Raw genomic sequence first — 69,070 nt, 5'->3', positions numbered from 1 at the left:
TCTCCCCTCCATTCCATATACCCCCACCCCCAGGACAAACAGCCCAGTGTACAACTTAGAAAAAAAATACTTCCTTAGCCTCCCAATTCCCTCCAACCACAGCCAGGACAATCGGTGATCCATCGAGGAAAAACAACTGCCGAATGCTATCAGTTATTAGCAATCAGCCATCAAGATAGCGATCACTCAGCAGTGCAAAGGTGAGTCTGAGCTAGTCACCTACCTGGCAGCCGGAAGCTCCGGATGGGACCAGGCCCAGCGGGCTGTCCATGGTGCCCAGAATCATGCTCCCTCAGACACACAGGAAGGCTGGGGGAGCCGACTAACAGTGTCTAACACTTCCTCTCATTCACACCCACAACCAGAGAGAGTACTATCCGAAAACCACGTTTCTGGGACAGCCCTGCTTGGGCAGAGGGGTGGAGTAAGGGGAAGAAAGAGGGAGAGCAAGAGAGAGAACAAGCAAAGGAGAAAGAGAGAGAGAGGCAGAGCAAAGGAGAAAGAGAGAGGGGGGGGGGAAAAGAGAGAGAGACCACCACAGGGACCCTCTAATCTGCTGTCTGTCTAGCTCCGGACAACATCACCCAGGTCCACCCGGAGGGGCTGAGATTACCCACAATCCAGTGAGGAGTTCCTCAAAGTCAGCAACACACACACTCCAAATAAACATTAATCACACACACTGAAGTAAACACTAATACACACACACAAAAATGCATTAAAATACACACAAATGACCACAAATACACAGCTCTCTCATGGCCATCCAATTCAGCAGTCTGACGTTCAACTTTCATGGTCAATGGACCGGATATGAGGGCTGGGTATGTGTGTTGGTCTATGTTATTAAATGTTGGTTTGTGCGTGTGCGTGTCTGTGTGTGTTTTAATATAAGTGTTTGTCCAAGTGTGTATTTGTAAGTTTCATTACAAGTGTGTGTGTGTGTGCCCTGGTGGAACAGCCTCGTTGTTTTCACAGTCAACAGCAAGGAAACAGTTCTCCTATTCATACACAGCCCCCCATCTTGCGAGGCACTAGGGGGGTCCGGGGGGGTTGTTCAGAGCTGGTCCAGGAGGGCCAGAGGACCAGGGCTTGGGGGGGACGGTGGAGGGATTGAACCTCTAAACCAATTTTAATGAAGCTGTACTGTGGTCTGAACTGCCAAACACACCATGGTGGTTTGTTTATGTCTGCACAAAGGTGTGTGTGTCGTTGTTTGTGTGTTTGTGTGTATGTGACGCATGCATGTGTGTTTGTACACAGTGTTTGTCTGACTGCGTCTCCACTTTATCCTGCCCTCACCAGCAGGCTAACATAAAAACATGAAATGTTCTCACCAACAGCCAGAACATAATCTTCAACGCTCTGGAAGAACACTTATTTACAGGCTGTGTGCTTGGCCATGGAAACACACATTAATCAGAGCACAGACCACCAGAGGGTGCTGTTGCTAACGTGTGTCCATCTCCGTCGGTCAGCGCGCAGGGGGAGTTAAACATACAAGGGAGGCAGACGGCTGGAATTCCAGATATGTTGACCGCAGCTGTAGAAAAATATAATTTCTCACGCATACAGAAGCCTGACCCGTCCATCCAGCCTCGGGAGAAGAGGAGCCATCCAGATGTGTGCAGCTGCCAAGGGGCAAGGCCCCTGTGATGCTAGTTTGGTGGCTGCCATGCTAGCATAGCAACAGTGATGCTAGCTTTGTGGCTGTGATGTTAGCTTAACGGTGGGATGCTAGCTTAGCACGTATGGTTCTATCACCTAGTGGCTGTGATGCTAGCATAGTCCAATGTACTTCAGACCACATCCAGGATGTTCATTCTTGCTAACAAGCTCATCTCTGTCAGAGGATGTTTTTGAATAAAGGCATTTTGTTTCCCCCACCTCATCATACTCCTCCTGACAACCGACCGCTCCATCACCTGGGCTGTAGTGTGCGTCATACAGATGGGGCTCAGGACCTAGGGACACACACACACACACACACACACAGTCAGCAAAACCAACACAAGATGCTAAACTAGCAAAGCTGTTCTGGTGTCATAAAGTAAAACTTTGGTCGAATTCCTCCAGCTATAAAAGTGTATTGAGCAGAACAATATGACGGCGGCCATCTCTTTAATCAACCTCAGGGTCTCGTTAAAGTTAAACAGCAGGTGGCCATGTGAACACCAAGTGTGCGGTCACCATGTGACCAAAAAAAAGGTTTACAAATGGTAACAAAGAGAAGGAGAGAAACATGAGTCTCCCACTGGGCATAGACCTCCCTTCAACAACAAACACAATTCTGGAGAGAGTGAAGCACTGTGTGTGTGTGTGTGTGCGTGCGTGCGTGCGTGCGTGCGTGCGTGCGTGCGTGCGTGCGTGCGTGTGTGTGTGTGTGAAACTTGAAGGCAGGTCTGAGAATGGAAGGGCAGGTTTTAGTATCACAGACTTGGAGGAGGGGGTGGGGTGGGTGTTTCTGTGTGTGTGTGTGGGGGGGGGGCAGCCAAATAGGTTTCTGCAATCCCCCCCCACACACACACTCAATCCCACATGTCCACAAACACAAAACACACCTAAACACAAATTCTCTCTTACACACACAAAGACACACACACACAAGCAAAGACACACACCCAATGACACACACACACATCCGACTGGGATTCAATGGAGACAAGGGTGGAGACATTCCAGTAGAAACATCTGGTGTTGAAATTGCACTCAGACTGGAGAGGGGCATAGCACTGTTCAATTATCATTTATAGAGTAGATCGTCATAATGCGTTTTATCAATAAAATGTATACGGTGAATGAAACAAATAAAGTAAGTGGAGCCACTCCCACACAGGGGCGGAGCCACAAACCAAATACAGTGAGCCGGGCCAGAGCCAGAGCCAGTTGTGGTTGGCTGCAGCGCGGGTCAACACAGGAAGCTGGCGTCATTACTGATGGTAATCCCCGGGCGTCTTGATGACCTCATTGTATCCCTGAGCGACCAGTGTCATGATGATGTCACGGTGGCCAGGCTGGAACAGTGTGGTTTATTGGGGATCTACTCGATCATTCACATCGGTCTGACCAATTGCATCGAGATTCATTTTGGTCTAGCCACGTTGATAACACCCCTTGGATATTGAATATGAACTGAGAGGTTCTAGGCTAACACGCGTTCGCAAATTGGTCTGGAAATATCAGGTTAACATTCACCCCCAGAGGCAAATAAACAGCAGCCTGGCTCGGAGAGGTGCATCCTGGGAAATGAGAAGGCAGCGGTGGAAAGGAACACAAAGGATCATCAAATATGGATGTCAGCACCTTGGCTGAGGGGAAGATTTAGAATCTGGCTTCTAGAAATACGCTTCTAGAATCTCTTTATGTACTACTTTATATTTATTGTCTCATAACTTATAGAAAATCAATGATTTATCTGTGTAAATATATTTAATATCACTTAATATTCTGTAGTATATATAGTAGTACCACGGGGGGGGCAGTAGTACTACAGGAGATATAGTAGTACTACGGGGGGGCAGTAGTACTACAGGAGATACAGTAGTACTGGGGGGGGGGAGTAGTAATACAGTGGGAGCACTACAGAGGATACAGTAGTACTGGGGGGGTAGTAATACAGTAGGAGCACTACAGAGGATACAGTAGTACTGGGGGGGGTAGTAATACAGTGGGAGCACTACAGAGGATACAGTAGTACTGGGGGGGGTAGTAATACAGTGGGAGCACTACAGAGGATACAGTAGTACTGGGGGGGGTAGTAATACAGTGGGAGCACTACAGAGGATACAGTAGTACTGGGGGGGTAGTAATACAGTGGGAGTACTACAGAGGATACAGTAGTACTGGGGGGGGTAGTAATACAGTGGGAGCACATTAGTAGTAATACAGTAGTATTCAGAGTGTGGTGAAGTGCACTGACCCCCGCTGCCGATGGTGCTGATCCCACGGTGGAAGTCCTCAAAGCTGATCACCCCGAGACCGGACGGGTCCAGGAACCGGGTCAGGTCCTTCACCTGCACACACCCCGACAGACCACCTTAGTAACCCAATACTTAGAGGGTCGTTCGGTTTAGATTTGAGATTTAGGAACAGAGTTGAATTACTAAAGCTCACTCGATAGTTAGAATAGAGAATACATTGACGTACTTGGGTTACTTAAGAACATTTTTACAGCGTGAAATGACATCTTTTATTACATTGTTACCGTGTTACTTGTTATTGTTACAGCAGAAAAGAGCTTTGACCTCCATTTAAAAAAAAAAGCCCCATCGTAAACTGAGCAGGACAGTAGGGAGAATAAGTTATTTGTGGATATATTCTGCTACTGTAGCAGATAGGAGATGACTGCTGGACACAGCGCCCATTCTATTCATACTGCACATTAATATTGATTTGTATCTCTCCTCGCTTCATGGTTGTGGATCATATTTGTAGGTTGCTGAACATATTTGTTATTCATGAGTTGTATTCACTTGCACAACCAGCCGCAAGCAAGCAGTGCAAGCTGCCTTGCTCAAAGACTCAAGCACACTATTTACAGAAGGAGACTGAAATCAAACCACCTTCTGAGTTACTTTGACATACAACACAAAACACATACACAGCCCTGTGTGTATTTAGTGTATCTTTAGCCGTTCGACAATGACCTCCGTGTCCCTATAACTCCTGATGGAGTGTCGGTAACCTAGCAACTGGAGGTGCTGACCAACCAGATAACAGACACGTTACGTCACTACATCACTAGTTGGCAGGGCACCCAGAACCCAACATACATGACACATTTAAAATGAGTTATTCAGACAAGAATCAAATGCATTAAGTGAGAATATATATTTAGACGGTTAAATCTATAAACTTTGTTAAGAGAGATAGTTAAACCATGTATCAGACCTGGGGTGGAAGCTGCAATGTGTGAAAATGAAGTTGTATCTAGAAGATAACTGGGTTTTCTGGAAACATACTACCCAAGCACTCTGGTTTCTTTACATAACATTGTAAAAATCGACAGCAGTCTGCTGTATAACAAGCTTGTGTAACTAGGATTAACCATTAACTACTAAGTGTTACATTAAAACTGCAGAATAGGAGCAAGCGATCCAGAACCATCTTGGACAACATCAGGAAATATACAATTATTCTATATAATAATATAATAATATAATATATTTCCAGATATAGAATCACTGTACGTTTACCTCCAGATATAGAATAATCATGTAGCCTATATTTTGCAGATATCTTCTATAACTGGAGAATCTCTGGTGGCGCCAAGCAATCACAACAGGCCCGCTGAAATAACAGAGCGAGCCAAATGTGGTGTGTTGAAGTATTTCACTAACTCATCGTTAGGCTGTCATGTCCCCCACGAGTCTGTGGCACAGCGCTGGGAGAAGCCAGGCCGCAAGAGGGCCGAGGTTTCAGTGGTCGGGCTCCTTCGGTCCCAGAGACACTGAGAACATAATAGTCTGCTGGGGTAAAAACACACTACTTCCATTGGTTTTAATGAGCAGAATTGTGCGATGTAGGTGTCTGATAAGTTATGATTACCTGGTTGGACTATAAGATAGGGTGGGATAGGTTACGATTGGGTGGGCTGGGTTAAGATATGGTGGGCTGGGTTAAGATTGGGTGATTGGGTGAGTCAGAAATGGTGAAGGCCGGAGTTAGGCCGGTTTGCTGTTCTGGGACAGAGCCATTAAACCGAAGTTAACTCATCCGCACGACTGGATGAAGCTTTGAGCAGGGGATTATAATAAGTGTATTCCTACAGTGTCAAATCTGCACAGCATGGTTTTAACCTTTTTTTTTTACAGTTTACTAATGCTGGCTGAAGTTGTGTTTGCATTGTATTGTGTTATATTGTTTTGTAGTGCTTCCTGAAGAACTGTATTAATAATATTAGGCCACCAACTTGAAATAACCTGACATGGGCCTACAGATGTAAATAAGCACATAAAATATCTCTTTAGCTTATTTACATATGTAGTCCCTAGTAGTTTATATCTGTTCTTAAATCTTTTTAAATCTGTAGTAATCTGTAGCCAATTACAATGACGTGGAAACTGAAATGTTAATCAATGTACAGCAGTAAAAAATAAAAATTGAGGTAGGGTGATAGATACGGTGAGCCAGGTTAAGGCAGGTTTGGCAAGGTCAAGTGAAGATAAGATATGGGATGGCTAGGCTACGCTATATTGGATGTCATGTTAATATAGGGGTCTATGTGAAACTACGGTGAGCCAAGTGCAGTTAGGTTTGGCTATGTTAGGTTAAGTTGAGATATGTTTAGCTAACTTGGGCTGTGCTTAGCAAGGTTAGGCTAGGTTCAATTATTTTGAGGTAGGATGGTCTATGTTGACCTAGATTGGTCGAGGTTGTATTTTGTAAACTAGGTTGGATTATGTGTAGCTAGGGTGAGCTAAATTAAGACATTGAGCCATGTTTAGAAAGATAGAGCTATATCATGTAGCAGTAAACTACGCTGATTTTGTGATAAGCTATTAAGCTACATTGTTGGGTGTTTGGCCACGTTGGGTCTGATTAACAGCTTTCGGGCTGAGTCTCCCGAAGATGATTCACCTACTTGTGAAATTCTCTAAACCTCCAGTGACTGGTGGTGTTTGTTGACTGAAATCTAACCAGATGCAGTCAGAGATAGATAGGCGGAGAGAGAGAGAGAGAAAGATAAAAATAGAAAGACAGGGACAGCAACAGAGACGGAGAGAATAAAGGGAGTGGGCCTGTCAAGAGGTGTTGACACTGACGTTTTTGGAGTTCAAAAATTGTAGTCGTTAATTTCAGATTCCTCAAGACCCTCTACTAAGTTTATCCAATTGAGCTCCAGAGCAGCCAAGACCAGCATCTCAACCTTGTATCCAGGGCCAGTAAGCCTGGCCATTAGCAAAACCGTGACCTTGATTAGCTTGTGACATTACCTTTTCTAGCATGTGAACACTTTTTGAACTCAACCAGCTTTTGCCTACCTGTGTACTACAAGACCACCTCAAATCGTACTTCTTTCTTCTGACAGGGGGAAATAGACTTGTGACGCTAGGGAGACATGTGGTTGGGGGTGTGAGCATGTTTCCAGGGCCTGGTTGGTATTTGACATGCTGACACTGACTCATGTAGGCAGAGGGTTTCCACACCTCAAAGCAGAGGAACATCTCACACAGGAAATAGGGCCTGCTCGCTGTGCCATGCATGTTCGTCAGACACAGGAAGGGCTATATTGCCGTAAAGAGGATTCCTTCAGTTAAGCTGTCTTTGCATTTTTACACAGAACCTAACAAAGCTGGCGTTATGCCTTTGTGTGCTTTTTATAACATATGTGTTGGCCAGCGACATTGCTTTCTAAACAGTTATGGCGGGCAAGCTGAGTATTAAGGTGCTTTAGCTAGCCTTGAACATTTAGATGAATCTGCAAATGCAAGCAAAGTTGCTGAACATTGTATCCAACATGTTGATTTGTAAAGGTACAATGGCGGAATCGAGGAAACCAAGTGTTTGATCAGAAACATGTTGGAGGAGAAATTGAACAGATAAAAGGTGTGCAGACCGTTGTCCGCGCTGTTGGTTAGCTACTAAGTAGTGTATTTCTTATTCAGAGAAGTTGAATTCCCCGATGGTGGATAGCAAATATAAACATAATCAAGACGACACAGCCCTCTCCCAGCATGCTGGTTCACCCCTGTTACACAGACGTCAATACAGGTGTGTTGCTATGTCCACTGCTGGCTTAAAGGTGAAACAACAATGGCCCATCATCCTGTGTTTGTATGTTTTTTACAGAAGGCGAGGCAGAATAAAGCCACAACATTCCCGCCTTGAACAAGCTGGGTAAAAGGGGCTTTAGTGAGAGCTAGAGAGATGAAGACATTCAGGTCTTTATCTCTCTAGGGTAGGGGTTGGTGGTTAAAATAATGGAGGTGTGTGTGTGTGTGTGTGTGTGTGTGTTGCAGTGGAGGTATTTGCAGAGATGTAAAGTAATCTAAGGCTAGCCATAAATAATTTAAAGCTTTGAATATTAGTTAGGTTTCCACACGTATCTGATTATTGGGTGGAGAACATAAAGTAAAGTTAATCATAGCGCTTATCCTTCACTGCCTGTAACGTAGCAGAGGGGGATACCACTCCTTCAGAATCTCGTTTTTATCAACTGATGTTTTTTTTTCCTTTTCATTCCTTAAGTGGTTCAATTGGTAAAACAAAGTGGCTCGTCAATGGCTTTCGGATCCACTCATCAGTCGGAGGCCGACTTGGTTTCGGCAGAGCTTCAGTGCAGTTTCTTTCGACACACGGTTTACAAAGTAGGAGATTAGGCCTAGCTCCAGTTATCACAAGGCAAATAGGTGGTTTGAACTTTGTGCAACTTTTTGAATAATTTTCACAGCAGGAATAGTCTTATTTACCCACTGTTAAATTTCAGTCACTATTTTGGAGGGCGGACACCCAGCACAGTGTTATCGGTAGGCAAAGCTTTTTGGTGTCATTTTGACTCGTTTGAAATAGCTGCAAAAATGTTTATTATTACCCTTCTTAAACCATTAACGCCCTGATGGCTAAGGGGGGGGTTAATAGCTTGCGAATCGTCACACTTGAGAGCAGCTGTCAAGAGTGCCACCTGAATATTCCAATAATGTTTGAATATATATAACTACAAAACAAAAAGTGTTTGACCATTTTTATGATGGCTACATTTACCTCAACTGAAGCAATGACATGAAAGGTTCTCGGACTTCTAGGGCCATTACCTGTAAGGGATAATGCCTGACGAGGTGTCCATTATCAGGAATTAATGGACGACGCCTTAGAACTGTCCGACGCGCAGCGGAGGACGGTTGCCTCCGCCAAGTCCATTAATTCCTGATAATGGACACCTCGAAGGGCATTATCCCGCTTATACCATGGTCACCTGCCAAAGAAAAGAAATTAAGACTATTCATTTATATTTTCATGCGTTTTACAATCCAAATATAAAGTTTTTCACAAGCCATAACTTTGTTTCCCTGGTAACGCCTGAGGGTTTGACTAATACCTGGAACAATCATTACCCTCCCGTAAGGTACTTATGCAACGGAAGCGTTGTTCACCCCTCCAGGAAATAAGACGGACCTTAGCTACGACTTGGCAACGGGAGGTATTCTAGTCCACTCAGCTATGAGCCAGAGAGCTAACGTTATGCATTATACATATTTATAATTCGAAATTCGTCCCAGCCTTTATACCACAGATACTCTAGGGTTCTATAGCAAATAACCGCGTTGTCTGTTTACAGTTTAATTCATTTTTCACAATTTACTAGCTCTCATTTTGAAGACAGAATCCCTGTGTCATTCATTTCATTGGGAATTGCGACAGTTTATACTTTCAACATAAAGTGTACATATATGATTTGAAATTCGTCCCAACCCTTTATACCAGAGATACTAGAGGGTCTATAGTATATAAACGCGTTTTCTGATTAGTTTAATGCATTTTTCACAATTTACCAGCTCTCGTTTTGAAGGCTGAACAGACAATTGGACTGGAACTACATAGCAGGTGTCCGTATATCAGGGGTTAATGCACACTCTGCACCCAATCAGAATCAAGTATTCCCCCAGACCATGGTATAAATATATTTTATCACTGGGATATTCAGACGAGATGTAACCTAGCCTTCTACCTTCAGTTCCTAAATGTTTTATTTATTTTGCAAAAAAATAAAGTGTTTGAATACTGAATTGAGATTCAAATACTTACCCAACGAACGGATAACTGAACATTCGAATATTCGAGCTCCGCCCTAAAAGGAAACCAGCAGTGTGTGCAGGACATGCATGCAAATGCATGCAAAGTTCAACATCTTAACAACACTCATTAGCAGTGGCTTACCGCTGCAAGGCATTCTAGATGGAAAACACGCTAACCTTAGCTCTGCCATTACAATTGTGAGGAAGCAGAAACTATTATTCTATTATATATTATATATATATTTGTGCCAAGGCACTTCTTGGGCCAGAATAGAGAGGTCTGGGTTATCTACAAGTCACCACCAGAAGATAATGAAAGTAGCAACCCTGTCCTCTTGACAGAATACAGTAGACAATAATTCTAAATTGGTTCACATGCAGCAGTTCTAAGAATTGCTTTTGGCTTCCTCTAAAATGTGATTATTTCATCTAGCCTTGGTTGGCACATGGCTCTTGTTTAGTTTACCGGGTCTAAAAGTAAACTGCGAGGCCTCCATGGCGCGCCCATGGAGCCTTTGGCGAGGCCCAGGGACGGAGTAAGATGTCAGGACATGGTGGTTAACGAGGCAGAGACCACAAGCACCCACATCCTTCACAACATTCATCAGTGAGAAATCCTTCATAGAATAACATCCCCTACTCCCAACCCCCTCTGGGTCAAGTCTAGGCTGGCCATCAGTTGGCGCTTGTTTTAACTCAATGGTCTCTCTCTTTAAGCAGATATGCTCTGAAAATAAGTCATGGCCACTCAGATTTCACTACAGTAGCCTGCTTGTCAATGTGGTTTGTTTTGGTTTTAACCATGTAATTTAGGGTAGTTTATAAAAGTCATAAGAATTCATGTTATTCTAAATACAAAATATTGTCACTTATTTTTTGTGTGCTCTCTGATACCTGTATTTTGGCTGGATTATAAAAGAGATTTTCCATTGTCAGAAAACTCTGGAAGCAATTGGTAAAACGATGTGTGGGAGTTCCTTGATGAATGAACCAACGAACCAACGATGAACGAATGAACCAACCAATCAAAAGCAACAAAAAAAAATTGCCTCTTGGTATAGATTCCTATATATTCCTACCACTCCATCTATAGATGCAGCAGGTTTGACAAATAGTGTCTAAGAAACCAGATCACAGATTCATGAAGACTACAACTATAACAGTCTAGCATTTATACTGTGAAGAAAAGGATTACAAGGTCTGCACAAGCTTTAGAAGGCAGTACGGATAATAAGCCACCAGTACCTGCTGGCTTATTATACATCATGCTGTGGAAGGGTATACAAAAAAAACACATTTACTGTAATGAAAACGACCAGACACAATCTTCAGTCTCAACTTTTACTAACCATGAATGTATTACAACAACGACAGTGTTACCAGCTGTGACTGCTCGTCACAGTGTCGTAAATGTTTTAGGATTGACCGACTGCTAGGTTGAACTTGAACTTGTATTATTATTATTATTATTAACGGGTGAAATTGAACTTGTATTATTGGTTGGAATGCATAATGAATTTGGAACAAATGCTTGGTCTGTTTTAGAGGACGTTTGGGGGATTCAATTTCAATATAAAAAAACGAAGTTGTTAGAGTGAGGACTGCTCAACATAAAGAAAGCTGTTCATGTTCTGCTGAAACCTATCATGAAAACCTGTATGGAAGTAAATCTAAAAAGCAACACTCAAAACAGAACCATTAAGGTGTCAACCTTAATGTGGCAGGAAATCATTTGCATAGTCAAAAATCTACATTCAAATATTCTAGGAGGAAGGCCACAGGGTTGGCCTGTTATCACGTGTCTTTACATTATGGGTTGTTTGTGTGAACTGGGCCAGGAAGTTGCTGGGACATGTTGTGTGCTAGGGCATAGTCTGGCTGCCGTGTTGATGGAACAGGATTCTACTTGTTTGTTTGTTCAACTGAGTTTACTACTTTTGACCTTTTCTCTTATTTATTACACGGCTGTTCTTAATGCTGTAGAATGCTCCATGCACTCGAATAGGCCTTCCCGAAACCGACGGTCAATTATTTTCTGAGAATTGACCGTTGCTAAGCATATAATGACCGCTGTCAATTCACACCTTTCATACCACTCCGCAAGTAGTCTGGTAACATCAACCCGAGCGTATTCGGTTGGTAGGCAACGTCAACGTCTTTGGCGAACTATTTCTCTGCTGATCAACACTTTTTACAATTTATTTAACAAATAAATTGTAAAAAGTAGCCGTGTAGCCGTGTAATAAGCGGGATAATGCATAGAACGCCGGTCATTATCGAAAATAAGCCTTATTTTCCCGATAATGACCAACATACATTATACCTTACATAATCTATGGGCTTGAGTGAAACCGTCTTGCCTAAAACAACAGCAATTACAAAGTGTCAACCTCAGTTTTTTATTCTGTGCATTACAGAAATATTTCCCGCATATAAATATAGATATAAGTCCCAAAATATTAAATGTTTTGAATTTGAAAAGATTGTGATATAGATAGAGCAGTCATCTACATATCGTCAATATGAATGTGACGTGTTGTTCCCATTGATCCCAGTGTTGGTGCCCACCTTACCACAGAGCCACTTGGAGCACGTCAACAGAGGACATTCCTCAAATACAGACGATACAACTCCCGCAGGCTTTTGTTTTCTGGTAAACGAAGAACCCAGACCCCATCCTCCCCCCTCCCCTCCACTACGAGTCACGAGAGAGGAGGAATCCGAGAGGCACCTGAGGAGCTCACCTTGCTGTAAGGAGTGACGAACCTGCCCGTCTCCCGGGGCAACTGAACATCCAATACCGGTGCTTGGATAGACACGCAGCAATCAATCTGCACAATCCTGGTCACCGAGCCTCAACAAATCTTTCCAAGTCTTAGGTTACAACAAACAAAGCAGCACAGGAAATTAAACTCATCCCCGGTATCTCAGACCAGATATATCTGGAGCGCTACGAGGCAACCCAAACAAAACTCAAAACCTATTCTCTTTCTGGCATGAAGCACAGGGTCACAGGCAGGTGACCGACAGTACCTGACCCGAACAAGCGCTCTGACGCGGGACAAAAAGCCTTTCTGCTCTTGATCCAGCCCAAAGCCCAGCCTGGCTGGCCGGAAGTGGGGGGGGGGGGGTCCACCAACACACAACACAGGCTTTGACGCGGGAGAGGCTGGATTAAAAAGCATGATTAGTCAGCCAAAGACACTGTCTGCTAATCTGGGAGCTTTTAAAAAAAGACCCTACTCTTTCAAAACGCATGCTCCCATTCAGCAGGATTGTATAAAAAACTGTTGCCGAAAAGGGTACCCACAAGAACAAAAAAATGCACATTGAGGGTTAGCAGGACAGCATTACAAAAAATATATTTTCCTATCAAACTAGCACCAAAAGCCATCATTAGGTCCATTCCAAGCAAATTCACAGGGTAACTAAATGAGGAGTGTGCGTTTAACAACAATACAAATAATAATAGTTGGGGAAATAGCCAACATGTTATCACAGCCAGCGCAGGTGAACATTATTTCCATTGAGAGGTTATTTGCACAGGTAGGGCACACATGCTGGAAGCATTACCCCTTTTAGTCTTTTAAAGAGGCCTGCCTCACTTCGTGTGCAGTGATGTTGTCGGCCGTCTGGCCACCAATGACCCAAATGGAGACAATACAAGGTGGGGCAGAGAGAATCTTATCTCTCTGAAGAGCACCTCAGGAACACAAAAGGCCTGTAAGACTATTCATGGTTTCACACAAAAGGAACTAAAGAGGCTGTGATGCTGCTGATGCAAGTGCTTCAAAGGCTGCGAGGGACCAGAATAAAGTCCTCACGTCATCTCTCTCAGGTGATGCAGAAAACATGCTGTTTAACCTGGGAACGATTTTGCTTCAAACCATCCTTGGTGGCTCCGAGGAAGAGCTTGGAATAGGAATGAGTGTCTATGTAAGTAGTGGGGTCCTGCTGAGGCCTGAAGCAGCTACAGCATGCGAAGAACCCATAAGAGATTAAACGCCAACCAGGACTTATGGAAACTGAGACACTGACATGTGGGGGGGTTGTACAGCGCTGACAGTCTTAGTTAGCAGCAATATGCCTTTGAGGCCACCTAAACCCTAACTCCTGAAAACTCACCCAATATAGATTAGGAGCTTATCCCAGCGCGGTTGTAGTAATAATACGTGCCAGTATTAGCCGAATGCAGTCCGAACTAACAGAGCCCTCTGCTTTGTGGGCTGCACATAAAAGGAACGAGGAAGCATTTCAACAGCGCTTTTCTGAATACTACAGACCCTCAAAATGCTTACACACACACACACACACACACACACACACACACACACACACACACACACACACACACACACACACACACACACACACACACACACACACACACACACACACACACACACACACACACACCTCAAAGGGAGCATTTATTGGTGAGCTGTGTTGCTCTATGACACTTCAACAGGCCCCTTGAAACCCTTCAGTTACCGGACAACCTGCTCCCCTGCCTGGATAACAGGCAGGAGTCCCAAAGCAATAATTCACCCATTTCCAGCACCCATGTGGCTTTAAATCCTCTTCCCCACCATCCAACACATGCAAAGCGATAACTCCAAAATGGCAGCTCCTTGGCACAACATTGCACACAGAAAAAACATTGAACCTGTGTCAGAACCATACACTGAATTGGAAAGGATTTTGAATTTGAAGAGGAAAGTGCCATTTGCCAAAAACATATTTACTTGAAGCGTACAGAACAAGAGCTGTGCGAACACAAAGTCCTTTGACAAGTCAACTGAGAGCTGCCATCCTTGTATTAAATGTGCTAAATCAATAGGTTTATTACGATTAAAGTGTGTTTAATCCCAGTAACACAACATTAAAAGATTATCCATGAAGATAAAACAGGCCCACACTGCACTAGGGTGATTATGTGCTCACCTTAGTAATCTGATTTGATTGATTTGCTCTGCTGGGGTTCCTATAAAGCACAGTGTGACCAGGCAGGTAGCATTGGGCCACTGGTCTATGGCTACAGAGCTGTGTGGCTAAATAACATGTACCACCAGTTCACAGCGTAGCAATAGCTCAGGTTAGGTTTCCTCAGGTAAATCAACCCCCTTGTATTCTCCCATCGCTGGATGTGACCCAGCATTCAAGGCTAGACGCACCCCATGGTTCCTAAATAAATTATCCGTTCTTTTTTGCTACTTGTCTCTTGTTGGAGTTAAATATGTTTAGGTCATGTTTATTGCAGGGTATTTTCCTACTGCCTTCAATGCCTGACCTTGAGCTCGATCAAGGATAATGAACTTTTCAAACAAAACTATACTTTAGTATAATGTGATCAGACTTGATAACACATGTGGTGATAATGAAGAACACACCCCTATAGGAACAGCCTATTTAAGAAGTGTGGGTGTTAATTTCCCCCACCCCTAGCTCACACTTAGTCACAACTCTCAAATTCAGTCTGGCTGTAATCTGCTTTGTTTATTGGTTTTCAACCCAGTGAAATATCATCGTCCACTTCGTAACCTGAAACGCTGCACTCCGTTACATCACTGGGATGGACTCATTCTGCTTGGCTCGGACCCTGGGATAAACAGGAAGTACTGTAATGTATGGAACGCCATAATCAATTCTGAAATCCTTCAGGATAAGACAAACAATACCTTCATCTGTTTAAAACGTCATCTCAGGCAAACAAGAGGCCACACACACACACACACACACACACACACACACACACACACACACCTCACCTGATCAGCGCCATAGGCAGCAGCAAACTCCATAAACTCCTCGATCCGAACGAACCCGTCCCCATCTTGGTCCAGTGCATCAAACACCGCCTTCAGTGGAGACACACTCTCCTCTTTTTGGGTAACCGTGGATACCATGGGCAAGGAGTCAGGCGCCACGATCTTGGCGAGAGACCTCCTGTCCTCTTGGGATTTACCGCTAGTCCACTCTGGAGGTTCTGGAGAGGACGATCCTGCGGAATCAGATTCTGGGCCTGCCTGGTTCGGGGTGGTTGGTCTAGTGACGCCGTCAGCGCCAGCCGTTAAATTCAGAGGGGAGGCGGGACCGATGGCCTGGCCTGGCGGCTCCTCGGTTTTCGAGCAAAGGTCCACCACGATGGCCGCCACATCTTCCTGTCCAGTGGAAACCTGCTGGTCCATCACACCCAGCCCGCAGGCCTTCTCCGGGGAGCCTGGGTCGCCAGGTAGCTCTTCCACCAGCGGAACGCCTTCATGGGAGGGCCGCGTCTCCGAGGGCTGCAGGGTGGAGGCGGTGGTGGTGCCAGGGGCCTGGGAGCAGGGAGCAGGTGACTCACACCCACCTGCGCCGTGGGATGGGTGTGCGTTGGCGAGAGCAGGCGCCGGCAGCCCGCCCTCAGACTTCTCTTCTGGGGAATCCAGCAGCTCACCTGGGCAGGTAAGTGGGGACGGACCAATGGGGGTAAGGCTGCCGCTTCCTGGACAGCCGGGAAACTCAGAGTCCAATAAAGGCAGGGATCCGTCTGCAATGTCTTGCGGTGTGCTCGCGCAGTCGGTGTGCAGGTGGTGGATATCAGGTGAACTCTGAGGGGTCTTGTTACCAGATGCGGGCGGGGCTCCGTTCTCAGGTGACTGAGAGGCCCCACCCTCCTCCTCCCCGGGTGACTCCTGGGTGACACCCTGTGGGTTTTCCTCTCCCAAACAACGAGGGCGGAGGAGCGCGGCAGAGGAGAACGGCAGGTCCCCGGAGAGGAGATCCTCCAACAGAGTAGTAGTGTATAACCTGTGCTCAGAAGTCCTGAGCACTTCCTTCCCTGGAGAGGAAGGCACGCTGAGGGAGATTAAATTAATCTCGTCCCCCTGGCTGGTCTGGTCCTGGACAGACCCTTCCTGTGGGAGACCTTCCAGTGAGCTCCCCCACAGGAGGTCAGGGGAGCCAGGCCCAAAGAGCCATGACAGGCTGCGGTCACTGTTATCTTCTGCTTCCTCTGGTTTTTCTGTGATGGGGAGGTGCGGTGGGGAGGAGTGTGTGACTCCTTGTAGCTGGATAACATCCTCTGCACAGAAATACCCAGCACTCCTCAACAGGTTATCGAGGTTAGCCTCACCTTCCTGGCGAAACTCTTTCCTGCTCCCTAAATCATTGTCCTGGTCTCTGTTTACCGAATCCAAACCAGTCTGGTCACTGTTGTTTGGAGGAAACATTGTGCCTTTGTCCGAATCTAAAGTGAGAAAGTCTAGAGATGGGCGTTTGGATCGCCACTCGCTGAGCCCTCGGGGGGCTGAGAGCACATCCTCCATACAGGTGGACTCTCGTCTGGTTCAACTTGACCCGTCACGTCTTACCTCAAAGATAGGATCTTTAATTTGAAAGGCAACATTGCTCTTTCGGTTAACAAAGCATATCGCAAATGTAATTTTTGAATTCTGTGTACTAAACCCACACTTATTGCGTAGCTCCGATAAAGATCGGTGGTGACCTTCCAGATCGATCGACTTAAGTGGCGTTCGTTAACAACGGGAAGCGAAAAGTGATCGACTAACCGACTAGTATAACAATTAAACAGGTAGAGGGTTCGGTTGACCTAAATAACAACGCGATGCTCTTTCCACTTTATTCACCGATTATTCCAATCAAAATATTACATGTATTAATACACTGCCAGCACAAACAGGGAGATTTAAACGTCATCTAAACAGTAGACAGGCTCGTCGTTCGACGTTACCAAACGCTTCGGGCTGATGTCAACACGACGGGCTGATGAATGAGGCTGGCGCTTCAGCTGAATAACGTCTCACCCCTCGATCAACCTAAGGAGATTCGTACAGAGTCAGCGACGTAAAAAAAAAACACCACTTAATCAAAAAAGAATCGATATGTAACGTTACGAACTGTTATCATAATTTTAAATCCAAAGGCGATGCTGACGGGAAGTGTCCTTACGGCTAGTGTCAAGATTCGAGACCTAGCATCACCGCGAATCTGTTCGCATTTAACAGGCCTTATATTTCCGTTTTAACGTAGTGACTTTGGCAGCGACGCACTTTTCCAGCATCCCGTATTTTCGGTGTCAGTGACGCTAGCTAGCTAGCCAAATTAGCCTGTTAGCGGATTAGCACGGCAGACAGTCGCCCCCACCTCCCCTATCTGCCTCATCATTGCTTTATCGAAAAACAACCTCGTATTCCCACACGCAACGACGATGTTCACTGGCTCTCTGAATCGGAACCGACGGGGTTTTTCTCCGTGTTGTTGTGCGGCGGCGCCAGCGGATCAAACCTCCCAGGATTCATCCACCTGTATGTGGACACACAGCAGGCCAGGGGGGAAACGAGGTCTTTATCCGGCATCTGTCCCCCCGGAAAAAAAAAACGTCGATGCAGATGCGGTCGCAAGACACGCCGAAACCCTCGGAGAAAACGACAATAGCGTGTCAAATATCGTCTGTGGATGATCCACTGATGGCCGATCACAACAGCAGGCAGATCGCTCTCGCATCAGCATCAGCAGCGGCGGCGTTCACATCCCCTCCCCTTCTCCAGCCGACCGCACTCACAGGAACACACAACTGACGTCCCACGCAAGCGTACAACACACACCGCAGTGTGTTTAGGATTCAGAATCCATAACCCCGTTTATTTGAACGAAGGGACATCAAAATAAATGTTATTTCATGGATGGATACTGCACTGTGTAAGTATTCTAGTTTTCAAAGAAAAGCATTTTTTGTTCACCTTTATTTTATGTTGTATCTGAGCTGCACTGTGCAAATCAGAGTCAAATCCATATTTGACCCTGTTGCACTTGTTGCCGGGTTGAGGATAGCTGGAATTAAACCATTTAATGGCAATATAATGACATTGACTCTTGGTTCCCAGCGCGTATTGCAAATAAACCTAAAAATTCAGATCTCAACCACAAGAGCACACACAGACACAGATCATGTAACCATCTCAAAAACAAGAGTAGTTGTTTACAGTAAGCCTAATGTCGGACCAAGCTGTTTGAATACAAAACTATGATAAATCTATAACGGATAATGTTACACATAACTGAAAACAATATGGTAACGTGTCAATCCCAATGAAGGTTGTGCTCTAGCGCCCTCGTCTGTCATACCAGAGAGTTGCGGAAACATTTATGCATCGCACTCTGATTTAAAAGTTAACTACATATTTCCTTAAAAATAATAATCGATCATTTATATTTATAGAGAGCCAGGTACATTGAAGGATTCACGGAGTGGATTTAATGTATGTTTTCAAATAAGAGTAACAAAGCTGTTTTCATTTTTGGAGATTTTTATATTGACCTGTTAATCCAAGTTAAATTAAAGCTATAGATGATTTCATTGACACAATGTATGAGCCTATTTCCAAAAATCACCAGACCCATCTTAATTACATCCCACTCGGCTATACTAATTGACAATATTGAGGATAGAACCGTGAGTGGGGCTATTGAACAAAGATATTACTTATCACCTGCCTGTCTTTCTAGTATTTAATTGAAATGACAGGACACAAATATTAGAAAGGCCCAAGCAAACTTAATACAGAAGAACAAGGTCTGAGGAATTCATCAATTCATTTAAACACGATTTGTTGAAGCAAAGTTGGGATTACATTTATGAAAATGGTGACGTTAATAGTGCTTACAAGACCTTTCTAAGAATGTTCAGTACACTATATGATATGAATTGTCCATTAAGAGAGTGGAACAGTAAAATAAAACATACCAGTTTTCCATGGATCACGAAGGGTTTACTAAATGCTTGCAAAAAGAAAAACACTCTACAGAGAATTTGGAAGAGTGTAAACTAAAGAAGCAGAAAATAGATATAAAAAATATAAGAATAAATTAACACATTCTATGAGGACAAATAAGAAGGATTATTATAAGAAATTACTAAATGATAATAAAAATAACATCAAAGGAATATGGAATTCTTTCAACAGTATTATAAGAAATGGTACAAAATCGAACAACTATCCCAAGTACTTCTTTAATGAGGGTAAAGAAAACCATAATACTGAAGATCTTACCTACAGCTTTAATAAATTCTTTGTCAGTGTGGGCACTGTGGGGCCCGATCTTGCAGAGAAAATCCCTAACTGGTAAGGAAATGGAGGGATTGTTGTTGAGAAATCCTAATTCAATGTTTTTGTGTAATGTGGAGGAAAATTAAATCTTGGATATTGTAAATAACTGTATAAGAGCAAATTGTCCACTGATTTCAATGACATTGACCTGGCACTGGTGAAAAAGGTTGTTACGGGAATTTCAAAACCACTAACCTATATTTGGCATTTATCATTTCAAGCCGGCTCTTTTCCAGATGAAATTGTGATAGCTAAAGTAATACCTCTGTTTAAAACTGGGAGCAAACACCACTTAACAAACTATAGGCCCGTCTCTTTACTACCACAATTTAAAAAAATATTCGAAAAAGTTTTCGATAATAGGTTAGATATATTTTTAGAAAAGCACCAACTACTCGCTGAAAGTCAAAAGTTTTCGTTCAAACAGATCAACAACACTGGAATTAAAATAATCAATAGAGGAAATCACAAATGCCATAGATACTATCAATCATGATATATTAATTCATAAACTGGAAAGGTATGGCATCAGGAGAGTGCTTCTGGACTGGGTCAAAAGTTGCCTAAATAGAAGGAGTCGGTTTGTGAAGTTCGGAGATTGCGCTCCTTTATGTTTGGACATTGCCTTTGGTGTCCCCCAGGGGTCAGTGTTTGGGCATAAACTGTTTATTCTATATATAAATGATACATGTGAAGGGTCGAAGATACTGAAATAAGTCCTTTTTGCTGATGATACATTATTTAAAGCAATTAGAGGATGACATTATGAAGGAAAATGGTTAAATTAAAAATATGGTTTGATTATAATAAATTATTCTTAATTTTGACAAAATCATTCACAAGGTTGGATATCTGGACCAAACTCATTCACTATTTCTACGGTCAAAAATATTGAAATTCAATAATATTATACTAAACCAAACTGTACAAATATTGCATAAGGCCAAAATTAACAAGCTCCCAGGGAATATTCAAAAACTGTTCAACCTCGAAGAGCGGCATTATGATTTAAGGGGAACATTTAATTGCAAAAGGCTCAGTAACAACTAGGAGAGGTTTCAATATATCAATTTGTGGGGTGAGGCTATGGAATGGTTTGAATGTGGAGTTAAAGCAAGGTCCAAACATTGACCAGTTCAAAAAAGGTTTAAACAGATGGTGTTCCAGCACTACAAGAATGAAGATGTGTTTTTTTGCTTCCAAGTGGGAAACTTTATTAAGATAATTATTTTTCAGGTATTAATTGCAAGTTTAATTTAAGTAAAGGAAACAGGTAGTAGTTTATAATTGTTGTATGATTTAATGAAAGGTGGTGGGATTAAACAAGTGTATACTTCTTCCCACTCCTTTCCAAATGTGCATATTTAAAAATGACAAAAATCACTGTTGAGAAAGTCTGGATAGCAAGCAGTTCGTTGCCATGAGCTAATTGTTCTATTAATGAGCATGTTAACAACTTGAAACAGCCGATAGACAGTAATTGGGTTCATACATCATTTATGCTACTGTAACAAAACTGTAGCCACAGGTAAAGGTAATAACATATTATTTATGTTTGCAGTACATTAACTTTATTGGTCCATTTGTGAGATATTATTCACAACACTCCAGCCCTTTACCCCAAAACAGATTAGCAACAACCGAAGCAACCAACAAAGAAGGTTCAGGTAGTCTCTGGTTTCATCACTTGTCCCTCCTAGCTTCAATCGACCAATGGCCTGAAAATGAAAGACAGATCTTAATGTCATTTTAATGGCTTGAATGGAGGAGAAACGTTTCATAGCTGGTAAATATATCCAGGTACGGACCGGATCTGTGAGTTGGGGAGAATTACAGAACAGCCATCAACCTGGCCTTACAGGTAGCATTTTGAATCAAATTGATAAATTATTGAAAATAATTTGACATCTAGGGCCGGCCTGTCTCCCCACAGTAACAGAACTCACACACTTCAACACTTTTTAAAAAAGTAATAAAAATCTGTAGGCACCGCCTCCTCCTACACACCTGGGCCAGGAGGAGGCGGGGCTGGTTCAGAGTTTAGCAGAGTTAGAGGCTATACCCAGCATCGCAGCCACGTCATTGGCTGAGGTGAGCCACGCCCCTCCATCCATCACAAGTGCGGCACCCGTCATGTAGGATGACACCCGGCTGGCTAGGAACAGGACGCCGTGCGCCATCTCCGTCTTGTTTCCTGCCCGCTGGAGAGGTATAGAGCTGAAGGCTCCCCTGGCCTCACCCTGGGGCCCTCCTGCAAGGACCAGGAGAAAATTCTAATAAACCACATTGTCAAATCTTCACAGCAGCTCATAGCTGTCCCAGGGGAAGGTATATCTTTGCAAGCAAGTCATTTCGAAAATAAACATGGACCTTAAATATAACCTTGTCTTGCCCCATAAGCAATGCCAGCTTTAGACAAAGATTCATTACCTATGGTGACCAGAAAGGTTCTGTTTTAAAAAGGTAGGAATACAACCAAATAAGGGGACTGAGAACACAGACATTCATTTAAAGGCATGCAAATGGGTCACATTTCAGCAAAAGCTTTTTTATAAATTTTATTTTATTTGGGGGGGGGGGTCTATTTCTCAAAGTTGTCTGCAGGTAAAGTAAAATGTGGGTAGACGTGGGGTTTGAGTGGTAAGGCAGATATTACTGATAAATATCTCATCCTTATTATATTTTGTAAACCAGTGAAATGTCCTCAAATTATTTTAAGTTTCCTGGTGTGAAATGAGATTTTTTTAATTAGATTCGATTTTTTTTTTTAAAGTAAACTTGTACCTCCAACCCAGCAAGAACAATGAGCCTGCAAATAACAGGGTTGTTCAACATCTACAGGCAAATAAGCGTCATATAGCGTTAGATTGGATGCCATAATAAGGAATGTGAAGTTGACCTCGCACAGCGTTGATTGCTATGGCGAACGCACCATGTTTAAAGGTCGCTTGATTGCCGTCTCACAAAATGGCGCCCTACGTGATGTTACTTCACATTCCCTTTACATAAATCCCTCCAAAGATGATTAGAGGTCATATTTCTTCGAATACCTAAATGTGTCTTTAATGAGACACATATTGTGGAACAGTGGTGAGAAATAAATATTTGGCCAACATACAAATAAATAATGCTTACCAAGCCTGCGGTAGCCCTCGGTGCCTGAGATGGGCCCCGGGGCCAGGGTATTGACCCTCACTCCGCTGGGGCCCCACTCCACTGCCAGGTGTTTGGTCATGGCATCTGTGGATCACAACGGTGAGTACAGGTGTAAGGGAGTAGGTTTGTGTATATATACATGATATATCTGAAATCCAATATATATTGGCCTAATATTTGCATTTTATTAAAGATTGGATATGGGGTTCAGGTGTAGGCGAGTTACCGTTGGCTGCCTTGGCAGAGCCTGCGTGCACCTGTAGGCCCTGGCCCCGGTAGCCCAGAGTTGCGGAGATATTCACGATGTTCCCGCCATGATCCTGCTCAGAGAAACCACATTAAGCCCAAAGCACACAGAGTAAGAATTTAGTTTTATTCTTATATTGTTTTAACAGAGCAACGGAAACGGATAGTGAATGTAAAGTGGATGTTTTTAAATCGCTGGCATTTTGCTAGAACTTTTACAGATTTAATCATCCTTATGAATGGCACCATTTGCTACACGTAATTTATGTTTTTCTTGGCAGATGAACTATATTAAATAGTTGAAAATGTTGCTGACTGAGACAGGAAGCATGTCTTTTTACCGGACCTTGAACCACTTCTCGTAGATCACTTTGCTGGCATTGAAGGTGCCCATGGTGTCAATCTCCATCACAGTCTTGAAAGCGTTGAAGGAGAGGGCCGATGCTGGGCACAGGAAGTTGCCAGCTGCATCTTTTTTGAAGTAATTCAAACACATATTTAAGGTGTAGGCAGTGCCATTATGAAGACTGAAAGTAACATGTTTGCGGGAAGTACATGCAAGTTAATACATCGGACATGACTCTGGTGACTTCATGGAAGGCTCCAGCCCGGTGAACTCAATCAGACCCCCTAGTGGGGGTGTAGAGAATGGTCGAGGATGCAAGAGGGAGAGACTATAGGAGTCAATTATTCACAGCACAACTGATATAGCTGCTCTTTCACCCATCAACACTACACATGTTATATACGCAGACCATGATATCAATGTTGATGAGAGCACCCAATAAATTAATGAATCAACAACAAATAAAGAAAGTTTTGGCTATTATTAAAATTACAACAATCAGCAGTTATTCAAACAAAATACCATTATATATGTATATATACATGCTTGGGTGCGGCTGTGAGATAGTCAAACACATGCACAGATAAGAAGACCTACTGTTGATCAGGATGTTGATTTGGCCCAGTTCTTTCAGAGTCTCCTCCACGGCTGCAGTGATGGTTTCAGGGTTTCTGACATCAATATGCAGAGGCAGGCAGCGGCGTCCGGTCGCAGTCGACAGCTTGTTAGCTGCCTGGACAGAAGTGTAGCAAACACGTACACACACACAAACACACACACCTGAAAGTTATGGAATAACTTTGCAGTGTTGTCTAACATACTTTCCTGTAATAGTTCTGTAATATCGTGTCATGTCACTGTATGTCACCTCTTTTAGTTTATCCAGGTTCCTGCTGGCAATCACTGTGTCACAGCCATGCCTGACGGGAGAAAACATGAAGCAGGTTGAACTTCAACTAGTAGTTACAGTCACCTAGTATGACTCAAGTCACCCTGTGCGACTACTGCAGAATATTTCTAAAAGACCCAGAACATTCACACAAGTAAATGTTTGGTTTCATTGGACGCTGACATAAGGTTACACGTTTATCATAGTTTAGCATTCGACTTACCTCATGAACACCTCTGCTATACGAAACCCGATGCCAGAGCCCCCACCAGTTATGAACGCTACTTGATCCCTAGATATAAGACAAACTGGCTATTATAATGGAATTACAGAGGTTATATCAAAATACTTACATTTAATGTGATCTGAGAAAAGAAAAAGCATAATAATTGAGAGGATATAACTTGGACATACGTACTTCAGTAAATCGGGACTGTAAGTATACGTGTATGAAGCCATGCAATCATCAGTGCCAACATCCTCAGGCAGCTGTTCTCCCACTCTCTGAGTCTTTGACATTTTTTTAAGTCTTCTGAAAAAAGAGAGCAATTACATTTTCAAAGTAGTTTAGAGTTTAGACCGCACTAAATGACGTTCAGAGACCCATCTTTTGCTCATTTTTATGTTAAACACAACAACCACGTCGTTCGACATATAACCAAGCCAGTAAGTGTAAAGGCTTTCGGGAATAACCTCCCGAAACTACAGCGCAGCAGTTTACTTGAAGCCCAATTGTTTACCTCTTGTTCAGAAAGTGCTCATTCCAGTGTGGCAATGCAAGTCCGAAACGATTTTTCTTTATTATGCAATAAGGGAGGTGAACCGTTAACACTGATGTAACACAAGTATTGTTTTAACATAGGTCCACAGAAGATCCTTTTATCTGCACCTTGGACGTCGGACCGCCTGCTTGGATTTTTTTCTTCCGTGACACATCATAGTGCATTATGGGAAATGTAGTTTGTAAGTGAATTGATCCAAACTGATCCAAACAAAACAGTTTTCAACCGAAAAAACGTGATTGCAAACAAAATCCCATTATGTTACTTTTGTTGATTTGTAATTTTAGCTTTAGGGTTAATTTCCTTTTGGAGATGCACTTTCTCTGGTGAATTTATTAGGCCCTATTGTTGAAATGTTCTAGTCTCTAATGTAGAATTTAGTAGAACTTGGCTGAGATTTATATAGGTCTAATTTTCGTTAAAGGAAAACTGAAAGGCGAATTTGCGAGATGACGGTCTTCGTAGATTAAGCGTGCAAAACAAAAGGTTCATTTAACTTTAAAAAATAGAATGTTAAAATAGAAAAAGAGAAAGTCTTCGTTAAATGTTTGTGTCTGTTGTCGTCATGCCCGCCTCACATCTTGTCCACCATCCGGCTGAACAACTGGAGGAGCTCCCTCCGATCCTCCCTCAGCGCCTTCATCTCGCTCAGGCACTCTTCGTGCCGCTTCTGTGAAGCAGCCATGGCAGCGCCGTCAGAGCTCTCAAGGTAGGCCAACAGGTCATCCTCCCTTGTGTCCTCCAGGTCAACCTTCCTCTTCCGCTTCCGCAACCTCGAGGTATCAAAGGGTCTGGTGGGGGCTGGGACTGGAGGTGGACTGGCTGCTGAAGAGGCAGGAGACGGGGGGAAGGTGCTGGTGGGCTGCGCTGGGGAGGGAGCTCTGCTGAGCGGGGCCCACAGCCCTGTGCTGGTGCAGGGCGCAGGGGAGGGAGCCCCGTCCACCGGCGCTGGGGACGGAGGACTGTCGCACCACACCACCAGCTCGTCCATCTCCTTGTAGAATTGGAAGCGGACAGGCCCCCTTCCTGTTAACGCAGTGTATTCCTTGACTTTCTTATATCCCTCCGTAAGCGTCAGCCACTTGCGACACACCTTTTCGTGCTGGAAGTGCTCCCCGAACTGACTCGCAAGCTTCGCAGCCATCTCCTCCCACAACACCTTCTTTGACTTCTTCCTAGACCTTAGCCGCCGGTTGAGGTCATCGAAGGACGTTGCAGGTCCCTCGCCCCCTATCTCAAGCTGGATCTGTTGGATGAGGAAGAGGGTCTGCTCTTTGGTGAAACCCTCATTCACCGGCAGCGGTGCAGTTGGCTCGACTTCGCCGGGATCTGAATCATAAAAAAGAAACACGTCAGCACAGTACTTGCAGCCCCCAGGGATAAATGGAGTATGCTAATTTCTACAGTTTAATGCTTCTTAGTAACTCAGCCTTACAAATGCAATTTGCAGGGTGTCGGTTGGTGACAGCAGCAATGTAATCAATAATTTATTATTTTTTGAATTTGTACATATTATACAAAAGTATAAAATAATATAAACTTCATTCACTCTCTGTGTATAGATCAGGCTGCAGGTAATGAAAAATGCATGAAAATAAGCATAAATGGTATAAGAGTGAGACACTTTTCCAACATGTTCCAAACTAAATAATAGTTTAATGATCTTCTTGAATTTAACCTGTCATTGGTAGTCTCATTTTTTATATTAGAATATTTTGTATTTGAATGATTTTTAATATGGTGAACCTGTAGTGCTGAATATTAGTGAGACCAAAAAAGGGTTCAGCCGTAGACAGTGACACATTTGCATAATCTGCTGAATCCAAGGTTCCTTATGTGCGTCAAAACATGTCACCTTTCATATTAACAAAAGATCAAACAGTTTCAGGGCCGGATTCCACGATATATGTATAAATACGCACACGCACCCTAGATCTGCGGACAATTGACCTGTCGCTCAGCTCTGCCCTTAGAACGCAGCTGAGCCAATGACATTCCAGCCTCAACTATACTCGGTCGACTCCATTGAAAACAGGGAGGAGGCATAATATAACAATTTAATGGTCAATCGATGTGCTTGGGGTAAATGTAACACGGCCAGTCGGTATCCCAAGAAGCTGCAGAATGGGGTATATTTCATCCCTTTACCCAAGCCACAACGGGACAAGAAGAAGTGTGTAATGTGGATCAGACTGTGTGGCAGGCCAGAATACCAACTGAATTTAAGCTTGTCACCTTCAGTATGCATTATAAAGTTTTGAATATACCCCTCTGAAGCGTAATGTAGTCCCTTTCGATGGCTTCTGGAAGAAATGTAATCATTTTTCGCCCAAAACTTCTCCAAAACCTGCTTTGATATACTGTCAGCTGACATTTTCCCATATGTTTTTGTTATCTAGTCTGGTTTGTTTGTCCGAGTTCGCCATGGTAACGACGGGGGGCGTGACTTAGCGACAGGTCAATTGGAGCGGCTCATTAGACGACTGGCTCGAATCTCCCTGTGCACAGTTATGCGGCATTCCAGATGAATGGTACACCATCCCTAAGTGTGAAATCTCCCAGCTGTCTCGCGAAATTACACCGAGGCACGCCCCCTTTTGGTTGAGTTCAACGAGGTACTCGACAAACAAAGATGGCTGCGCCCGTAATGAGATGTAAACGGGTCACCAACGTGTTTATATGTACTACGTTGTCGTTTTAATGTCGCTTTTACACACTTGATTACATTGCTGCTTTAATCCGGTCAGCAATTGATGGATTGCACGGTCTTGCAGTGCGTGCAATACAATGTAAAGTTGTGTTTTTGAGCTGGTTTGCTAAAGAGGCCAATGTAGCTAACAATAACAATGACTACCCAATGACTTTTCTTCCCTTCCTCGTCGTGTAGCGATGCCAACAAAGACAAACGGGAATGTTGAAAGTGCTACAAGCCAGCAATTACGTCACGTTCGCGCGTATGGGCAACTCGGCCGTGTGGTATACGATGCATCTGGAATACCGCATAATACCTAGTGTAGCCGCTTGCAGACGGTGCTTTCTATCTTATTTGAATAAACGGTTAACTCAGCTGAAGCATCATCCTTGAAAAGAGCACGGCACATATACAAAGACAATACATCTAAACTTACCATCTAATACATGTTCAGCCATCTTCCTTTGTCGAGTCGTACACCACCCGCCCGAGTTTAAAGTGTGAAATCTCCCAACTATCTCGCGAGATTTAACCGAGGCACGCCCTCTTTTGGTCGTAATACCCCCTGTACCACTCGGGACTCCTGAGAGTACACCGAGGAGAGCGAGGATATGGTTGCTGATCTCTAGAGACCATCCAGATATTCAAGGCCACAAAATGTTCACCTCGAGCAGTGTTGGGGTCGTTACTCAAAAAACGTAATTAGTTACTTATTACTAGTTACTTCTGTAAATTGCAATGAGATTACTTTACTAGTTACTGCATTTGAAAAGTAACTTTACTACTTATTACTTTACTTTCCCGTTTCTTAATTTACTGTAGATACATAGACAAACATCATAGCCTTAGTGTTTATTGTATAAATCTTTTTTTAGCTTCGACTCCATGTCGGTATAACACTTGTTCAGGTAGGCTAATGGGAAAATGTTTTGCTGTCGGATATTGGCTTGCGAGCCCGGGTATTTTATCTAGTATTTTTCTAAATCTCGGCGATTCAATAGTCGACAGGGGAAGCATGTCTTCTACAATGAACCCTGCAACCAGCCTGTCTTTCCGTGTCACCTGCTTCTGCGCTCCAACACTCCTTCGCACAAGCAGCTACGTCACTGAAATCGTGCCGAGGCATGCAGGCGCTGCAGACGCATGCATGCAAGACAATAGAACAGAACTTTACACGCAGGCAAACACGGCTTGGGTAACGCAGGAAAGCGCGTTACTATAGTCTAGTAAAGTAGTGTAGTAACCGATATTTTAAATGTAATGCGTTACTTTACTTCGTTACCCAAGAAAGTATTATCGTTACTGTAACGCGTTATTTTGTAACACGTTACCCCCAACACTGACCTCGAGGCCAGACATGCAGAGAGAAACAGAACGTGGAAATCAGAATAGTTTCAGGAGGCTATGTATGCGTTTTATTGAGTTGATTATTCACATCTTGCACAAAAACTGCAGTCAGGTTATAGTTATAACATTATGTGAGATTGTCATTCTTGTCCACAGACACTCCAGCCTCTCTTCACTAATGTCAAAGATTAGGATTTTGTGTTTTCATTTTGGGGCACCGTTCAGTAGTGTTTGGTTAGTAATTTTAGTTAATTAAGTAGGTAAGTAAATAGTTGTGTTCATTGAGTTATTGTTGTGTGTGTGTATTTAGGTATTCAGTTTTGCTTTGTTTGCCACTGAGTCTGCACCATTTATACCAAATTGGTTTGCATTGCATAGCATCTTGTTGACAAGAAAGTAAAGTTTATTATTATTTATGAGTTATTCCCAGCCTTGAATTTGAGTGTCTTTGCGCCTGACCATAAATAGAACCCTGCAATACTTTATAGGCAATGCCAGCAGCAGAGGAATACGAGTGGCCTACTGTTACTGCAAAGGTTCTGTCTAACAGTTAATGCACTGAGAACACAGACATGATGCCTGACATCCCCTTTTCGGCACTTTCAAATGGATGCACAGATCCCTGGAGGTTTCATAGTCCCAAGTCAAGAGAATATTCTTCCCACCCACATGTATACTTGTGTACATTCATTTTCACAGATGAATTATTTCTTTAGTGACCATAAGTTGATCTAAAAGTGACCTGAATATTTGGCTCTTGTCAGTTCTGACCACGGCCCTTTGACCCTTGACCCAGCCCCTTCAGTTGGCCTACCAACTCATGCTCCCTGTTGGCGGAGGTACTAACAGGCTTCATAAAGTAGAGATTCTATTTTTTTCTATGTTTGAATAAAGCTTGATGTAATGTATACTTAAAACAATTCTCACATTAAAGCCACACCTTTTTCTGAAAGATGTGCCTTCAGTAGAACAGACGAAGAGATAGAAGTCTCCCCGACTGGAAACTTGATCAAGTTTTAATTGATTGATGGATTTTCCGTTCCAGATCGTCATGCTTAATTGGGCTTTTAACTGCAACATGCTATGTTCTTTGCTTAGGAGAGATGATGGGGATGGAAATTTCCATCCCTGTTCCAACTAGGGATGACAGAATACCGACCAGAAGGAAATGGAAAACACAATTATTAACTTATATGTTGGAGAACTTATGGATAGACTGTGGAAAATCGACATGTTGTATGTTTTTCATTACTTTTATGTTTACTTTCTTATGTTGTATTATCGGCCCACTGTTTGTTTTCCCATATGGCCTGTAGTAAACTAAACAGAAATGGGGCAGGCTCAGTAACTGCCTTGAGCAAGCTTCTGAACCTCTGCTCCTTGACCTGTCTTTGAATCCACTCTCTAACCTCTACCTGCTCCTTTCTGTATTCACAATCTACTGGGGGTTAGGGGTCCTTCAACACATATAGAAACATAGAAACTCAAACTACCAACTACAGGGATGATAGAACACCGACCAGAAGGAAATGGAAAACAACACAATTATTAGCTTATATGTTGGAGAACATATGGATAAACAGTTGACCCACAAGGGGTAAATAGGGTTAAAATAAACAATAAATAAAATCTTCATATTGTTTGTTTTTCACTACTTTAATATTTGCTTTCTTATGTTGTTTTATCGGCCCTTTGTTTGTTTTCCCATATGGCCTGTAGTAAACTAAACACAAATGGGGCAGGGTCAGTAACTGCTGGACAATAATTTGACTCTGTTCCAATCCAAATAATAGTTTAGTGCTCTTCTTGAATTTCACCTTAGTCATTGTTAGTGTTTATATTGTTAAAGTTTAAGTGCACCCACTCCACCCGAGGTAGACAGATTTATAACTATAGGTTTAACCTCACCAACTGCAATATACAGTGCAACAGTAAGAATATAGGGATTATCGATAGGAGTATAATTTATGCTTGTCAGATCATAAAATGGATCATGATCTGCCATTTATCCAGCTAACCGCTTTGCCAACAGGGCAAGAGAAGGGAGAAGTTGGATGAGACCACCCCACAGACCATTCGCTAACGGGCCTGGAAGGGTAGCTTTAGCTCTCCCTAGTGGTGGTAACCAGTGTTCCACGTGAACGCCCAGTGAATTGGCTACAACCCCTGCTCCAAGAAGCTTAATGCGCTCTCGGATGCGGACATCCAAATCAACTGCTTGACTGACGGGGCTCAGCCCATGTACACCCTGCCATAACATAATATGTATGTCCAAAAACTTGTCTCTGTCTCGGAAGCAGACATCAGTGTAGAACGTATGGCTGGACTAGTTTAGGAACTTGCCATTCTTCTTTTGCTTCCATTCATTAATATGCTAAACCACCAAAAGGGGCAAGGTGAACCCATTTTGTATTATTTATAGTGCAACACTAAAACAGGAGTTGTGTGTTGCTCATGGTTTTAATGTCATTAAATAAAACACCACATGAGAATCAAACCAAAAAGATACATTTCAACAACATTTAAGAAGCCATAATGTTCATGAGGACGTGCACACCAATGTCTTCAGTGGGGTTGAAGGCCATAAAGCCACTCCAGACATTTTTAAAGAGTGGTAGTAGAAGCGTATTCTTCTCAACAAATCCCTCCGCCAGTCTATAAAACCCCAAAAGAACTGTGGTGTGCGGAAGACGCACTAGACAAGTCCTGTCACAGTGAGCCTTCCATCTTGGACCAGATCATCTCCACAACGTGGTGGAAGCCCACGGTGTTCCCAACAAGCCTCTAGGACTACACCGCCACTCCCTCTGACTCCTGAGGCCGTGGCTCCGCGGCCGGTGCCCCCTGCTGGCTGACGTACTGCTGTAGCAGCGCTGACAGGCGGGCCGGGTGGTGCTGGAGCAGGGAGGCCGTGCGGGAGGACAGCAGGGTCAAGCCGCTGACCAGCTCCCCCTGCACCACGCTGACCGAGGGCAGCTTGGAGTACTGCTGCACGCCCTGCGCGCTCAGCAGGGTGCCATCGATGCAGCCGCCTGGGGGTCGGGAGGAGGAGTAGGGAGGGGTTAGTGGTGGAGGCCAAATTACCTCATGGATATCAGACTAACACAGCATCACTTTTGGGTCTACAGTATATTCAAATAGAATGATGTTTAGTGCCAAGTACAGCGAGCCACATCCATTATTGTTTACGTTTCTTACCCAAAACATGAAATTCTGACGTGATGTTGTGTACTGTACCACCCATGGTCACTAAAAGTTTGCATATTTCCAGGGGAACATTTTGATTGAATTCATCTTCAAATTTGAATAAATCTTGCACGGAAGCCGTTAGCTTTACAGAAATACCCAATGTTTTTTTGGGATATTTTGCGCCCTGGAACTAAAGTCTGGCTGATGATATGGGTCTTCATCCAAAATGTGCCAAACTCCCACCTCTGTCTCTTATGACATCTGCCCATCCAGCCAGCCTGAGGTACCTACCCAGCAGCACCATCTGTGGGCTGCCCCTCAAAGTGGAAAGCATCTCCTTCACCTTGCCCTGTGTACTGACAATCAGCACCGTTGACCCAATGAACAGAGGAGCCATGTTGCAGAACTCGCTGTCCTTCAGGAAGGACCTCATAACCTGCAACATTGAGAATACCACAGATCAATATATGCACCACCAGCTCTGGAACTCTCCACGTGTGTCTTTGAACAGAGGTTTTAATACTATATAAACTGTTTGAAGATCAGCTAATAAATACTGTTGAGATTTCAGCCGTGTCACTTTGACACAAAGCCAAACAATCTGATCCTTCTATCTGGTATTTGTGCTTATAGAATAAAATTATTTATTTCTGTCAGTATTTTAAAGGAGACATTTTATACCACCAGGTGTGAGTGTGATAAGCAGTTAAATGCAGTTTTAAAAATCTGCGTCTTTTGACATCACTATTGGGCGTGTCCACCTAGAAGTGTGCTGGATACATGAGCAACGTTTGCTTCAGTCCACTGGGTAGGCTGGTAGACTGATCTTTCAAGCACACATCTAGGTGGACACGCCCACTAGTGATGTTAGAAGACACAGATTTTCAGAACGGCTTGTAAGGGCTAATCACACTCACACCTGGTGATATAATATGTCACCTTTAAGAAAAAGGAACATGCATGAATCACCCTAACCCAAAATCAGGGGGTACAAAATGACACGTCAACAAGTGAATAGGCAGATCCCACTGTCAACGCAGACACCAACACGCTTGACATGGCTTTGGATTATCAGCAATATTCTTTAAAATAATGCCTTGTTATATGCAGCTGGTGGTATCGGTTGGCCAGCTTGCCCTCTTCCATATCGGTGCTTCTCTCCAAGTAACCATATGCAGTAGTGAACCTTGAGGCGGGGGAAGGTCTCTACCTGGTTTGGGAAGAACTTGACGGTGAGGCTGTGCTTGTGAAGCCGGTGTCTCAGGGTCAACATGTCCTCAGAGTTGCTGGCGTTGTTCTGGACCACCGCAATCATCTTGCAGTCCTGGAATACCTTCTTCACTTCCTTCTTCAAGAGCAACACCAGACCGCTTTCCTGATGGTAAGAGTGATTAGGAATTCAAATCTCAAATCATGTCAAACCTTAAAAGTTTCAATCAAAGCCTATCAGGAAATTAGTAAGTAAGTCAGTAAAGTAAGTAAATCGTTTACAGAAGTCCTCTAGGTACAATGTGAGAAAGGTTGAACCCCAAGTTTTTTGTAAGTATTGGCATATTCAGCACAGAGCTACTAGTTCCACAGACTCAGATGTAACTATTTTGAAAAGTATAACCATTGCTTGGTAATGACAGACCTAAATAAAGATAAATAGTACAAAGCTCTGAAGTAAAAAAAAAGTTATGAGTTTGAGGCTGACAACTAATGTTGACACAGGGGATGTTTTGATTCTCAGCCATGGCAGAGACATTATAGACGGTAGATAGTCAAAAGGCATGATATGATTAACCTCAGTCCAACTGGCTTGGTTACTCACCACTTCCACCTTTTTGTTTTGGGATGGATACGCGCCTGCTGCTAGCCGTTTAGGAGGAATGTATTCTGTAACAGCCATTAGCTTCTGTTTTATAATGTGCATGGGCCTCTTGTGGCGGGTCACTGATTTGGACATGTGTCGAACACGGACACACTGCGTCAGTGGCAGCCATCCTAGAGTTAAGAAACACAGGGTATAGGAACAACAGGTTTACATTGGGATGAAAGCTGGTTTGTGGTGCTGGATGGGTGTTTGCATGAGATTAAACTAAAGCTCTTTACTTAATATAGTTGGTAGTCAGCACTTGAATTATACTAAATTACGCTTTGAATAAATAGCAACCAAAAATTACCAAGAAACCAGGAAAGTCTGAAACAACTAGGGATAGAACACCATGATATTGCCAGTGGTTTGGCCTGAATTTTTCACAGCTTCCCAAAATATGAATAATTAGCTTTCAGGTCAACTGATGCATTTTGAGTGGCAATGAAACTTTGAATATAATTTGGCCTATATTGGAGGGATACGTTAACATGGGTTTATTATGATTAAATTATGACCAAGCCAGAATGCAATGCTGAAGCTGAAAGTACTAGGACGTTGAAGCAACGGAAAGGGTTTAAATCGTCTGACCAACATCATACAGCATATCAACACAAGGGCGTTTAACAGGAATACACTGAAGACAATTAATGACAGCCATTCAATGTTTTAATCTAACTGATTTACCTGATTTCGCTAGTAACGTTCCACACAAGGTCGCCGCCATCTTTTACGTACAGCGTCATTCAAGACCGCGCAGCCGTCATCGATGAGTTGTTCATCGGTGTCACATCGTATTAAACGTTTCACAATGTTTACTTTAAACTAAATTTCTTTCTTTGATTTTAGGCCTACTCTAGACATGTACATTTATATATATATAATAATAATAATAGTAATAATAATAATAATAATAATAATAATAATAATAATATAAATTATAAATAAATAATTTATGATATATGATATCATATATATATATATATATATAATATATGTAATATATCTATAGATATCTATATCTTTATCTATATCTATATAGCTCTAAAGGCATACATAATTGCAATTCCTTACAAACCTCTTCACATGGTCGGGAGTCACGTGACCGTTACGTGAACATCCGTTTAGGTTTCAAGCGTAGACTGTGAATGACTGGAGAATGACGCGCATACTCAGTAGATCAGCATTGGGCAGAATTTGCTTGTTTGGTAAGCATTTACAGCCAACGAAAGTGTTTGGTCAAAAGACATCTTGTCAGACTTTGTGTACAAATTCAACCATGGATCTCAGTAACATGAGGAAAAAATACAATGGAGACGAAGAAGTAAGTAGATGGCTGTACACACCTGCACTCGTATGAGCTATTTTATTAAATTTGCACCAATGTCACCTCGAAGAACAAATTGAGTCGGTGCAGAGTCTTGAACTCTACGTCCGGGCTAAAATCTAACTTTCAGGATAGAACAAGGACAGATTTAACCTTCAAAGCTGAACGCTTAACATGGCCATATTTACTTCCACGACCTATGTTGAATAACCATGTGTGTTCCCGTGTGTGTGTGTGTGTGTGTGTGTGTGTGTGTGTGTGTGTGTGTGTGTGTGTGTGCGTGTGTGTGTGTGTACGTGCTTGCTTGTGTGTTTACGTGCTTGTGTGTGTGTGTGTGTGTGTGTGTGTTTACGTGCTTGCATGTGTGTGTAAATGAGCATCCCTATGGATTTCAGTAATTTATTTTTTCTTTTTTTTTTTATTCAGTGCTTTGAGGAAAGTCAACTTGCCTACTTGGACCCCATTAAACAGTTTGGGGACTGGTTCGACAATGCCACAAAGTGCCCAGAGATTGGAGAGGCAAATGCGATGTGCATCGCTACTGCAACAAAGTGAGCCCAAGAGCACCTTTCATAACGTTTTGCACCTTTCATAACGACCTTTGTGTGTCTTCAGGAGTCTGACCTGAAGCTCTGTTTGTCTCTGCAGAGATGGACTGCCATCGGCCCGCATGGTGCTGCTGAAAGGTTACAGCGACGAGGGCTTCCGCTTCTTCTCCAACTATGAGAGTCGGAAGGGCGGAGAATTGGTAAGCACATTTTTTATTATATAATTTGGGAAGATAATTCCCTCCTCAAATGTAATTAAATCTGTTCTATTGTCTGCAGGAAAGCAACCCGCATGCCTGCCTGGTCTTCTACTGGGCGCCACTCAACAGACAGGTATCTTAACTTTAAACATCAATCGACTCTGTGACCAGTCCCAACAATGTAATGTATCAAGGACATAGTAGATATGCTCTCCATACGATCTGTCTGTTGAGGGCAGTGAACCCACATTGATGTGTCCCTATTACCATAAAACCCTTGGCTGATTTTTTTTTCTCGCTCCTGGCCAGATTCGTATCGAGGGCACCGTGGAGCGCATCCCGTTCGAGAGCTCTTGTGACTACTTCCACTCCCGACCCAAGAGCAGCCAGATCGGAGCGGTCGTTAGCAGGCAGAGCACCCCAGTCCCCAACAGAGACGTACGTGCCCTGAGTCTGCATTCAATCACCTGGTGTCTAAATCCCTGGAATGACGGAATAGGATAGCCCAGAATGGGGTTGTGTGTTGTTCGGTTTAAAGGAAAATCTGTATTAATTTTGTCTTGCAGTTCCTCAGACAGAAAAATGCTGAACTAGAAGAAAGGTTTAAAGACACAGAGGTGCCAATGCCAGATTATTGGTAAGTTTCCCTCCCTAATTAATATAAATGTACAAAGAGTAAATTTGTCATTATATTGGCAGTTATTAAAAAATCTTTTGAGGTTTGAGGTTCAGAGATCTCTTATCTATTTGTATTTACTGTCAATATTTCTATCTATGTATTTCTTATAATTGTATCTCCATTGATATTCAACTACAGTGTTGCTGTTGCCGTCTTTCCCTAACAGGGGCGGCTACATGGTGAAGCCCAGCATGATTGAGTTCTGGCAGGGTCAGACCAACAGGCTCCACGACCGCATCGTCTTCACAAAGCCCCAGAACGGAGAGGCCTCCGCGGAGGGCTTTCAGCACCAGGCCGAGGGAGGCTGGGTGTACCAGCGGCTGTCCCCCTGAGGGGAGACTCTCTGCATGGGGAGGCGACCAGGGAGAGAGCCCCTGGGACCTCTGAGTAGAACCGTACTGTTGGTTTAAACAGATCCTCAGTTGACTTGAGTCAAAACACAGATTAATTTTGGGTAGCCTGTTGGCATCATCGAGTGTTATCGGTAACTTGAGGTAATCTGTAAGAAGATAGGTATTTGTTTTAAACTGTGATACAAAGGTCCCACTAATTGTAAAATCGACTTATTAACTTAACTTATTTGAAGGAATGTCTTGATATGATTGTGCCCCTTTGAACGACTCAGCAGAGCAAAGTCTGATAATAAGTCACATAGTAACTGTAAGTAATGCCAATATCTCTGTGAAGGATTTCCTCCTTTGGTATCAAAAGTAGCTGTTCCTAACTGTACAAAATGTCTTAAATGTTGCTGTATGAGGAGCTCTCGTTCCTGATTCAAATTCGTCATGGCTTGGATGTCTTAATGTTTAAATCTGCTGGGATTCAACTGCCTTCTAACAGATGGTTTGAAAGCGCTGTTATTGTCAATTTTGCCAACTTTGTTTTTATGTATTCTACGAATGTAGTGTTTTTTGAGAATAAGATGAGATTGATATGACTAAAATGTTTACTTTTTGAATAAAAAAGGATTTACCAGAACAATTCTGTTCTTGGCCAGCAGATGTCAGCAGTGTGATAATTCATGTAAAACCATTTCCATGCGGAGGTACAAAAGTCTTTGGGAATAGTTTTTATGAATATATGCATTAGAACTGTTACCATAATAATAATGGTATACTTATCTGTAACGATGTTGATGCTATTTACTAATTTTCATCAGCTGTAATATGCAAAACCTAGAGCAGGAATCTTTCAAATATTAATCTCTGGTTACCATCGCCATGGCAACACACCCTGCCGCACAAAAAACATCTCAGATACAGTAATAAGCCATGATACTGGAATCACTCTCACGCTGGGGACCTTTAGACCATGCGACAGCAGGTTGCCATTTTACATCACTCAAAACCTTGAGCGATGTTACTTTGATCTAAAAGGCAAATCCATACCACATCTTAATCAAACATTTTCAGAATATAGACATTTTATTAAATCTGATACCAGTAGAATATGTACATGATATTTATTTTTGCAAAAAGCTTGTTACAGATTTGGTTTGGTTTTCGCCAATGTCCACCTTCGATGGTCTTTCATTAAATAACAATTGATATATATATATATCATAAATTAACAAAGTACGTCTTATCTTTAATCAATATATTATTAAATCATATTCTTTTAAATCATACAAAGATACAAAGATCATTTGATTACAGAAAAAAAAAATGCTGCCGCCTAAATGTCTTCAGAGGCGTTCATTTCAACGTATCACGTTCAGTACACCTCAATAAACCTTTGAATATGAAAACCATCTGTTTTACAGCACACCACTTTCATTCTCTCTGCTGTCTTTATGCTTGTGAGTGCTGGTCACTTGTTTGCAAAGGTGTGGGTGGGACTCCACCAGCTACTCTCCCTGAAGGGTGTGGTGCAGAAACAAAGTGTTCTGGGTATTCATGGCCCCCAGGTTCCGCTGGCTTTGTGCTTCTCTACTAGTCAGCCATCTCTCTCTGTGATCTTTCATTTCTTTTATGACCAGGGACATTGTAGAAATGTCACGTGTGCAACACGCCCACACTTTGCACATACGCATGCCTCATGCATGTCTGCATATGGGTGTGTGTCTGCCCGTGTGTGTTTGTGTGTGTCTGCCTCTGTGTGTGCATGTTTGTGTCTCTGCCTCTGTGTTTGTGTCTCTACCTGTGTGTGTGTGTGTGTGTGTGTGTGTGTGTGTGTGTGTGTGTGTGTGTGTGTGTGTGTGTGAGAGTGTGGGTAGGATCACTACTTCTCAGTGTGTTTGATGTTCTTCTGGTTCTCGCTGCCCAGGCTGTGCTCGGGGAAGAGGTTTGGGTTCTCTGCCAGCGTGCAGCGAACCTTCTTCTTCTCCTTGAAGCGGCCCGAGTGGGACACCTTGACGTGGCGCCCCTTGGTGGCCGACTTGTCCACGATCTTCTCCAGCCGGGCGCTGAGCTGGCTGTCCATGGGCTCCGTGGAGCCGGGGGGCGGTCCGCTCCCGGGGCTCTGCTCGCTCTTCTTCCCCGTGTTGCTGTCATGATCGGCGGGGATCTCGTACAGAACCTTGGCCTCCGACTTCTTCTTGCGTGTGAAGGTCAGCTTCCACCAGCTGGGGTCGGCCATGGCACTGGGACCGGAGGGTTGATGGGACGGGCTCTGGGGGAGTGAAGGGACCAGGCTCTGGGGGGGTGGATGGGACCGGGGTCTGGGGGCGATGGGACCAGCGTCTGCAGGGCTGATTGCTGGACATGGGGAGAGAGAGAGAGAGAGAGAGAGAGAGAGAGAGAGAGAGAGAGAGAGAGAGAGAGAGAGAGAGAGAGAGAGAGAGAGAGAGAGAGAGAGGAAGAGAGAGAGAGAGAGAGAGAGAGAGAGAGAGGGGAAGAGAGAGAGGGAGAGAGAGAGAGAGAGAGGAAGAGAGAGAGAGCGAGAGAGAGAGGGAGAGGTGGAGAGAGAGAGAGAGGAAGAGAGAGACACACACACATACACGAGAGAGAGAGAGAGAGAGAGAGAGAGCGAGAGAGAGAGAGAGAGAGAGAGTTTTATTAAAGAGAGCATATGATTCAGACATTACAGTGTTCAGATACTTTCAAACAATAATAATTTGATCAAGTCCCATACCCTTTTCATATACCAGTATGTTGAAAAGCATTATTAGATATACTCATATCATATTACTTTTGTACTCTCGAATGTGAATACATAATTAATGACATTGAGATCTCATTGGACATAAAAGGATAGTCAGGTAGTCAGGGTGACAGCCAGCTGAAGGGTTCTGGGTTTGAACCCCGTTGCCTGCAGTCCCCCTGTGAGATTCCTTGAGCAAGATGCCTAACTCCTAACTGCTCATTAATAGCACACTATATTGCACGCATAAAACAACTTCAAATAATGAAGCAACTCTAAAATAAAGTGAATATAATATGTAATATTAATAGTTTCCCATCTTCCTCTTGTGATGGGCATAGCAATTTCTTCTGTTTAATTGTACAATTCTTTAATGAGGGCCAGTGGCAGGTCAGTTAGCCCCAAGACACATACATTAATGGCTGACTACACTCTCCTCTGTATCCCTGCGCCCCATATAAGTGATTAGTAAGCGCAACTTAAGGGAGGTGGGACACCTGACCCCCTGTGGGGAGATGATAAATTAATGAGTGTTGGGAGAGTATCCCCTATCTCCCCTATGTGATCTGATACGAGCTCGGCCCATCAGCCCCATGAGAGGCCTGGTCCAACACACAACTACACAATGCCTGGTGTCGTGACGGCAGCGGCGGCCCTGTGGTAACAGGAATCAACAGGTACCCTGCTGCATTTGGGATCAGCTGTCTAAGTCACTAAGAGCAAATGGGTGGAGGTTAAAGTCTGTGTCTGTTCACAACCATCCAGGATGGTATTTTGTATTGTCAGCATACTGTAGATGTGTGTTGCTCAAGATCTATTTGGTCACGGTCATTTCCTTATGGCACTGTAATTCCACATTTTATGATGATAACCACTAGGTGGGATACAGGATGATGTGAGATAAAGAGGTTTGAATAATGTGCGTACAGGAACAAAGAGGATAGGAGGACTTCTTATGAGACTATATTTAAGCAATTTATCAACAGTTTACAACAATAAACAATATATTTGTACCACTCTCATGCTCTAGATACATCAAGCAATATTGATGTTGCTTGGATTGGGGCTGCCTTTTGCATGGCAGTGGTATCATGGGAATATGCAATGCAAATACATATGACCATTTATAGAAACACTTATCAGGGTTATCTGACGTGGAGTTCCCAGCCATTGGTGCACCATTTTTGCATATGGCATGGCAAACAACTGATAAAATATTTTCAGGTCTGTGTAGATTGGTTTCTGTTCACAGCCATGTTCATTAACAACGGACAAATATACAAGTAATTTCTGTGTTGTCTTATCACATTTGATTATAAATACATCACTCACATTTTTTGTACTTTGCTGTTTACCAACACTAAGGGGAACCTTTTGTTAACTGTGTCCCTCACCCCAGTGTCTGCAGTTATGTATTTTCCTTGTTGTGTTTTAGCCTCACTTCACTTTCATACAGGATTTGTCCAAAAAGTCTTGCTTGGGGCCCATGCTCCGCTCCGAGGCCCGTGGACAACACCCCCCACTGTGTTTAACTTGGACGTGACCTTTGAGACAAACAGCGGTGTTGACATAAACGAGGCCCTCCATAGTTCTTCTTAATAAGTTACTATGTGTTCTTTTATGTGTTTGCCCAGTAACTCTTACATAGCCTCAAAGATCGTGTCTGGGAGAAAGAAATGGCTAACCGTGTGCACGGCCCCTCAGTTCGGTTCAGGCTGGAACAAGGAGGGTCCAAGGGCACCTAGCCATGTGCGTTCCCCGGTACCGAGCTACCTTTATTAGTCTCTCAGGTTTCGTCATGGTGGGCCAGGTCTACCAGAACCCCGCTATGGGTCTTTGTTAGCATGGTCCACCAACTGGTCATATAGGTATCCCATATAGTGTTTTCAAACTGATTATTACCCAACTCAAGTCTGTAGTAATAATAAGGATAATATCATCACGTTGTTAGCTAAATTTTCTTGAATATGTTTGGAATTATACCTATTTGAATGATTATTTTAAGTTTGTACGATATAATTATAAATTCACTTGAAGGCCAGACATAGGAAAGTCTCACAAGTATCTAATTTGAATTGCATGTTTAACAATTGAACAAAAATCCCACTCTCATTCATACTGTCTACATACTGTATCATAGTCTATCAAGGGCACATTATTTGTGTCCATGTTTGAGAAGACGAAGGTCATGTCTGTGTCTGTATGCGTACATTGTAATATTTTGCTGCTCCAAAACTTTATTTTCCAAATCTCTGCTTGATCTCTACAAAACAGTGTATTATAAAACATGTGTACACACTGTAATATATAGCAGTGTATATATTTGGAATTGTGCAGCATGACCCACAGATTACATATCACATAACAGCTTATATTGATGATGAATGTGTTCAGAGTAATTTATAGTGCATCATCTTTGAGGGTTAAATCAGATGTGATTCTCACCTGGGTGATGATGAGCTGGCGTCGGTATAGCCAAAGACGATGCGATCAGACATAGAACTTCCCCACCATGTTGAGAAGTAATTCAACTCCTACAACTTCTACTATACTCTTCTTTCAGGCTTGTTCAGAAGTTGTCCCTTTATTTCTGAGTTTCAAGTGATCGGCCAGAGGTCCATTATCTCATTGGATATTTTTTTTATCCTCATTGAGTTTCACTTTACTCTCATTGTCCCTTCTGTGGTCACAGCCTCACTACAACACACCCTACTCAAACACACACCTAGAGCCCGCCCAGCGCAGGGCATGTGATGATAGGAGCCCAGCTCTATTCAGTTTCCCAGGTCCCCACACAATCCAGGCCTCCTGACCACTAACAGTGTCAACCAATAAGACACACAGCTGTCAACATTAAATATTATGGGGGGGTGTGTTGGTGGATGTGTCTCATCATCACACCAAAACTCGTATTTATTCAATAGAAAAAGACAAATCGCTCATAAACAAAGAGCATAGGCACAATCTGAAAGGTCATCAGAATGGGAGAAAGTGATCCTCATATTTTGCATGGGGTGGTTAAATCCCCGAGGCTGAGTGGCTACCTGATTTGCAAGTTTAGGTAAAAATCAAATCAGCTTAAATTGGGACACGTTTGAAGTGAGGCATACCAGTGTTTCAAATTATTTTAACGTTTGGAAACAGATGAAACGGACAAAAACTTGGAACTCCACCTGCATTCTCTCCTGGCTGAATGCGTCTGGGATTTTAAAAAGGTGAGTAATGGAGAAGCAGCAGAAATTCACATTGAGGACTTCAAAGCTGTAGCATTGAACTGTGACGGGACTGTACTTGACGAAGAAACATCAGGCATAATAAAAATAATAATAATGACAACAATAATAATAATTATCATCATAACAACGATGATAGCAAGACAACAAAATAATAATATTTGTATTATTATAATCTTTGATATTGTGATGAGCACATTAAGTTTAACATCATAATAATATGTGTTTTATGTGTTTTATGTGTTTTTGACATGATTATACTGCCGTCTAGCGGTAAAGTATCGCTTCAACACAGTCAAACAGGAACTAGTAGTGACCAATGAGACAAGACTCTCAGCATCGCAACGTATCATTGGATACTCTACGGTAAGAGGTTAACACCCCTTGCTCTTATTGGCTTCTGCTCGTCTAACGTGTCAAATCGTGTAAATAGTGTAAAGATCAAACCAGCTGTGGAGAATATACAGATACACCAGTGAAATCATTACAAAAATGCACCCTTAGAAAATCGGAATTACCTACAACTTAAGAAAAGATGGAGGTAAATGGAAACCTTTTATTTATTATTTTATTTTATTGTAAGATCTTCTAGCGTGGACACTTGCCAAGTAGCCTGATAGCTAACTGTCACACAGTGACAGAAATATAAAGTTTGATGCAAGTTTATTCTGCATTATTAAAAATAGTTAATAATTGCTTAAAATGAAATGTTGTCCAAAGCTGTTTTGATGCGCTGTTTGGATGATCCTCGTCATGTTTTATTATTTTTCTTGTAACGTTCATTACTTTTATTTTTACCCCCACAGAATATACAAAACATTCCTATCGACATACAAACCAGCAAGCTTGTGGGTGAGAATACACAACACTTAGTGTAACATGAAACAAACCCATATTTCACAATACTTTTTGTATGTGATAATAATGGGTAATTCTCATGCCCTGTCCACAGATTGGCTAGTCGATCGACGACATTGTAATCTGAAATGGCAAAGTTCAGTCATGGAGATTCGGAAGAAGATCAACACTGCCATCCAAGACATGCCAGAAAATGAAGAAATAAAGCATCTGCTTGCTGGCTCCTGTGGGTTTTTATTTGAATCCCATTTTTGATCAATGCCATCAATCAATTTGGAAGTCTAATTTTGCTATTTTCATTACTAGACATCCACTACTTCCACTGCATGAGGATTGTGGAGATACTGAAGGGAACAGAGGCTTCCTCCAAGAACATCTTTGGCAGATATTCTTCTCAAAGGATGAAGGTGAGCGGAATTCTCACACAATGCATGTCTGTATGTAGCCCCACATGTGACTCATCACACACAAGTGTTGAGCAAAACAATGACACACCTGGTAACTTTGTAGGTTGAAACATGTATTTAAAAAACGATGTAACATGCTGGGTTAGCCAAGGACATCCATGTGGATCTTGTGCCTATTGTCCAAGGTCTGTTACAAATCCCGAATTCTGAAAAACATATGGTTTGCAATCTACCTCATTTTTTGGAATGGGATCAATACTTGATCCAATAACATAATATATTATGGAATGTCGGGACAAATATCCATCTCAAACACAAGTCCATCTTTCTGTGAATGTGCCATGAGTATTACTAAGATTCACATGTCAGGTGAACTCTGGTTAATTCTGGATTCACTTTTATCCAAAATATTTTATTCTTTCAGGACTGGCAGGAAATCCTGTCCCTTTACGAGAAAGATAATGCCTACTTGGGTAAGGAACAAAACAGATACACACATTTACCTTATTACTACCCGCATCCGGGGCTGCTTCAAACCATCCATAGAATATGATCATTGTGTTGTTTGTGCTTCTACATGAACTGTTCCTCCCTTCTGCGTGTGTGTTAGCGGAGGTGGCCAGTCTGCTGAGCCGTAACGTTAGCTACGAGGGCCCTGCTCTGAGGAAGCAGGTGGCCAAGGCCCAGCAGCAGCAGCAGGACCTCACCCGGCGGGAGGTCGAGTGCCAGAGCTCCTCGGCCGACCTGCGGGAACGTTACTACGCAGCGTGCAAACAGTACGGCATCACGGTAAGCCCTGCGAGCATCTCCTCATTTAGGGCAGACACGGTTAAATGCATAGGGTTGCTATTCTGAAGCCACTGTTTTCACAATAGCTGGTTTTTAGTTGGATATAACAGTATTTTACTTTCCATATTTGTGGCTTTTCTGTGCTGATTTTGAATGGTACTGATGGGTTGGATTGGTACTCTCTGCCAGGGAGAGAATGTGGCTCGGGAGCTTCAAGCTCTGGTCAAAGACCTCCCCACAGTCCTGGAGGAAACAGGCAGAGATGCTTCCAGGCTGGAAGAGCACATCCAACTCTATACTGTTTTCACAAACTTTGTCTCAGATTGGTGAGTATGTGGTTATTTTCCAGAGGTACAAAAGGCATGTTATCAACTCTTTCCCTGGCAGGAGTAAATCTAAGGATCATCCCCACTTTATTAGGACTGGGAATGGCCACTGGACATGAAGGGCTACTGTCGACTTAAATGTTGTATTTTTAGTTACACAACAGATCATAACTGAATAACTGAAAATGATTTGATTCTTTTGACAAAAATCCACAATTAGAAAGAAAATTCTAAATGCTTTTCTTTCTTATATAAATGTGTATCTCTTGTTTTCCAATCTGCTTGTTCTCAGGTCTGAGCCAGTCCTGCCTTTACTTACGTTTGCCCAGAAGAAAGGTAACACAACGTTCTATGAGTGGAGGACCGGCCACGCTCCTGTGGTCGTGGATAAGCCTGGGATGGATGAGGCCCCGGCTGATACGGTCACCGAGGAAACGGTGAGTCGTAGGCCTCACAGCTTCTTTATTAACTTGGGACTGTAAAAATAAATTTCGCAGATGGAAGGGTGTGGCTTCCTAAGTAATGGCAGAATGTACCCTACTGTAAAACTGAAAGTAAATAACAAAACTGATCTAGAAAAACCTTAGCTAACCTTTAACCTTTATGTCCTGCAATGATCTCTATGACCACTATGACTCAAAATAGATTGACTGGGGTGACTTTGGCGGTGGAACAGAAACTCAGGAAGTGAATTTCGGTATCACGGCTGAGGATGGAGTGGACTGGGGAATAAGTTTGGACTCCGACTCAAAGGTCCGAAAACCGTTCTTTCAATGGAACAAAAAATATTTTAAGAAAACTGTTCAGTGAGATAATAATATGATATCTCTTCGCTCTATTCAGGACGATGAAGGTGGCATTGACTGGGGCGAAAGTGGAGAAGCGCCAATCGAAATTGAAGTTTTAGATGGCGGAACTGACTGTAAGTACTTTTTGTTTAGTTTTGTAAGGTCAAAATAAATATTTGTACTTAAAATTCTGTTCATTTTATGTAATGCATATACACCTTACTTGGTCTGACAGTCGGGGCTTATTTGTGGTCTTACCTAGGTCCAGAGGGTGTTGCAAGGGGAGAGGATGCCCTCACGATTCTGGAGAACCCTCAGTCAAGGAACCAGTTCATCGATGAACTCCTGGAGGTCATCATCAGTGTCCTTATGAATATAGCTTACACACATATTTACATAATGTGATAGATTTGACTTGGTGGGAAAGTCATTCAATTGCCTTAACAATTTGCATCGTTTCACAATTTATACTGAATTCAACAATGCCGTTGAGAATTCTATTATAAAGAACACATTCTGTATTCAATAGAAGTAGAACAAGGGCTTACAGATAGGAGCTTGTGAGAATTATATTGACTCATGAAGCCTAAATACAATTATCAATGCAATATTATATTAACACTGATTACAGACAAAGCACTTAACAAACAAAAATGGAATTAAAGCAATACATTTCAGTGAAACAATAGATTCAAGAAATATAAATATTGTTTCTAATTTACTTAAATCTTATGAATTACTGCCATAGCCCACCATTCACAACAGCTGTGACTGTATGGAAGTTGTCTTCATGGTACTTCATTTCAAACTCAATCCAAATGCATATCCAGATGACGAGTGTTTTGTGTTTGTTTTCCCCAGCTGGAGACCTTCCTGGCGCAGAGGCTGAGCGAAATGGGCGAGAACGCAGACGTGGTCGCCATGAGCCAATTCCAGCTGGCCCCAACCATCATCCAAGGCCAGACCCGGGACCACATCCAGGACCTGCAGGCAGTGGTGTCCGACCTCCTGAGGCGGCTGACCTCCCTCAGGATGCAGCACCTCTTCATGATTCTGGCTTCACCCAGGTCCGCTCCTTCAATATCCTACCGTTAGATGGATAGCAACACGTACACACACAAGTAATGTCTTGTCTGTTACTCAATGAATACGAAGAAGTGAGGCACCTATATTGTTACAATGACCAAGAAAAAGCTCTTTTCAAGGTGTTACTTTTTGTATTCAGTGGGATTCTGCATTTTCTCCAGGTATGTTGAGCGTGTGTCCGAGACACTGAGACAGAAGCTGAAGCAGGCGGACATTTTGGTTCTGAAACGAGCCTCGATGGCGGACAATAGGCAGAAAGCTCTGGAAGAACAGGCCAAGCTGGAACCCCGTATCGACCTGCTGGCAAAAACCACCCGTGAGCTTCAGAAACTGGTAAATTACCTTCATGCTTTCTTTATTAATGTCTGATTCATTAGTTTTTACTTTAAGTGATAATAACACTAAGTATTTTCATTTGAACATAATGAATTACATTTTTTAAATATACTTTACATAAATGTAACCTAAGCATGTTTATTCCTTAACATTTGCTTTCCTCATATTAACCATGTTTTGTCCAATCTTTTTACAGATTGAAGCAGACATTTCAAAGCGATACAACAACAGACCGGTAAACCTGATGGGGGTGAATGTGTAGTTTTCAGATGTCTCACTATCATGTCGTTTGGGAAATAAATGTTTTATTTAATCATTTCATCTTCAAGTCATTTGTTAATTTGGTGTGGTTTCATTATTTCTTTTCATATCACGTGATGGTGGAAAATGGTGTGCAGATGTCACAACTGGGATTATACATACGTTTAGTAAGTGATTACAAACACATCATATGTGCTTTTCAATTAATTATCTTATTAATTAATAATAAATAACAATATAGTAATTAATGGTAGCATGATAAATCCAGCATATGTATTATAGGTTAAAATACTCAAAATGCTGTATTACCAATTTGGTGGTGTTAAAGGAGAGAAATTAAGCGTTTTAGAAAGTTGTTGGGTGACCATCTGGTTAATGTATTCTATAGTTATCACCGCAAAATAAACCAGCAGAAGTCTATTGACTGAACAACCTGATATTGTTTTATTCAACTGTTGGAAAATCCCTCTAGTTATTATTATCAGCCAGAGCCGGGTGATGGAGCTTGGCACTAGAATGTTCTACGCATGCTCTTTGACAGCGTGTTTAGTGTCAAGCGGCGCTCCGAAGCTAGGCTAGCGAGCTAGCCATTTTGCAAGTCATGGTGGGCCAATCAATGTGGAAAGGTAGGATAACATTGTGTTAAGCTGTTATCTCGAGCTTTTTGTGGTCCAGGAATTTGTTGACGATCTCGAAAGGTGGGTATACGTGTGGGCAAGATAACAAAGTCGCAAGCTCGTTCGTAAGTATACATTTAATGGGTTGTCAATGCGCAAACATAAAAAGCTTCTTTCAATGATGGGCTGCATGGCTATAGACAGTTTACTTGTTATTGACCAGGCCTATCATAATGACAGTTTGATGTCATGTAGCGACGTATAACCTCTTTGTGTATGAAATACACAATTAAATAAACATGCATTTTTGCATGTCAGGCTCACTAATAACATTTGTGTTTAGTCTTCAATAGTTTAGCACATAGCATTTTCTTACACTCGATGACCCTCCTCCGCCTCGTTCGTATTGGTAGAACCGTCCCGGAGTGACGTGTCGGTAACGTGTTCTCGTTCTGCGACTGGATTGCTAATCTGTCATTTATTTTTTCACCACTTGTTGCTAGGGAGATTGTTTGATGCTAGCTACAGCGGAAGTAGATAATGAAAATCGCAAGAAGCACACACCTTTTTCAAAACAAACCCCATTCCAAGTTAATTGATGGCCACTGCCAGACATTGCATCGGTCGTTGTTAATGTGATAAATAATAAAGCACTTCTATAGAAATGCAATGTGGTGGTAGTTTATATTTTAGCTAGCTAATGTGAATAGGACACAGATAGGCGCAGCTGTGCACCGGGAGGGAGGAACCCTCCCTGCGATAGGTGGTTGTCGTTTATAGTGAGTATCCGAGGCTCCCACGTTCACCTTCAGCAGCACCAAATACAGATAGCCGTCCTATCTAGGGCGGGGTGATTCTCGCCATCCTTTCATCTCTTAAATGTATATATTACTTGGAAAGATAAATGTTCGAGATTAAAAGAGCGCTGCGGTTTTCTCTTCTCGCCATGGGAGGATGCAACATTTCAGAGATGCTAGCAAGTCGCTTACGTTACTTACATTATTATTATTTTTTAAATAGCATGTGGGTAATGCAAGTGTAATTAACTGTTAGCTACGAATATATTGTGGTGCAATCTATAGCAATTTTTATTCCATAACATCACAGTTGTGTTAAATGATATGTTGGCTAAATGTGGAAAATTTATGTTAGACTAATATATGTACTCTGTTTCACTTTCCTTAGGTATAAAATGATGAAGACCTTATGAAGAACAAAGCCTTCTCTGCCTGTTGGACACTTATTGCAGGGGACATATCCTTCTGGAACCTATTCACTTTCCAAACTCATTTCAGCTGGCACACAAAAGCTGTAGACCCTCTGTCACGCAGAAAAGTCCAAAACCATTATTATTTTTTTCTTCTTCTTGGTTTTAATACTGCACTTTGAAGTACAGAAATTACTATTTTGAAGTGGCCCCGTTTTTTGTTTTTTTATTTTTAATTTCACCCTTTGTTCCTTTGTAAAGAAATGCTTTACTTGAAAAAGTACTTCACAGAGGGCCTGATTCAGTTCACCATCCTTCTGAGTCTCATTGGGGTGCGTGTGGACGTTGACTCCTACCTGAGCAACCAGCTTCCCCCTCTGAGGGAGATCATCCTGGGCCCCACGTCCGCCTACACCCAGACCCAGTTCCACAACCTGCGCAACACGCTGGACGGCTATGGCATCCACCCAAAGAGTGTGGACCTGGACCAGTTCTTCACCACCCGCCGGCTACTGAACCAGGTGCGCCAGCTGGACCGCCTCTCTGTGCCCAGCACCGAGCTCAACGCCTGGCTCGTGCACCGCGACCAAGAGACTGTGGTATCCGCCGCCAGCCAGTCGAGCCCCAGTATCACCCTGGACAATGGGGCCGGCCTGGAGGACCTGAGCAGCCCTGACGTTACCCCGGCCATGAGGGGAGGAGGTGGGGCACCTGAATCCACTTACAACCCCATCGCAGCGAACAGCAGTCTGGGGGCCGTGGCCCCTGAGCACTCCCAGGAACAGGGCACCCGGGACGGCAACGATGACCTCACAAAAGAGGTACAGCCACGCCACACCTTTTATCTTAACACAAGGGAGGAAGAGGCTTCATGTAAAGCAGCATCATTCGATGAATCCCTGGGAGGAGGGATGAATCACTGTTGAGGGTTTATTCAAATGTTAAGGGTCGTTTTCAGCCACACCAAAGGATATAATAATATGTATATCATTTGGTGTGGCATTTACATTTGATGTGCAATAGGAGTGGGATTCTTCTTATTATATTACAAGATGAGAGAGTAGCTCTTAAGCTTTTCAGACAGCTAGCTGGGTAGTCTTGTTCATTGATGAAGGTTTTACTCTTTAAAATAGTGATTATTGATTTGGTCCCACTGATTGTTTGATTAATTATGCCATGGCTAGGACAATTCTTAGTTGCCACTGTGCAATATAAATTATATCAAATTTGTTAGCATCTATTTCTGGAGTATTCAATGTCTATTAATTTGTTCCTCAATGCTCCCAGCTTTGCCTTATTAATGCAGTGCAGTTGTGGCCCACTCTGAAGACATACAGACTTGTAGTGTACTCGAGCCCCATTTTGGTCACATGATTGACACTGTAGCTAAGAGATTCAGCTATGGTTGCATCAGCTGACCAATAGGCCTGTTACATGAGCTGTTCGACTAATTTGTAAAAGTTGCGCTTTGTAATGGAACCTTTATAAGTAAGTCATTTTCCATTTGTATGGAGTACATCATGTGATCGAGATGAGTGTTAATGTGCAGGCCTGTAACACCATGATATGAGTCTTCATTAACCTTAGTTTATCGACCAGTAGTTGAGTCCCAATGGCAAATAGGAAGCCGCCTGTGTTGTCCGTGTCTACAATAGTTTGACGTGGTGGCGTCCTGTGTTCTGTCTTTTCATAGGACATTGATTTGATTGACATCCTGTGGAGGCAGGACATTGACCTTGGTGCAGGTCGAGAAGTGTTTAACTACAGCCATCGGCAGAAAGACAGTGAGGAGGAGAAGCCCCGCCCCGAGGAGAGCAAAGAAGGGCGTGAGGCCGAGGAGAGCTGGAGGAATGGGGTGAACCTGCAGGAGGCCTCGCCCGTGGACGGGGAGACCGGGGAGAGCATCCCCGAGCAGGTTGGTCTCTGAACAGGACCCCGGCATGATGCAGATGGGTGTGGTGGTGGTGGAGGTTGAGTGGTATTAAGGAAATGAGGGGGGTTGATGGATTATAGGTTCACCAGTGGATTTGAAACATTGCCCAGTGTCACAAAACTAGGTGAAGGTGCACCTTTATCTGCTCACTGGTGCTGAACAGATCCTATGACAACACCACCTGCATACTTATTGCTATTGGTATATTAGCTCCTTTTTCTCTCGATGAACCATCTAAATTAATCTTAAATATACGACGGTTCATCCTACATCCTCCTCTGTTGTCTCCGCTGCCGTGGTTCACAGACATCCTTGCCTTTTCAGGAATGTCTGAGGCTGTTGGAAGCCACCTTCCCTTTCGGAGAGGAGTCTGAAGTAAACAATACAAACCATAATCCACCACATGCACATTATCCTATTAACGCATTTAACGTGTGGTTTTTGTGTGGCAGAAGACGCACAACATCACACAATATTGCTTTGTGTTGGTAGTTTCCCGCACCGGTTGTCGCCCCAGAGATCGGGACAGCCAATGAAGAGGCTCCCTCCACGTCACAGGGTTTGCCCCTGGCTCCTCCCCTGGCCCCTCCCCTGGCCCCTCCCCTAGCTCCTCCCCTGCCCCATGCTGAGCCACAGCTGGACCTTGAGCAGCAGTGGCAGGACATCATGGCCATCATGGAGCTCCAGGTATTGGTCTGTTCTTTTTGGTTTTTACATTTTTGGGTTCATCCATCTGGATTAACTGATATATTCCTCTGTCCTAATTAGCATAGGCGATCTGACTAATTGCAACATAAAATGCCACCGCTGTCGGGAGACGAATGATTTAGAAAACTGTTAACAATCTTTGCGCATCAAAACATTTGTCATGGTGCTGTACCTGACATTTTGTTGTAGAAAGCAAAACGTCTAGCTAGCTGTGTTCGGGTTTTTTAGGTGAGTGTACGCTCATACATGTCCCCTGACAAAACCTTTTTTTTATTCAGGCAATGGAGGTGAACAGCAACTCGGTGGACACCAGCCCCAGCAGCTCCAGCAGCCCTGAGGCAGCTGCCTCAGAGCCCACCCCGATGGCAACCTTCGGCCCGTCCTCTCGCTCCACCTTGATAAACCAGGATGTGAGCCTTCACCAGGCCTCTCTGCCCAGCTGCAGCCAGGACTTCCCCCCGCTCTTCACCCCCCAGCTGGACGCGACCAGCAGCGCCCCGAGGCCCACCATGCTCCGGCTGTCCTCCAGCAACTCATCCAACATCAACTCCTCCTTCGGAGCCACCAACCTCACTGGACTCTTTCTCCCGCCTCTTATAAACGGCACTAATAACGTCACTTCCACCCCCGTGCTGCCTGATCCGTTCAGCACTCTACTAGAAGACTCCATGCTGGATGAGATCAGCCTGCTAGATCTCGCCATGGAAGAGGGCTTCAGCCAGGCCCAGACCTCCCAGCTCGAGGACGAGCTGGACTCTGATTCGGGTCTGTCCCTGGACTCTAGCCACAGCCCGGCGTCGCCAAGCAGCTCGGAGACCTCCTGCTCCTCCGCCGCCTCCTCCTCCTCTACTTCGGCCACCTTCTCAGAGGAGGGGGCTGTGGGCTACAGCACGGACTCCGAGGCCGCCGCCGCCGAGACGGACGAGGGGGCCGTCGGGGGATACCAGCCCGGCTACAGCAAGCTCTGCCGAATGAGCTACCAGGAGTTCCAAGGCCTGCCGCAGCTCGACAACATCAGCCACAATCACACCTACAACCTGCCGCTCTCCTCGCCGTTCTCCGACCACCCCGAGCTGCCCTTTTCCACCGGCAAGAAGACGGTCCGGGACAAGCAGAGCGGCAAGATGCAGCCGCCTCAGGACCTGCTCGACAAGCAGTCCAGCCGGGACGAGCGGCGAGCGCGGGCCATGAAGATCCCCTTCTCCAACGAGAAGATCATCAACCTGCCCGTGGAGGAGTTCAACGAGCTCATAGCCAAGCACCACCTGAGCGAGGCGCAGCTGGCGCTCATCCGCGACATCCGCCGGCGCGGCAAGAACAAGATGGCGGCCCAGAACTGCCGCAAGCGCAAGCTGGACACCATCCTGAACCTGGAGCAGGGTGTGCACGACCTGCGGCGCGACAAGGCGCGGCTGCAGAAGGAGCAGATGGAGTGCGTCAGCTCCCTCCGGCAGATGAAGCAGAAGATGCAGAGCCTCTCCCAGGTGGTGTTTGCCCAGCTGCGAGACGAGGAGGGCCGGCCCTACCCCCCCAGCGAGTACTCCCTGCAGTACGGCGCCGACGGCAGCGTGCTCATCATGCCGCGCAGCATCGCCGCCGCCCAGCCCAACCGGAAGCCCGAGAAAAAACAAAAGGACAAGAAAAAGTGAGCTTGTGGACACTGCTTTTTTTTCTTTCACTTTGCTAAAACCAATAGGAAAGATTTCTGCAGACGCGGGACGGTTCTTTATTTCTTTGAGGAGATTCTGGCGAGAAGGAAGAAGATAAAACAGCATTGTCGGCTACTCTCCCAGCGTTAGTTGTTTCCCACGTTTCTCTTTGTTCCTGCTTTCTTCCCGGAAACCACTTTGAAGCAGAAGTTCTTTACTTGACTACTGATGTATAATTAGTTTGGTTTGAGGGAAAAGGAACAAACAAGGATGAGAAGGGTATGAAAGGACCTAACCGAGTGACTGGAAGATTCGATTTGCTCTCAACCTTTTGCCACCAAAACCACAGAATGGGACAGACGTGCCATCATGCAGAACGAGAACGAAAGGACTTGTCTCAAGGAAACAGAAGGTTGGAACGGAACACGGCCACCAAGGATCGATGGATGGATGAGTATCTATGCATCATACAGGTGCATACCAACTGGTTTCCGCTGGTTTTTCAATCACTGAAGCTTGCCAGCTCCAAATGCCCGGGCCAAGAAAGGCTAAAGAATGTTTTAGATACCAAAGGCTAAAGAAGGTCCATATTTTGGATGAAATCACTATCTACACCGTTACTAATCAAAGGTTACAAGGTGCACCTCACCTGCTCTCTCTAGACAATAACCTCACTAATTCAATGGGTTTGTATGGCAGATATTCTGGACTGGACGGTTTTGGTTTGGTTATGCATAGAGGTGGGATACTGCTGGCGGAAATCGAAGAGGTGGAGCATGTGTTACTGGGCTGGCCAAAGACCAGGGAGAAGGAGGCGAGTTTGGTGACAGGAGGTGGACCTTTTGGGGCGGAGGCACACTGCATTGGGAAATGTTTCAGATTCCAAATACTTATACATAGCACTGTACTTTGTCCTTTTAAAGGCTTGGCTTTATGCATTTTGCAGTGACTCCCTTGCCTTTTGTCCTCCACTGCAGGTTGTGAGGTGGGAGCTGCAGTCAGCAATGGCTCTTGCATTATGTTCATAATCTGTAGTATAAGCAAGGTTGTAGGTCTAGCATCATCATCTCTATCGACAAAAAAATTAAAAACAGTCCACTACCCCTCCTGTTGAATTGGACACTGTCTGGCCTTTAAGGAGTGTGTTTTAGGAGTGCGTATGTTACCAGAACTAATTTTACCAGAAAGGACTTGGATTGGCTTTCAATGACGATTGTGCTTAATGCATATCAATAACACACAGTTTTGGGTAACTTGTTTTGTCATTTGCTTAATTTGTTTGAAGTAAATTAATCAAAATGAGCCAAGTTTTTTTTTGGCATTTTCCTGTTCAGTTTCAAAGGCAACTAGATTAGTTTACCTTCTTCTGAAAGGTACACTGCTGTTGCAAATAAATTGGTTATTTTTAGTGGTGCAACGGTTCACCCTCACGGTTCGGGACGCAAGTGATCCGTGGATCAGCTGATAAAAAAAAGAAGTTGTGCATTCACGTGATCAGCGCAGGACAATTCCGGTATTTACAACATCAAGTATCGTAGCGAAATACAGTTTCTGTCGTGTTTTATTTGGCGTTCCGTAAATCTCATTGAAACGGAAACCGGAAGCGGAAATGTTTATGTTTGGTTGTAGTCTTTTCGCTCGGTTCTCCGTATCAACAGTAGGGCTAGAACCGAGCGAAAAGACTACAACCAACCCCCCTTGCAATGAGCAATGAGTCTTCCAACAGAAATCAATGGATTTACAAAATGCCAAATAAAACACGACAGAAACTGTATTTCGCTACCATACTTGATGAAAAAAAAAAAAGAAGATGAGGATGTCTGCATTGCCTGGGGAGAGTGTAGACTCTAAACTCTCCCCAGGCAATGCAGACATCCTGAATGTAAAGTTGTAAATCCAGGGTTTGGGATTATTTACTATCAATGTTAAAAAGAAGAAGGAATAATGCCTCAGATTGCAATTTTTTAAAATATTGACTATGCTTAAAGGAAGCAGGATTATTACCTAATTTTTCACTTTATTTTGTTTTTACACATTTGAAGATTTTATTTAAAGTCACATTTGTCTTGTTATCTTTTTAGTTGTTTTTGATGCGAAAATGATCCGACCCGTGACTCAAAAACTGTGACACGATCCGAACCGTGAGTTTTGTGATCCGTTGCACCTCTATTTTGTTGCTGACAACATACCCCCTAACTTATTTATTTATGAGATAGCTAAAGAAAGAGACAAATGTTTGTAGTGGACACTTTATTTTGAATGCCTTTTATTTGACAAGGTCATATCTTGACCTTAAGGTTTTGAGAATTTAACCGTGCTCTCAAAGCAAAAGTGCTATTATTTGTATTTTTGAATGGAGTCTGTCAGTTCTTGTTCGTTACCCCATATAAAACGGCAGTTGTTACAATTTAACATACATGGCTGAAAATGGCAATTTACAGCAATGAAAGATGGGGGGGGGGGAAATGTATTGAAGGGAGATAATGTTGGCAGCACTAATTCAATATGGTATCAAGGCAGTTTGTCGTTTCACTCCAACACAAATATTGAGTTACTTAGTATCTTAGCGCACTGCTTCAGTCCGTCTTGTTTGTCTGTAAATATTTCCATGTTTGTGTTTGTCAGACCTTTCCGTAGTCTCATGTCTTCATGTCCCTCCGACCCCCCCGGTTTGAGTTTGGATGTAGTTTCTCTCCTTGTTTTACTTAAAAAAATGTTTGCTGGCAATCTGGGATTATTTTTATTGATTTAATAAAGTGTTTTTATTTTCAACCGTGACTTTGCTTCAGTCTCAGTAATGTTCATAATTGAACTGTTAACATGAATTCCGTTGTAATCTCAATTGTCAACAAGATTGTGATATACTGCTAAATAATTGCTTAGGAATATCTCTATTTCCTGGAGGACTTTTAAAGGGGACATATTATGAAAACAACATTTTTCCTGGGATTTGGGGTGTTGTTTTGGGTCTCTGGTGCTCCCACAGGCATGCAAACTTCGAAAAAAGTATGTCGCCTACATTTACCAAACGAGGGAGTCAGTTTCGGCGCCCCCTCCTACGTAGGAAGGGGCACATTGGAATATTACCTCCCACTTCCCCGACCCTCTCCAGTCAGAGCATAGCTACGATTTTGTGGACCAGTGGACGAGCAGCTCCGGCGGGGGGAGCTTGGCGTCTCTGTAGGAGGAGACATGGAGGAGAAAGGGATTGTACTCCCGGATTGTACTGCTGGACTGCCACCGAGCTCCCCCCTTCGGACTGCCGCAGAAGCTTCGGCAGCAGTCCGGCAGCAGGGTGTACTCCGGGAGCTGAACTGCCGCCAAAGCGGCAGCTCCGTTGGGTGTACTGCCGCCGAAGCTTCGGCAGCAGTCCGGCAGCTCCGGCGGGGGGAGCTCGGGGGCAGTCCGGCAGCTCAGCTCCCGGAGTACAATCCCTTCTCCTCCATGTCTCGGTTCAATATGGACTTCAGAGAGTCAAGGCCATATTCCTTTACCCCAGTTCTTCTCAACCATGGCCGAGATAACCCCCACTACGAGTCTTTACTTGTTGTGGACGTCAGACGCAGTCTTTATGATTCATAATATCATCTAAGGCGCAAGCTTTTGGCCGTGATATTGGATATATTATATAAATACCTATGTATTATATATTATTTTTATTATGTTATATTATATAGATATAGAGCTCCAGGAGTCCGCAAATGGCAACAATCACTTTTCCATGCTGTTGTTCACTCTGACAGCTCATTGGTCAATGGGCAGCAGCTCATTTGCATTAAAGCTATAGACACCAGAAACAGCGCATTCTGAAGGGACTGAAACACGGGAATAGCGGTAGGCAAGATTTTTTTTCCTGAAAGCTATTTCCAGCAAACAGCTTCAAAAACATGTTTTCTGGAACTCATATACTAAGTTTACTTGTTGGCAAAACACCATTATATGTCTCCTTTAAACTATTCAAATGGGTACCAGCTCAGTCCTCAATTGGCTGCAACACAGATGTGTTTATTATTGGAGCACCAATCGGGTGCTGGATGGGCGGGCGGCTGTGAGCCTTGTGTCCTAAAGCATTGTTTATATTATAAACCAGTAGGAATTCTGGTTGTCATAACCAACTGACAACCTCCCCTGAAAGTCCCAAAAATGTAAATTATTTCCCTCAATAGCTTTTTCCACAGTAACATTATTAACCTTTTCAATAAAAATGGCCAATTTGTAAGGTCAATCCTACATGTTTAGCTGTACTACTGGGATCCAAACCTAGCACTTTTTATCTGGGAGTCTGTAAAACTCTGGCCACCACGCTATCCTTCCCCTCAATCACACTCAGAAAGCCAGCATTGTCCTCAAAGCAACAGAATGAGATGAGCATTGTAACAAAATGTGGTTTATTCTCCAAAACAGACAAGCTAGACATCACTATTAAAATACCACAATAACTAAGAGCACTAATGAGCCAAGTACATGGAATCTTTTTTGGATATGTTACACAAACACAAAGTAAACGAAAACTAAGAACAAAAGTGAACTCAGGGAAACAGGATGTCAGTCGTCTTTAAAAGGCATCAAAAACTATTTTATTTCAAAAGTATTTACTGTGATGAAGATAAGGCATAAATCTTCACGGTACCATGATAGCAAAATAGCGAAAAAGGCATGTAGCACTGGCGTAGCACATACGTCAAAAAACATCTGTCCAATTTGAATGGGGATGAGGCAAGGTCATATGAGATGTAATACTGTGAAAATGTACATAGCTTGTGATTTGTGTATGCTCGATGTCAACCTATGGAATATATAAACGTTGATCATATCCAAAGGGAATCAGATGAGGGACGCCATGCCAGAAGAGATGCATGAAGTCCGATGTGGTCTGCTTTAAACTCTTGTTGAAACTACCATTTCTTTATCTTTATTCGTTCTCCACGATTCCACTTCCTCCTCAGATCTTGTCCTCCTTCTTCTCCTCCTCGGTGGGGTAGGAGTGCCAGGTGAGCCGCTCCTCGTAGAACGAGATGACCACCTGGGGGCACTTGACGTTCGCCTCCTTGGCTGGGACTAGGTCGGCCTCGTCTGAATTTTTCCTGGGAAAAAAGGAAAAGTTGTTATTGGTTTGGGTTATTAAGGTTCCAGGGTGGATCTGGTGGGGTTGTTCTTTTTAGGATTTTTCAGATTCCAGGGCCGGGTCTGATGATAACAAGTAACGAAAGCGAGGCTACACACCATTTCATGAGGAACATGAGCTCTCCCGTGGAATCTGTAGCGCCGATGATCCTCTCTGGGTCCAGGGCACGTGCGAAGCCCCTCAGTTTCTCCGTCTACAAGCGACACAAATGTTGCAGCAAACTTCCAATAACATGGCGCTAAGTGATTAAGAAAAAGGCCTCATGGCCTTCCAATCATTAATTTCATTATCTTCCAACCAGCGGTTGATTGTACACAAGTTCACACTGGTTCTAAAATACTTGAGACAAAGGAAATGCATCAATAATGCATACACAGAAAACTGCAGACATGTAGTCTAGTCTGTCTCTCGGTACCGACACCGATACCGAACGCCTGTCTTCGTAAGACGTACAGCGGGCCAATAAGTTACGGACCGGAACCGGGTGGGGATCGGACTCACGTCTTCCTTTCTCTTCTTGGACTTGCCGTCTTCGCCCTCGCCCTCCATCTTTCTCTTGACCTCGTGGGCCGATTTCTGAGACTGCAGGAACTCTGCAATAAGGTCTGGGCAGTCCAAGTTGTCATCCGGTTCCCACGTGTTGTCGTCGCTGTGAAACCGTAAAGAATATAGGGTTTGAATAGAATCTGGAATATTTCGTTATTATTTTCAAGAGAACATAAAATGAGCCATTCATGAGGTCAACAAACTACAGGTACTTCAGTATCAACATTTCACCACCACCCACAATGGATAATGTGTTCGCTCATTGTGATTGGCTGACACATAATACCATCAAAGGTTTTGATCAGCTGTAGGTCTATGTCCCTCACCGTGAAAGTGACAAACAACATTGTGTTTGGGCCACCTGGGGTTTGATTTGGTGTTTAGTTCTTCTACTTTGGTCTAGTTTTAGTGGTTCAAAATGTTCCCACTGTAAGATTTTCATTCCTGCTTTCCACATTAATACATTTCTGCAACAAATCTGTGATCGAGGTTGGCTTTTGAATAGCTAGCTTGTGAAATATTTCTTCAAACCTGCCCTTTGCAACTATTTCACTGCAGCACTTTTGTTTTGACTAATTTGAGCCACTAAAAATAACGGCTCAATCAACTCAAGGATTTATTTTCTCTCTAAAATCAATTGATTCTGAGGCAAAGGCATCCCAATAAAGACAAGCTATGGCTGCATAGAACAGTCACATAATGCAGGTTGAATAAATATATATTTTTAATTATTTGGGTTATTTGGGTTAACTCTGTGTGTTGAGGAAAGATGACAAAGGGTTGTGGGTGTGGCTTGACCTCTCTCTCATGACAGTGAGGGTCCAAAACAGTGATCAATGTCTCCATGAATGACCTTGACATGTTACCAAACCAGTAATGCACCAACAGTGGTATTTGATACGGGCCCTACAGCATGTTCCATATCAGGCCAACATCTGATACTGTCTGATGTCTGAGAATCTTTCCAGTATGAACATCTGATACACCAACATGCTTATCCAGTGCACAACGTACTGGATGATTGAAAATCAGCCTGACTTCTGACACAAGGATGTGCGATGTCCAACCAGGAGACTATTCATCTTCCAAACTAAACGGAGTGATGGCTTAGTCAAAGCAATGCGCTGACACCCAAGAGTCAGACATTGGATAATAAGAAAGTAATAGGTGATACACATCGTCCCAACTCACTCTGAGAAGCCTTTCCATTTGAGCAGGTACTCCACCCGCCCCTTCACCACGCGCCGGTTCAGCACCTTCTCCACCACATACTCTTCCTCTTCCTCCTCTTCCTCAGGCACGTCATCCGCCTTCTTCTCCTTCTTCTCGACGACCGATGTCATCTTGCTCTCTGTCGGGACTGGCGGGGCGGCTGGGAGTGAGGAAGCGAGCGGCACAGGTCATTCCCCCCTCGATTGAGGGCCAAGGCCCTACGGCTTCAACTAGACACTGCTACTGCTTCCCGGTGTTGGCACCCATCACTGAAGGGCCTTGAATGGCGTCCTTTGGCTGGAGTAAGGACTTAACTAGTAGCATCAATAGATGGGACATCATCACAACACTGGGCGCTTGTGACTAACGGGCCACCAACAGTTACAGGGGGACAGTGCGACTAAACAAACAAGACTCTTTGAATACTTAAAAAAAACTTTAAAAATAAGTTATTTATAGAAAATAATGATTTATAAAACCTTCTGTAAGAGTGGGGCCATCATTAGAGGGTTCGGTAGTCTCGCTCATATCAGGTAGACCTTTGGACCAGGTTCCTGGTTCCTGGTCAACGTCAAGATTGTGGCATGATGGAAGCAATGGGACATCGTAGAGAGGAGAAAACAGCATTGGAAAGAGTGGGATTTATTGCAAAGATACATGGCTGACATTTTGAAGACGATGCAGAGAAGCAATTGTCAACCGTTGTGATCCTACTGGTTCCGTACGTCTACAAGGAGTTGGTACGACATTGTTATATATGGCACTTCTTATCTGCATTGTCAACAAGCGATACCCTATTTTTATTGGTGCACTCGGTGGATTGGGTTTGCGCGGTTTTCAAGAAAAGTTAGGGTAGGTAGCTGAAGATTTGAAGTGCTTTGGAAGGGAGGGACAACTGAGGATATTCCAATTGAGTTATGCACATTTGTCTTCGTTCAAACTTTCGTTCAATCTAGCAAGAATTAAATAAAATGTGTAGGCTAGAGCACCATGCAAATGGCATGATTAATGCCATATTCTTCTTGTAAAAACAGCATGATTGACTGCTACATTGGACGCTTACAGCACCTTCGCAGCGAGAATTGCATAAAAAAAAAACACATTAGATAATCAGTAACCTCGCTCCATCCACTTATAACTTATTAATTAGTCAAACGTTTAAGTAAAATCCATATCCCTAAGGTCTACGGCTCTGGTGCTTGGCTGCCGTCTCGCACACGAGTGGAGAAGAGCCCACGACAAAGCCCCGGGAAGGGGACAGCGTGAGGCTCCATGTTGCCGCGGCGGAGCCGACCAGGATCCACGGAGCTCGGTCCCCTGCACAGCAGCTATTAAAACGCATCGCTTATCAATAAAACGCGATGTTGGTGCGGAAGCACGACGCAGATGACCACATCTCGATGCTTTGGACTCATGCACACGTTAACGTTGACGTTAGCCTTACAAGAAACAACACATGTTTAGGGGGAGGGGAGAGAGATAGGATGAAACTCACCCAAGCTACGTCTTTACAGTTTAAAATTGTGGAGCAACCCAACCGCAAAGAAAATCCTCTTCCGTGTCCCGGTTATGGTATTGTTTTGTTAACGATTGTATGATTATTGATGGTGAATAGCTTGCTAGAGCTAAGGGCTTCGTTTCCGCCCCCTTCGTCTGGTATAATCTCACACGAGAAAAAAAACACACACACCAGCCCCCTTGAGTTGATCTGTGCGCCGATTCTCACAACATAAACTGGACGGATTGCCTGATGGAGCCCAGAGAGCAACAGGGCTGGAGAAACAGACACTATATAGATCTGTCACAGCGATATAAGTGAAAGGTGAAATAGAGAAGCTGAATGGAATTGGGTTATTCTTTTTTTGGCTGGGGTTTTACTGTGTTAAAAAATAAAATCAGTCCATGGGGTAGGCCTACAACAAAGGCCTTTATCACAGGGCTGGCTCTGTATCCCCTTACTTGTGGAGAGTTTTGAACTCGTGTACAGTGTGGACAGCCATTGTGGCATTTAGTTTTCCTTTAAGGGATTATCAAAGTGTATAAGTCATACCTATTTTTTTTTTACTTTCTAAGACAATTGTCTTAGAAAGTAAAAAATAATTTATTTACGAAGGCAATATACTGGTATCTGCATCTACCGGTATATTGCCTTTGTAAATTAATGATTAGATGGGCTTTTCTTGATACATGGATAACATATCTGGGAAAAATTGTTTACATGGAAGGCTAACAACAACGCATCAAGTCAAGTTGATACTAATTCAGCTGTTCTCCCCATCTACACACATGCAATGTATTGGGCGTGTGTGGTGAACTCTATAACACTCGATTTAACATTGATGGATGTTTCTTAAACATGGAGGGAGAAGTTCACCATGGAGGAAGATGTTCACAGTGCTGTAGCAATAGGTCTATGTGCTGTAGGCCCTGGGTTTCCATGCGCACGCGCACTACAATCCGGAAGTGGCCGCCTCGTTTGAACGACGTCATGTCGTTCTGGACCTGACTTGCAAAAAGGAAACAGAGGAGCCTCTCTGCTGGGCACAACATAACACGCCGCCGGGTTTCAGGACTAGTTTTCTGGCTGCAGGGACAATGGCAGGCGAGACACTCCCGATGCGACAGCGTTTTGTGTGAAAGTAAGTCAGTTTGGTCAGGTTTGTGCTTTAAAGTTACTAACTCAAGCCCAAAAAAAATCGTGTTCTTATCTGTCATGAGTCGAGGGAGAGCGTTTAGTTCCATGACATTTCGTCGTTGAATACTTTAAAATATGTTTTTAAATTGGGAAGACGGTTGTGCATCTCATTCCAATGAAGTTGTTTGTGTTGCTTGGCTGACGCCAGTAGTTTGATGAGGAGGTCTCCGGATGTACATTGAGATCCAGTGCTGTTTACAGGGAGATTGGTGTCCACATCATTTAACATCGGATTACCTCGCTGAAAATGAAAAGCTAGGTAGCAGCAGAATGGTCCGACTCCAAATACACACCCAAAACATGTTATAATGTGATCATGGCCTGTCGATGCTATCCGGTTGAGCGACCTATTCATATTATATCAAGGAAACACTTGGTAGGCAGTTTAATAACATTTAATTTAGTGGAAGGATGTGGTTTTTATTGAACAATATGCATTTTTTGTATACATATACATCAACACCGCATGTATATCTGTATGTTCTGCTTACTTTATAGATTTAACTTGGATCGATTTTTCAAGAAATTAATTCATTTAGATTTTAGTGGAAAAGTGTTGGTGGACAATATTTAACATCGAAATAAAACAATTCCCTCTAAGTTTAAATGATGATTCAGGGTGACAAATTTAATTATTAATACATCGTTTTAAACCTCAACACAACAGCAAGTCGATCTAGTTACCCATATATCTGTGGAGTCAACAGTGCAACATTACTGGAGGTTTTACGATCAGTACATACTGGGGAGTTCTCAACTGGAAACTTTATGTCTGAGCAAAAAATGCCGTGACATTTAATGTTGCCAGGATACCCAACACTGCATTCTCACACCTGACATGTTGGTTCAGGTGTTAAAAGCTTGAGGGAAGTGCAACTGGACATAGCGATTGTCTGAGAACAATGTCTATAGTTCCTGACTCGAAGGGCACTAGCTGGTTAGAAAGGCAATCACTCTGGATTTGGAAACTTTCGACAGAAACAAATAAAACTTAGAATATGATGGTTGAGGGAGGGGAGCTGCATTCCAAAGCAGGGGAACACCAAGTACCCTACTAGGATGGGACAGAGACATGAACATAACAATCAGCCTATGATGTAACATTCAGAATGCTGACCAGCGATAGGGGATAAGGGGAAGTTATGTGTGCTTATATGTATGATTTCAGCTGTGTTGGTAAACTAAGCCAACTGTCATAGTAACAATATAATATATTTTTGTGTTGTATTCAATGTAGAGGAGACAGTTCTTCGATACTATAGAAAAGACCTGCGTGAAATGTCATCTGGGGTAGGACAATGTAGGATATAGGATTTCTCTTTTGATGAGTAGGATAAATCATAAAAGGCCAATATGTTATCTTGGCTGGCTTTTAGTGAATAATGTCTTGACTACTAATGTTGTTACAACTAATGTTGTTTTGTCTCCCCAGAGTTGTGGATGATATGTATTCCATTTTTTGAATTGTTTTTTTTTTATACATACCAATTTTCTTTTCTTTGACTTTGTAGATGTTTCCTGCGCGATGCAGTCTCTGGTACGATGATCGAGAATCAAGAAGACGATGTAAGTAACCTGTGCTCACTCACTTATACATGCATGTATTCATATCTCGACATGACGTCCGCCACATTTCTCCATACTCCCGAGTTCGTTGGTCACCTGACACTTTAAACAAACATAAACAATCCGAAGCAAAACTATACCGCAAAACAAAGTTTCAGTGATATTCCCCCCCTGCCCCCCAGGGTCCCAAAACAACAACAATCAATGAGGACATTCCCAAGGATGACCTCATAAAGAATTTCAAAAAAACCTATCTCTGTTGTGTTGTTGGATGCAACACATGACCTATTTTCTATTTTCTACCCTCCTCCCTTCCAGGAATTCATTGCGGTGAGGGTCCAAGACCCCCGGGTTCAGAATGAAGGCTCCTGGAACTCTCACGTGGATTACAAGATCTTCCTCCATGTGAGTACAGTATTGGCTTCACGTGCACCCTGATGAGCGTGACTGGCGTGAGTGTGGGGAACCCAAGGAGTAGAGGAACAGAGTTTTTGTGTAGAAAGAGGAGGTCTGTTTCCTGTTAGGCTGTTCGCAGTTGGTAGGTGGCTATCGTTGTCAGCAGAAGAGCTTCTTGGTCCAGACATCCGTGACACAGGGCTTGTTCCTCTCTGAGTCACCTAATGGTTTGCTGAGATCCATTAAGCTCAGCCTCATCTCTGGTCATGTTTTCGCTGTCCGTGGGCCAAGGGATGGAAGGCGCATATCATTGGTTTACTATTAAGTCATTTCGTGACACTGAGGTTAAGAAAAAGGCCTATAGACAAGGATGCCTATAGGCTGTGGTTCCGCGTGCCTTCGTATTGCAGAAGCCTCGATTAGTGTCGTGGCAGGTCATGTGACCCAGGGTCGGCTGTTCCTGCTGGCAGTGACAGCAGCTTGAGCCGTTGGGTTGTCTATGTTAGGCCTTGGCCCCCCAGTTACTGATGACGGCAATCTAAAAACACAATAACCTGAGAGCTGCATGGGTTCTTCCCGAGCTACTACACCTCACTGTCAGAAGTGACGTTAGAAAGAAAGTTAAGGTAAGAGTAGAACATTTTCCACTTCTTAGGACAGCTTGCATTCAAACGTATATATTAGTGAGACACCACTGCAGGAATGGCGACTTGTTTACTTCCGGTTCTTTTCCGGATTCGTGTTTAATACATCCATGGTTGGAACCTAGAACCTTTCGGCAAGGAGTCAAACACACTAAACACAGCCTCAGTACACTGCAGGTGTGAAATCCTGGCATGACAGGACTAAGCACAATAGAGCAGTGATACCAGAGATACCAGTAGATGACCTCTCTTGTGGGGAATGCCAGGCCTGCAGTCTGTTCCCATCCGAGTCACTACCGATGGATTATCACGCAGAATTCCGTAACAATCATTTATTCAGTGTCTCTCTTCAACACAACTTCTGGTGACTTGGCTGGAGGGAGGGCTATCAGCAAGGACCCTCTATCTCTTATCTGGTTCCAATAAGTGCAGAAGATTACCATTGTCCACTGTTACGTTGGTTTCTTACACATTTAACTCCAACTCCCCCATAAAGTATACCTTTTTTTCATATTTTATATCTGTATGACTTTATGTAGAAGAGAGACAGGGAGATGGGTTGAGGAAGTGAGAGGGAATTGGCATGTAGCAGATGGTCGCAGGTGTTTCGATTTATCTTTAATTAGAAGACACATTTTAAGCACATATAAGGCCAGGCTGTTGGTATGGCCATTCGAAATTCGAAGATGCACCTTATTTCTTTCAGCGGTGATGGTTTATAGTCACATGAAGGTTTAACACTGTTGTTGCAGCGACTGAAATGTTCACCTCATGTGGAATGGAACTTGTTCATCTGCTTTTAGAATGAGAATCCCTTCCCAACCATTTTAGAAATGATCATTGGAACTCTGCCCTAGAGGAAGCTCTGATGTGCAGACATTTTCCTCAAGATAAAAGTTCATATTCTGCCACAAATGTAAAACACAGGTTCAGCAAACATTCTCCTGGGGTATGAGTCACTGTAGGTTTGTCTCTATGTGGGAAAATAGTACTGATAGCCTTGCTCAATGTTTTCCTGCATGCCCTGTATCAGCTGGCACCAGAGCTCGCCTTGAATGCCTCGAGGTTTTACAGTCGGTAATAAAAAGGCAATATCTTTTTTTAACGTTAAGTTTTGTTCACTGTGTGAAATATCCATCCAACTATTGAACTCTTTCCTTATAGGTGTATATTATAACTATCATCATTGGTGGTTTATCTTTTGTGAAACGGTTTTATTTTGTTCCTTTCAGACCAACAGCAAATCCTTCACCGCCAAGACCTCATGTGTGCGACGGCGCTACAGCGAGTTTGTGTGGCTCAAGAAGAAGCTGCAGAAGAACTCTGGTCTCGTGTAAGTTACTTAAACACACATATGTGTGTGTGTTTATATTTATTTCTAATCAAGCAAGCATTGGAGGAGGATGTTTGTCATTTGCAACACAGCAGAGATAAAATCAACGTCTCACAGGAAAATCATTAACTGAACTCGCTCCACAATTGTTATCTTTGTTTCTGTCAGTGTCTCCCTGGCTTCCTGTCTGAAGTAGAGTAATGCAGTTCGGGTCTGACCCCCACACTCCCACCTCATGTCATATGATGCAGAAGAGGTCATTAGGCTAGGCGAGTTAGGGGGGAGCTATTGGAGGGCTGAATGGTCTTATGTTTTGTTTGTGTTCCTGTCTAGGCCCGTCCCAGGCCTGCCCAACAAGTCCTTCTTCTCCTTCAGCAATGAGGACTTCCTGGAAAGGAGGAGGACGGGCCTCCAGAGCTTCTTGGACCAGTCAGTCTGCCTCTTATTCACAGATAAACAAGCAATGGAATATTCATTTGTAATCGTTATGTCTCAATAATCACTATGACACGAAGTGAAGGATATCTACACTTACTTTGGGTTGGAAAATACTTTCATGAGTATGTGTTTGGATCCAGAAAGGTTCCTGTTTCGATCCCCAACGTCCGCAGCCTAGGCATCCTTGAGCAAGATGCCTAAAGCACACAGGCGAAGCTCATGAATGACATGCATGTCACAAACAGTCTTGTGATTTAACACACAAGCGTGTGTTGAATCAGTGATTCTCAAATGCGAGTGCATTTTGAGGTGCTAGCACATGCCAAAACGTAATATTTAGAAGCCCATGAATTAACTAATGTATCATTTCATGTTTCAATTAGGGATGCACCGATATGAAAATTTTGGCCGATACCGATATCCGATATTAATTTTGCTGTTATGGCCGATAACCAATATTTACCGATATCGATATATGTTTTTTAAAAAAAGTTTCTGAGATGATACAATTTTGTACGGACTGAAAATCCTGCAAACTGAATTTTTAAATCCCTTCCTTTATTTTCAGAACGTATTTAACTTCCAAATGACAAGGTTACAGGGCTACCATAAAACATAAGTAACCAACCTTTACCAACCAACCTATACTCTGGTTGGTCTGATTACAGTTTAATTCATTTTTCACAATTTACCAGCTCTCATTTTAAAGAATAATCACTGCGCCATTCGTTTTAATG

At 43.3% G+C, this 69,070-nt stretch overlaps 9 protein-coding genes across 14 annotated transcripts in view; 4 read left to right on the top strand and 5 right to left on the bottom strand.

Moving 5' to 3' along the window:
* The window catches only part of LOC307090162 (rab11 family-interacting protein 3-like), a 37,611-nt gene extending 19,367 nt beyond the window's left edge, over positions 1-18,244 (bottom strand). For both annotated transcript variants that reach the window (XM_079756732.1, XM_079756733.1), the window contains exons 1-3: positions 15,503-18,244; positions 3,920-4,013; positions 1,888-1,964 (exon numbers count right to left, since the gene is read on the bottom strand). In XM_079756732.1, coding sequence (XP_079612858.1) covers positions 1,888-1,964; positions 3,920-4,013; positions 15,503-17,041 — 1,710 coding nt within the window. In that variant the 5' untranslated portion in view covers positions 17,042-18,244. The remainder of the gene's footprint in view (positions 1-1,887; positions 1,965-3,919; positions 4,014-15,502) is intronic.
* A 2,840-nt stretch (positions 18,245-21,084) lies between these two features.
* On the bottom strand, positions 21,085-28,446 carry decr2 (2,4-dienoyl CoA reductase 2, peroxisomal). 2 transcript variants are annotated; one of them, XM_079757102.1, is made up of 11 exons: positions 28,391-28,446; positions 25,841-26,591; positions 24,899-25,012; positions 24,704-24,772; positions 24,460-24,511; positions 24,189-24,324; positions 23,592-23,716; positions 23,226-23,319; positions 22,979-23,083; positions 21,851-22,094; positions 21,085-21,561 (listed from the first exon to the last, which is right to left on the bottom strand). In XM_079757102.1, exons 1-10 carry the CDS (start codon positions 28,410-28,412, stop codon positions 21,877-21,879), a joined length of 1,686 nt encoding a protein of 561 aa, XP_079613228.1. In that variant the 5' UTR covers positions 28,413-28,446; the 3' UTR covers positions 21,085-21,561; positions 21,851-21,876. The 2 variants fall into 2 exon arrangements, with proteins under 2 accessions (XP_079613228.1, XP_079613227.1); XM_079757101.1 differs by having other exon boundaries at positions 21,906-22,094.
* Positions 28,447-31,758: 3,312 nt separating this feature from the next.
* Positions 31,759-35,073, bottom strand: mrpl10 (mitochondrial ribosomal protein L10). The gene is made up of 5 exons (XM_079756914.1): positions 35,033-35,073; positions 34,304-34,476; positions 33,701-33,865; positions 32,782-32,926; positions 31,759-32,333 (listed from the first exon to the last, which is right to left on the bottom strand). The coding sequence occupies exons 1-5, from the start codon at positions 35,070-35,072 to the stop codon at positions 32,092-32,094; spliced, it is 765 nt and encodes a 254-aa protein (XP_079613040.1). The 5' UTR covers position 35,073; the 3' UTR covers positions 31,759-32,091.
* Positions 35,074-35,497: 424 nt separating this feature from the next.
* pnpo (pyridoxamine 5'-phosphate oxidase) lies at positions 35,498-38,009 on the top strand. Its single transcript, XM_079756402.1, has 7 exons — positions 35,498-35,669; positions 36,099-36,223; positions 36,321-36,420; positions 36,500-36,553; positions 36,730-36,858; positions 36,987-37,057; positions 37,266-38,009. Exons 1-7 carry the CDS (start codon positions 35,505-35,507, stop codon positions 37,429-37,431), a joined length of 810 nt encoding a protein of 269 aa, XP_079612528.1. The 5' UTR covers positions 35,498-35,504; the 3' UTR covers positions 37,432-38,009.
* Positions 38,010-39,319: 1,310 nt separating this feature from the next.
* Positions 39,320-39,676, bottom strand: prr15lb (proline rich 15 like b; the record flags this gene model as incomplete). The annotated part of the gene is made up of 1 exon (XM_079757506.1): positions 39,320-39,676. The coding sequence occupies one exon, from the start codon at positions 39,674-39,676 to the stop codon at positions 39,320-39,322; it is 357 nt and encodes a 118-aa protein (XP_079613632.1).
* Positions 39,677-43,823: 4,147 nt separating this feature from the next.
* Positions 43,824-48,324, top strand: cdk5rap3 (CDK5 regulatory subunit associated protein 3). Its single transcript, XM_079757404.1, has 14 exons — positions 43,824-43,954; positions 44,220-44,265; positions 44,366-44,497; positions 44,578-44,678; positions 45,103-45,151; positions 45,289-45,467; positions 45,657-45,793; positions 46,086-46,230; positions 46,439-46,546; positions 46,637-46,715; positions 46,844-46,932; positions 47,443-47,648; positions 47,829-48,000; positions 48,200-48,324. The coding sequence occupies exons 1-14, from the start codon at positions 43,949-43,951 to the stop codon at positions 48,263-48,265; spliced, it is 1,515 nt and encodes a 504-aa protein (XP_079613530.1). The 5' UTR covers positions 43,824-43,948; the 3' UTR covers positions 48,266-48,324.
* Positions 48,325-48,871: 547 nt separating this feature from the next.
* On the top strand, positions 48,872-55,981 carry nfe2l1b (nfe2 like bZIP transcription factor 1b). 3 transcript variants are annotated; one of them, XM_079757274.1, is made up of 6 exons: positions 48,872-49,006; positions 50,067-50,909; positions 51,782-52,003; positions 52,346-52,396; positions 52,514-52,708; positions 53,008-55,981. In XM_079757274.1, the coding sequence occupies exons 2-6, from the start codon at positions 50,352-50,354 to the stop codon at positions 54,376-54,378; spliced, it is 2,397 nt and encodes a 798-aa protein (XP_079613400.1). In that variant the 5' UTR covers positions 48,872-49,006; positions 50,067-50,351; the 3' UTR covers positions 54,379-55,981. The 3 variants fall into 3 exon arrangements, with proteins under 3 accessions (XP_079613400.1, XP_079613398.1, XP_079613399.1); XM_079757272.1 differs by having other exon boundaries at positions 52,514-52,714; XM_079757273.1 differs by lacking the exon at positions 48,872-49,006 and adding an exon at positions 49,637-49,660 and having other exon boundaries at positions 52,514-52,714.
* Positions 55,982-58,755: 2,774 nt separating this feature from the next.
* cbx1b (chromobox homolog 1b (HP1 beta homolog Drosophila)) lies at positions 58,756-62,911 on the bottom strand. 2 transcript variants are annotated; one of them, XM_079756710.1, is made up of 6 exons: positions 62,757-62,911; positions 61,741-61,822; positions 61,241-61,421; positions 60,005-60,152; positions 59,602-59,696; positions 58,756-59,462 (listed from the first exon to the last, which is right to left on the bottom strand). In XM_079756710.1, the coding sequence occupies exons 2-6, from the start codon at positions 61,787-61,789 to the stop codon at positions 59,321-59,323; spliced, it is 615 nt and encodes a 204-aa protein (XP_079612836.1). In that variant the 5' UTR covers positions 61,790-61,822; positions 62,757-62,911; the 3' UTR covers positions 58,756-59,320. The 2 variants fall into 2 exon arrangements, with proteins under 2 accessions (XP_079612836.1, XP_079612837.1); XM_079756711.1 differs by lacking the exon at positions 61,741-61,822.
* An 857-nt stretch (positions 62,912-63,768) lies between these two features.
* Positions 63,769-69,070, top strand: part of snx11 (sorting nexin 11) — a gene marked incomplete at its 3' end in the record, with an annotated part of 9,736 nt that continues 4,434 nt past the window's right edge. The window contains exons 1-5 of the mRNA XM_079756845.1: positions 63,769-63,900; positions 65,468-65,522; positions 65,841-65,927; positions 67,795-67,895; positions 68,229-68,324. Of these exons, the coding sequence (XP_079612971.1) occupies positions 65,499-65,522; positions 65,841-65,927; positions 67,795-67,895; positions 68,229-68,324 (308 nt within the window). The 5' untranslated portion in view covers positions 63,769-63,900; positions 65,468-65,498. The remainder of the gene's footprint in view (positions 63,901-65,467; positions 65,523-65,840; positions 65,928-67,794; positions 67,896-68,228; positions 68,325-69,070) is intronic.

The sequence above is a fragment of the Pollachius pollachius genome (genome assembly GCF_949987615.1).
Source record: "Pollachius pollachius genome assembly, chromosome: 19".
NCBI lineage: Eukaryota > Metazoa > Chordata > Actinopteri > Gadiformes > Gadidae > Pollachius > Pollachius pollachius.
This window is presented reverse-complemented; position numbering and strand designations above follow the sequence as displayed.

Bases quoted from the DNA above. Each gene is read 5' to 3' on its own strand.
- cdk5rap3 (XM_079757404.1), top strand. The intron at 44,266-44,365 runs GTGAGAATACAC...CCCTGTCCACAG, and splicing joins ACAAACCAGCAAGCTTGTGG to ATTGGCTAGTCGATCGACGA. The intron at 45,468-45,656 runs GTAAGCCCTGCG...ACTCTCTGCCAG, and splicing joins GCAAACAGTACGGCATCACG to GGAGAGAATGTGGCTCGGGA.
- cbx1b (XM_079756710.1), bottom strand. From the start codon at position 61,789: ATGAGCGAGACTACCGAACCCTCTAATGATGGCCCCACTCTTACAGAA. The intron at 61,422-61,740 runs GTTTTATAAATC...CCTCACTCCCAG, and splicing joins TGGCCCCACTCTTACAGAAG to CCGCCCCGCCAGTCCCGACA. The intron at 59,463-59,601 runs GTGTGTAGCCTC...CTTTTTTCCCAG, and splicing joins CTCATGTTCCTCATGAAATG to GAAAAATTCAGACGAGGCCG.
- nfe2l1b (XM_079757272.1), top strand. From the start codon at position 50,352: ATGCTTTACTTGAAAAAGTACTTCACAGAGGGCCTGATTCAGTTCACC. The intron at 52,004-52,345 runs GTTGGTCTCTGA...TTGCCTTTTCAG, and splicing joins GGGAGAGCATCCCCGAGCAG to GAATGTCTGAGGCTGTTGGA. The intron at 52,397-52,513 runs GTAAACAATACA...TTGTGTTGGTAG, and splicing joins CTTTCGGAGAGGAGTCTGAA to TTTCCCGCACCGGTTGTCGC.
- decr2 (XM_079757101.1), bottom strand. From the start codon at position 28,412: ATGGCTGAACATGTATTAGATG. The intron at 24,512-24,703 runs GTAAGTCGAATG...TTCTCCCGTCAG, and splicing joins ATAGCAGAGGTGTTCATGAG to GCATGGCTGTGACACAGTGA. The intron at 24,325-24,459 runs GTGACATACAGT...ACTTCTGTCCAG, and splicing joins ACCTGGATAAACTAAAAGAG to GCAGCTAACAAGCTGTCGAC.
- mrpl10 (XM_079756914.1), bottom strand. From the start codon at position 35,072: ATGGCGGCGACCTTGTGTGGAACGTTACTAGCGAAATCAG. The intron at 33,866-34,303 runs GTGAGTAACCAA...TCTTACCATCAG, and splicing joins AAAACAAAAAGGTGGAAGTG to GAAAGCGGTCTGGTGTTGCT. The intron at 32,334-32,781 runs GTAGGTACCTCA...CCCGACCCCCAG, and splicing joins CCCACAGATGGTGCTGCTGG to GCGGCTGCATCGATGGCACC.
- pnpo (XM_079756402.1), top strand. From the start codon at position 35,505: ATGACGCGCATACTCAGTAGATCAGCATTGGGCAGAATTTGCTTGTTT. The intron at 36,224-36,320 runs GTGAGCCCAAGA...TTGTCTCTGCAG, and splicing joins TGCATCGCTACTGCAACAAA to AGATGGACTGCCATCGGCCC. The intron at 36,421-36,499 runs GTAAGCACATTT...TATTGTCTGCAG, and splicing joins GTCGGAAGGGCGGAGAATTG to GAAAGCAACCCGCATGCCTG.